The 72,089-nt window shown below is 42.7% G+C and overlaps 2 long non-coding RNA genes across 3 annotated transcripts; one reads left to right on the top strand and one right to left on the bottom strand.

Annotated features, from left to right (window-relative positions):
* The first annotated feature begins 19,934 nt into the window (after positions 1 to 19,934).
* LOC110080444 (uncharacterized) lies at positions 19,935 to 40,597 on the top strand. 2 transcript variants are annotated; one of them, XR_013541974.1, is made up of 7 exons: positions 19,935 to 22,229; positions 27,839 to 27,940; positions 29,677 to 29,775; positions 31,451 to 31,501; positions 35,295 to 35,370; positions 38,227 to 38,361; positions 39,265 to 40,597. It is a non-coding gene; the product is annotated as an uncharacterized LOC110080444 (long non-coding RNA). The 2 variants fall into 2 exon arrangements; XR_012083768.2 differs by lacking the exons at positions 19,935 to 22,229; positions 27,839 to 27,940; positions 29,677 to 29,775 and having other exon boundaries at positions 30,814 to 31,501.
* Positions 37,374 to 45,212, bottom strand: LOC140704536 (uncharacterized). The gene is made up of 4 exons (XR_012083769.2): positions 45,145 to 45,212; positions 40,399 to 40,537; positions 39,170 to 39,301; positions 37,374 to 37,459 (listed from the first exon to the last, which is right to left on the bottom strand). It is a non-coding gene; the product is annotated as an uncharacterized LOC140704536 (long non-coding RNA).
* Between the last annotated feature and the right edge of the window lie 26,877 nt (positions 45,213 to 72,089).

The following is a 72,089-nucleotide window of genomic DNA, read 5'->3' on the forward strand; positions in this document are numbered from 1 at the left end:
ACCTAATACACTTCTAAAATTCTGGTCTAGAGCCTGCCTGTAATCTAATATATATAACACAAGTCTTAATACACTTCTTTCCCTTGTGCTGAAGGCAGTAGATTTAGCTGCAGGCAGTTTCCTGAGCAGCTCTTTTAAGACAAAATTGATCACTTATAAAATTGTTTTATAAGTGATTCTTTGTATTTTCACTCCTTTAATGGGGTCTTTAAAAATGTCACTTTCTCTGCCCCACTTCCAAGGAGTAGAGGAAATGTTTAATTAATCAATGTCCTGAAGTGGCTCTCTTGTTAAGCCACTTCACAATATTGCCCAACAAAAAGAGGAAGACTTTGATTCATCTTCAGCCATAACACACACTGGGAATGAACCAAAACAGATTGATCCTACCTACACCAAAAAAAGTAAAAGCCTCTCGGCAGGACTGAAATATGTGAGAGTTATTTCAAACTTGTGTGCTGCCTTTAGTAGGCTGGAAGAGACTTTTCTGGCCTGGGGTGTCAATCTATCCAGCAGTAACTCTAATTAGTTACTACAGTTCTTGCTTGCTTCCAGTTCCAAAGACAGCCACACCTCTCTACTTAACTGGTAGTTAGTTAGTTAGTTACCAGTAGCAATGAGTACAGTTAGAATGTAGTGTGCAGGAGTCTGTTGGGAACAGGCTATGAGTTTGTTGAGGCCTGTTGCTGTAAGAAGTCATTTTTGTACAGTATGCTGCTTTTGATCTGTTCGTAAGTAAATGGAACTTTTTATTCTTTCTCTTACCAAAGAGAGTGAGTTATTGAGACGATAATTGCCAGCTGATGGGCAAAAAGGTGTGGTCTACTCTGGGGAGACTTGAAGTTAATTCTGCTCTGTGAGTCCCAGCACTTCTTCTGTGAAGCTAGAGCAATTTTAACCAGAAACCCAAAACTTTGCAACAAAAGGTGTTGGTAGGAATTCTTTGATTGTTGTCTTTAGGAGCAAACTGCAGCAGACCAAACAGTGGGCTAAATGTCCATGTGGTCAGGCTTATTGTCATTCTACAGCAAGATCATATAATAAAAGAAGAGAATTTTCTCCAGCTGTTAGGTAAAGCCACCCCAATTATTTTATTTATTTATTTATAGGCTGCTTTTCTCCTGATAAGGAGACTCAAGTCAGCTCATGGTATTAAAAAGAATAGAATTATAAACACAATGAATTAGACATTGAAAAATTAAACTTTAATACTGATTGAAATAAACTGAATAATTTAAAACATTTAAAATTTAAAAAACAAAATTAACTAAAATGACATTTAAGGGTTAAGTCATAATTGTTAAAAGCCTGCCTGAAGAGATGGGCCTTCAGCTGTTGTAGGAAGGATAAAAGGGAGGAAGCCAACCTGACCTCCCAAAGGAGAGCATTTCATAACATGGGAGCAGCCACAGGGAAGACCCTTTCTCTTGTCCCCATCAACTATCCCTGCACTGGCAATGGGACCAAGAGGAGAGCCTCCTCTGCTGATCTTACGAGCCAAGAAGATTCATATAGGGAGATGCAGTCTTCTGTTTTCCACTTGTTCCTACCACTCCAGTGCATCATCTAAAATCATCTTCCATTTTATTCCTATCAAAACCTTCTAGTTGCTCTCTGATGGTGATCTCCATTGTCAAGTTACCTGTATGTTTCAGGTAAGAATGGAGATGGTTCTAAGAATACTTCTGCATTATATTTTCAAAAGGTGACAGAAACTTTGTGTTGTTGAACTTGCACTTCTTCCCTGAAGACTATGGGCGGATCCTAGATACCTGAAACCACCTCAATTCCTTCTAGAGCTTAATATGACCGTCTTCAGCCTCCTTCACTTTTTGCCCCATGACTACAACCAAACATTCACTACATAACTTAAACCTCAGCCGCCTTGTTCATCTCTGCTTCCCTCTCCTTTTTAAAATGCTTTGGAAACATCTGGTGAAGAGTTCTGGAGCACCTGAAAGCTTGCAAACTATTTTGTGGCCTCATAAAGCTAGTACACTCATGAGGTTTCTAGCATTTTCTTTTGAGCGGTTACTCAGTCTGTGTCATCCAGGCAGCTCAGCAGCTGACCACCATGAGAAGCTCCACAAAGACCTTGCTGACTGCTTGTGGCAGGATTGCGTTTTCTGACTGTTCTTTTGCTCCCACGTAGCAAAATGGATTTGCTGTCACAAGGAGTTGGATAATTAGACTCCCACTCACATTTAGCATTCTTTGTAATTTATTGGCAGGGCTCGTGGCATCTTGTTGTGATGGACAGGTGCTTATTTTCTTATTTTACAGTGTAAGCAGGGAGAATTGGGAACTGCCTGAGACAATAACTCATCCCTTCCAGACCATTAGCAAAACACTTAGCAATGGGAGAATGCCCAGGGAGACAATTTAGATGCCACTCTGAATTCAAACATCCCTTCAGGATCAAAGTCCTTGATGGCCAGAGCTATTAATGGAGGTTGAAAGAGAAGCACAGTTCATGGCTGCACTGATTTTTTTTTTAAATTACAGCCCTTTCGGTGACAAAAACTCAGAACTGCTGTGGAACCTGGAATGCCAAGCAAAGCAAAGGAGCAAGCTGTAAAGCTGGCTGTATCACCTCTTCCCATGGGCTGCCCATTCTTTCGGTTGTGCCTGGCCCTACCACTAGGTAGAGTGAGGCAGCTGCTTCTGAGGGTGGATTCTTAATGTCTTGTAAAGGCAGCAAATTGTTGATTAAGTGATTGCAATTATGATTTTACCTCCAGGAAAGAAGGAAGAATTAATGATGTTGCGGTGGTTGTGACAGAAGGGCCAAAACAACTTGATAGGCTTAGCCTTTATTACACACTATGGCTCCTGATTTGGGAAGAGACTGATATTTGCTCCTTTCTCATAGGCAACACAATGTACTGGACTGACCCTGCTCTTTACAAATATATCATTCTGTGGTACTAAATCAGGGGAAGACGACTTTCTTCAAAACGTGCTTCAGTTTAGAAGGCTGTTCTTGTATCAGCTCTGAGCTTTGGCTGACACTGGCCCACAGGAAAGCAAATCCTGAGGCCAAGGAGATCCTTCAGCATACAGTCATGGCCTACTAGGCTGGGTCAGGTTGACCTTTTCTGCTGCTACTTCTCAGAATCAAAGCTGAATACAAGGCAATGCTAAGGGGTGGTGGCAAGATGAAGGAGCTTGTTTGCTTGTATTCCTCAGAAGGAGCACGGGCAGCTTGGCGCCAGCTGTCTATGATGCTCCTCCAGGTGATCCCATCACCTAGAATTTCATTGACTAAATAAATAAAATAATATGAAGTGGGTTGACAGTCAGGAAAAGAAGTACTCCCAGGGAGTAACCCATCACTACTCATAGTTCTTCCAGGAGGGAATTAACACGGTATTCTGCCTCACATCAGTCAAATCTTAGGCTGTGTCACAACATTACACAGTAGCTATAATTTATGTTCACAGACAAGCTCTACACTTTAGGCAAAGGTTAGAGTTCATGCAAACAAAGAGAATGTGTGTGGTAGGATGGCCACGCCCACAGCTTCTCCTCGAGGAAGGACAGCTAAAATACTGGCAATTTTCCTTCTGATGGCACCCTTCGTTTGAACGGCCATACAGTCCCTGTCAGACTTAAAGCTAAGGCATTGAAAGTGATCACAGACCTTGATGTTAACACTGAACAATGAATACCTTGGCAGTAGACTCAGCAAGCACAGAAGTCAGCTGGTCACCACCTGCCCTATTCGCTTGAGAGGCATTGCTGTTGTGTTTAAGTTATAAAACTCATTTCTAATTTTGCATCTGTACCTATAAATCAGCATATGCAATGTTATGCCAATCAGTGTCCTACTTTATTCTCCTTTGCCCTCCATTTGGTGATGCATAAAGCATTCATGAGTCCACATCAGCAGCAAAACATGGAACAGGGGCAGTCAGACTAGGAGTGCAGCCAAGGGCAGATTTGCCCATGCCTCTTGAGTACAGAAATTCCTGAGGCCAGCTCTGTTCCCTGAGGCAATTTCTGTTGCTCCTGGCATGTTTCAACAAAGGAACTCGGGAGGCAGTGACATCCCTTGCATTCACAAAGCCAACACTCCACATCCTGTTGTTGGAAAAGAAGCTGACAGAGGCTGAGCGGAGAACATTCTGTGTTCTGAGCTGACAGCTGTCACTCTGCAAGACTAACTGTGCTCTTGTGTTAACATTTTCTCAGTTGTTCTTGCTGGAGGCAACCAACTATTTTACCAAATCTGTTGGTTCCCTGTCTTATATGATTCCCAACGAGTCATCCACGTGCAGTATAAGGAAATTGTGTAAGGAAATACACACACACACACACACACACACACACACACACACACACACACACACACACACACACACACACACACACACACACACACACACACACACACACACACACACACACACACACATGTGGGCATATGCACCAGGTTTTGGAACTCACCCTACCTAACACAGTGAATTACAATAATATTAATTATTAGGTGCCTAAAATCAGCTTTGCTACATATCATTGGCCCCTCCTACAGACCTGAAAACTTCAGATAAAGCAAAGCAAAGTGTGCTACATATATGTGACCCACAGTGCTTAAAACCATCCCTGGGCGGTTTACAATTTTAATTATGCAGGCTAAACATTGCCCTCACCCCCAGGAGTTGGGTACTCAATTGACTGACCTTGGAAAGATAGACGTCTAAGTCAATCTAAGATCGAACTCAGGTTGTCAGCAGAGTCTTGACTACAGTTTAACCACTGTGCCATGGGGCTTCATAATAATAAGGGGCCTTTTAGATTATGGGCCAGCAATTTTTTAAAAAATGGCACCTTCCGAGTAACAGAGCAGTTAACCGGCAGGAATGAAATGGGAACTCTCAGAGGCATTAGGAAACAGATATCTTTGAGAATTGTGCATTTGACTGGCTGCTTGGATTTGAGGTCTGGAGCAGATGGGAGCAGGTAATCAAGAAATGATTGGGATATAAATGCAATTTGCTCAGAAAATCCCCCACCTCCATAATTATTTTGGCTTCTTTTTGATTTAACACTCAAATCTTTCAAATTCCACTTGAAATGAGAACAGTCCCTGGTAGTGACTCAATTTCAGATGTAATAAGCTTCAGAATTAATCATTCTGCTATAGGCAAGTGTTGCTTCCTAATCACCTCCCATCCTCTTGAATCTTGAGGGACTCAAAACTTAATGGAAGTTTTGTTTCAAACAGAGCATGATGTGAAAGATAACATTTTTTCTTCCTTGAGCTTGGCTAAACAACAACAACAACAACAACAACAACAACTGCATGCTGTGTTCAGTTGATTCTGACTTGTGGCAACTGTTTGTAGGGTCTTCTAGGTACAAAGTAGTTGGGAGTGGTTTCCTATTCCTGTCTTCTGGGGGTGCCCTGGGACTGTGCAGCTTGCCAAAGGCTACACAGGCTAATTTTTCTCTGAGAATACATGATGCGGAATTAGACTCTCAACCTCTGGCTAGGAATATATTTATTTTACATATTTTCCAAGAAGGTTGGAACAGGTTGATAGGCCAGAAGAAAGATCTATTGTTTCCTGCCATTGAAATGTGATTGTTTCCATGTCCTTCCATCCCATGTTCTTACATATTGCTGCTCTTATACTGTGTTGTCATCAATGCTACTATTATTATTAGTGGCAATAATGTTACAGCACTTTCCAAAATAAAGTACTGTATTTGCAAAGAGATCTTCTATAGCATCATAGTACTATGACAGTTTGTGTACTCCAGGAACAGCAAGTGCAGAAAAATGCTGAATATGTTTTTTTTAATTTATTTTTTCTTGAACATAATTCCCAGCATCATCCCTCTGTCTGCTACTTGCGTTCTTTACACAGCTGGGCTGTATACATCAACACTGGCATGTGTTACTATAAACACTAAAGTGACAAATGCTGCAACTTGTCCTTTCTGGGTGCAGAATGAAACAGGCATCAGGGTTTCCCTGGCAGAATGTTCTGCTTGTCTAAGGAAAGATTTCATTATCCCAGCATCTGTGACTGTGCACCAACCTGTCACCAGGAAAAGGTGCAGTAAATCTGCTGGTCACTTGTGTGGTTTATAATACCTCATCACTGGTAAAGGATAACCAAAATGAGACCAGGACCACCTATAAGGAATTTGTTGTGATGCTCCGGAAGGCAAATGAATCCTTTAACAGCAGGAAGCACATTTGGAGTGAGGTTGGATAAAGTAACAGACTGGGATTTGGGGGACCAGGGTTTGAATCCCAGCTTGGTTGTGAGGGGACTGGCACTGATAAAAGGACTCCTTGAATATCATATCCCCTTGAAAATGTTTTCATGGTTGCTATAAGTTGAATGTGGTTTGATGGCCTCCAACACATAAAGCTGTATTAGTCCATTGCAGTGACAATAAGGAAGAAATGTGTGGCATAGTAAAGGCAAAAACCTTTTATGGGATACCAGCTTTCATGGATTACTGCCCATTTCATCAAAAATAGATCCATGCCCCTGATGAAGCAGGCTGTGGTCTGTGTTATCTGCAGAAGTACAGTAGTTGGAGTTCACAAATATGTATGCCAAATAAAAAGTGTCCATGTTTAAAGCTTGAGCAACTCTCTACCATCTTTTCCAAAAATCTGCACATCTGCGGAAATCTCCATAGAGGCTCTCCTATTCCAGTGCTTCTAGCCTTTTGATCAACAGAACCCTGGGATTCCCTATGCCTTTGGTGCCAGCACTTCCTGGTCTGTTAATAATTTTCTTTTCCAGAATTATCAATAGAGTCTACAATGTTCAGGACTCAAAGGAAAGCTTCATTTCGGTGATTTTTTATCTGGACTGGATGACATTGAAGTAGAAACTGAAAAGGAAACATATTTTAAAGTTAAAAGATGGAAGTTCATTTTTGAAGCTAGTAATCCCCTTCCCCCTCCTCTAAAATGTAGAGATAAGGAGGGAAATGACAGAAAAAGGCAGCTTCTTTCCAGTCTAGCTCATTGTAGAAAGCACAGCTAATAATCACAGACATCAGCTTCAGCCTCATTGACATCTAGGGCGAATACCCAGCTCACCCATCCCATGGCTGATCCTAATTCTGGTACTAGAAACCAATGAACCTGGCATTTAAATCTTCTCTAGCATTGGTGGTGGTGGTGTGCCCTGTGTTGTACACTTGAAGACAATGTACTGTACTAGTTGTTCGGAAATGGCATAGACGTTTTCATTCCCCAGCTAGCATTACTTACCCTCCCGCATCCTCCAGTCACTTCACTCTGCCTAATGATGGGACAGGCTTTGCAATATGGGGCTCCAGCTTTAGATTAGATTAGGCATCCTTCAGTCTCGAAGGATGCCTAATCTAATCTATGGTAACATGCTCTATATGGAGGACATAGAATAGCGTCTAGTGTGGCTGAGAAGGCCAATTCGAGAGGGACAATCCCTTCCACACTGAAGACAAATACAATCTGTCCCCTGTCCAGCTCCCTGATTTTCCTGGTTTCGGGATTGTCTCTTTGCATCGGCCTGATGAACAAGGGTCTCTTCAAATTGGGAGAGGCCATGATACACCGCCTGCCTACAGGCTGAACACTCAGATCTCAAGGTTTCCCATCTGTTGAGATCCATTCCTAAGGCCTTCAGATCCTGCTTGCAGATCTCCTTGTATCGCAGCTGTGGTCTCCCTCTGGGGCGATTTCCCCAGGGGCTCCAGCTACTACCAACTCATAAGGAAACAGGGCAACATCTCCCTAAAGGAATGGATCTGCTAAATACTTGACAGTTTTCATAGCAAGGGGTGAGATGTAAATCAGCTAGGCTTGCTGTAGATAGCGAGCTAACTCTGATTAACTGCTATTAACAGTTTAAATATTGATTAACTCTGATTAGCTGCTATCAGTTTTAATATGCTGGTACGCAGAGTTGTGTTGTGATTCATTATTATCACTTCTAATGTCTTCCATAAGTCTGTCATTATGTTATGCCGGTTAATATGCGCTGACAGCAGAAAAATGGCATGTATATCTAACTATGAACAAATTGTCCTTGTTGTTCTGTGATTCAATTTACAGCAGTACTAATAGGGCTTTCCAGGTACATGAATGTTCAGTGACTGATTTACTATTGCCAATTCCCAATGAATTTCCTTGCCTTGGTAGAGATTTGAACCCGAGTCTCCTGAGTCATAATCTAACTCTCTACCCATTATGCCACCCTGGCTGTCATTGAGAAATATTATGGGAGGGAGGGTGTTGCTGGCTTTAGAGGTCTGGGCTTGGTGAGGGTATAGCAGAGCAGAGTTTCAGCAGTGGTCTGCTAGAGTGGAGGTCCTGTGTTCTTTAGCTGAACAGGGGCCACCAGGAATTGTGGAGGCATCTGACGTGGGAATGAATGCATGGTTGGAAGTAGAACTTGGAAAAGCTGCTGTTTGGGACCTGGCCCCAGAATCCCTAGCTAGCTGGCGAGGTGATTTGGGGAACTGTAGTCAAATAGATTTGTAGTATAACAACAACAACAACAACAACAACAACAACAACAACAACAACAACAACAACAACAACAACAACAACAACAATAACAACTTCCTCATGTTTTAGTCTGCTGTTAAGAAAGGAGGACAAGAGTGGCTAACATTGTACCTTTTGTGAAGTAACATGCATCCCATGATATCCTAAACCATTGTGAGGGTTAAATTCCTGGTTGCTGAAGATTGCTTGATTCCCCAAAGTCTGTGCATCAGTGCTGACTTCTCCCTGAGCAACCCAGCTATGATTAGATTGAGATGCTGGAATTGTATTGATTTTGACGGTTAGCAAAGCTGTTGTCATTAAGTTAAAAGACGCTTGAGCGATCGCAGGCAGCTGAGGTGCGGACTGCCTTCCAGCATAGTTCAAATAGCTGAATTTTAGAGAAGGGCATTAGCTACTCCCTACAAAGCAGCTGCATTAGACCCAGACATGCTTGGCGAGCTTCATCAATGTTTAATGCAGTGAGCAGGGGTCGTCGCTTCAGCCCACTTCAAAAGCCAGGGCTCGGTTCACCGAGTGGGAGACTAATGAACGGCATTCTCACTTTCTCTCCAGTGACCTTGAAAGAACAGTGACATTGACTTCCTGAGTGACAGGAAAAGAGTGACAGGAAAAGAGTGACAGCTGGGGTCACAGATCACCTGCAAACAGGCTACACTTTCTCACAACTGGCGTACCTGTGTTAATGCTCATTAGTGGACTTCCGTCCTTTCTGGGATAACAAGAATTTGCCCATACTATACATTGTTCCCTTTTCACCGAAAGAAAACTAACCGACAAAGGAGATTCTGCCCGTCTCAGGTCCCATGCCCTGAGGCTGAGGGCCTGGCCTAATGAGAATTAGGACATTGGTAAGAGAAACCTTTACTGTGCCCTTTGCATATATTACCTGGATTATTCAGTAGGCCCAACTATTGTTAGCATTGTATTTCAGATAGGAGGCTGGGAGACCCTGCCTTGCCCATGGCTGCCTCCTAAACTGAGGTGGAAGTGGGATTCAAACAGGAGATGTGACCTCATTTCAGACATCCTTGCTGGAGAGAAGATGTCAGCTCTCTGTTTGCCACAGGGCAATGTGCCCCTTGAGCATCCCAAGTCCAAGCCAGCTGTCTTCTTCTTTTAATGCTCAGAGACATGTGTGCTCCTCTTAGCTGTCTCCTGTGTGGGGCCAGCCCTACCATTAAACTGAGGCAGTTGCATCTCTCAAGCAGCAGATGCTGGGGTAGGTAGGGAGTATATGCCAGGTGTTGTCGGATGTACCTCTGGATGAGTACTATGTGGCTCATTCACTGCCCTGTATGGTAATCTGCTGCCCCCAACTCTCATCAGAAAACACAGTCCCATCAGCAAGGCTGAAGTAAGACACTCTCATCAGCTTGCATTCATGGAATGGGAAAGGGACTCCATCTTGCCCTTGGCCTCAGGCAACAAAATATCATAGGGGTGGCCCCTGCTCCTGGACATCATTGCTTTGATTCGAGCAGGTGGTCTTGCCTTCGGGCTATACCAGCCCAATCTCTGCCTCCTGGAGTAACTTAACTGGTGGGTTTCCTGCTGATTGCTGAGCCCTCGTTTTAAAGGTACAAGACGGGTAAATGTCTCGCTATGCCCAGAATCCCCTGTTAGCATAAAGCAAAAAAAAAAAAGCAAGGTTTACTGCTGATACAGAGAATGCTTTTCAGGGTCTGGAATGCAGCACTCCTGAATGTTGTTAAGGCAGGACAAGAGAAGAGAAGAGAGCCATTTGCCAAAATTGAATGCACATTTTATTCAATGGAGCCGAACTCTTCAAAAGTCAGTTTAAATATCACTTGAGCCTAAGGACACATGAGGTTTAAATTGGTTTGTGCTCAGATTGGTCTCTAATGCAAATGTGAAACCAGCATTGACAAGAGCATACATTTGATTTCTCCTCCCCATTCTGCCCTGCATTAACAAGATTCACACTGGGGGAGGGGAGGGAGAAATATGAGATGAGCAGCTTGAATGCACTTTTTAGTCTTGGCGGTGCAAATTATCTGCACAGGGGAGGACAAACTCAAAGATCTCCCATGATGAATGCAAAGCAGTTGCAGAGCAACCCTCTTTGCCCTATCAAAAAGTCAAGACCTGGGGGAAGGTAGAGAGCACATGGAGTATGAGCCCCCTGTCACACTGGCCGACTGCCCAGTAAGACATTTAGGCTAATGACTGTTGAGATCTGCAGCTAAAATCTACAACTACTGCCCTGGCCTTTCCACAAAATTTGTAGGACGTAGTGTAGATGAAAATGGGAATGTCATGGATGGCAACACAGATGGGAATGAATACTAGAATTACAGTACAGCTGAGAGTTAGGGAGTGGACTATTCAATTCTTCACCAAACTTCTGGTTTATGAATGTGGGATATTGTGCTTCTGTAACCATGACTCAAAAAGCTAGAGAAATGGCCCAATAATTGCTGCACAACATCGTGCCCATGTTGCCAGCAGGAAAAAGGATGCCAAGTTTTGCATAGCAAAGGGCAGCCTGAATGTTGGCAACACCAATGGCAGCACTCAAGATGGTCTACAGCAGGCTTGTCCAACCTGTGGCCCAGCTCGTAATGCGGCCCAGTGCAATTTTTTTATTTTAAAAGAAATTCCAAAGTTTCAAGTTACACTGCCGGCGCTTGCGGCCAGAATGCGGCCGGGGCACGTCATAATGGTGGGGGGGAGAGGGAAGGAAGGAAGGAGTGGGAGGGGAGGGGAGAGGGGGGCTGCGTGACTGCATTGCGCCATCCCCGTCAATAGGTGGACCCCCTCCCGGCCCCATAAAGCCACCAGAGTCATAGGTGGCAGCCTCTGCTGTCTGAGATCGCAGCTGCCAGTAAGCGCGCTTGGAGTGGGGCTGTGGAGGACGGCTAGGGCTGCCCATGCGGCCCAAACCAAATTTATGTGCAGCCCAAACCAAATTTTCATCTTCTAATGTGGCCCAGGGAAGGTGAAAGGTTGGACACCCCTGGTCTACAGGATACTCTCTTCTGCTCACTACCATCCACAAAGGGACACCACATAAGGGAAGTCCCAGAAGCTGACTCCCCCTTTTTAAAAAAATCAGTTAACCATTTCTCACCCAAAGGCAAAGCGATTGTCCAGACAATTTTTCAACAAGTGTAAATGGTAGTGAGAAGAAGAGCGAATTTGACGCACACAGCAAGAGCAGACTTTCTGCTACATTTGTGCCAAATTTGGTGCTGATCTGAGGCCTGGTTTCATAGTTACATTTTTTTGGGGGGGGCACCCCTATTTTTTGACTTGGATTACAGAATGCTGAGTCCTGCTGTCTCTTTAGTGGGAATGAGCCTTCTAAAGTGACCCTTCTATCTGCTGGGGAATTGCTCCAGACTGGGCCCAAAAACAGAAGCTCTATAGCTGGACCAAGTCTGGAGTACATTTCCCCGTGCATTGAATAATCACCAGGGAAATGATCACATGAAAGTGCTCCAGAAATAGTTCACACTGCAATCTATTTTCCTATGTGACCACACCCAATTTGTCTCTTTTTGAAGTTTTAGTGGTCTAGTAAAGATACGAATCCACCTTTGTTTTGGGATTTTGCACAAAAACCACATGCTTTTCAATTTTTAATAAAATTACATTTACAATACCAAAAAATCAAAATTGTCCCTTGTTTGGTTGCCATAAATATAAGGCAGTTGCTCTTTTGTTATTGGTAAAATAACCAGTTATTTGACAGGCACATATCTAAGCAAGTCGGGGCTTCACCCTGAAAACTTTGGGGCATTTTTCTCCCCAAAGTGCTCATGGACTATGAATCCATCCTGGTTATTTGCAACTAGTTATTGCCAAGTTCTGGTTGCAAAAAGAGCTTTTTCCACAAAGGTCTGCTTCCTGTCGGCAAAAAACTTATTTGTGACCTCCTGCAAGGTGAAGACAGCAGCTGACAAATCCATCTGTTGCCTGCATGTACATGTATTTTATTTATGTATAACCGAGAAGCATTTTAGCTCATTTTTCAGCCTATAAAATGCCTCCAGGGTACCTCACCGTAAGGCTTCTTGAAAATCCCTTCAGAGCAGGCATATACCAGCTATAGACAACAGGCTCCACATCAGCCATGTCCTCAGAGTCTTCCTGAACAGCCTGGGGTGGGTGCCCTGACCCCTCAATCCTCCTCCCCACCCCCACCCCCACCCCGCTTCCTGTACACAAGGCAAAAAGAGTCATCCCTGTCAATTCTGTGATTCTTGGCCACCCACCACACAGCTGCTCCCTGGAAGAGAGAATGGCTCTCTTCGCACAGTCTGCTCCCCAGCAGAACCTCCTGAGTTTCAGGGCTGACTAAACGTGTTCAGAAAAAGGACACCTTGGTGCCCCTTCTTTCCCAGCAGGATTACTGGGAGGAAGGTGAATGCAGAATTTAGAGTAACCAACGAAATGTCCCTGCAAAGTCCCACGTCCTTCTAGGAGCACTCTGGCTGCAAAATCAAGCCCAAAAGGAGAAAGCGAGGGGGGGGGATGAGAGAGGACAAACAAAAATACTCTTCCAAAATGCAGCTTTTAGCTCTCTCAAGGAACTCGCCACAACACTCATTTGTTTCTCTATTAAGGCAGCAGATGGCAAAGTGCTAATGAATGTGAAAGACACGGAGATTTGCTGTGAACAAACGGAATGAGGCTGGGAGAAGAGGAATCAAGGAGGTTTTGAAGAATGTTGCAGATCTGAGGAAAAGTTAATCAAAACTCCCACAAATTCTGCCACCCCTTCTGGCAAGAAAGAAGAGGAGTCCAAGGGAAGCGGGTAGAAGGAGAACGGCCACAGTAATCAGGCCCTAATGGAGCTGTTGAGCTGATTGTGAGACTGGGGGGGGGGGGGTGTTAGAGAAAGGAGTCTCGTGCTGGAGTGCCGTCCTTTCTACAGACCACTGAGAGGGAAAGCCAGACCTCGCCCACTCCAGCTCCCCACAGAAGAGAACAACAGGGTACTAACACCCCGGGCTTGGAGAGGGAATTGTGTGGGTTAATGGTAGCTGTTCAAACAGAGGATTTGGTGGGAATAGGAAGAGCAAAGAGGGTGGAGATTGAGACAGGAACAGCGGAAATAAAAGGGAGAGAAAGCCCATTGCCACCAGGATGGGAATGGGCATGGTTACAAGACCCATGGACTGGAGAATGGGAGCGGCTGCAGGGACCTAAAGAAGAGGCTGACTACCAACACAGGAGAGAGGATCCCCCTAGACCAAGGCCCAAGAGTGGCGGAAGAGATTGAGGGAGGAAAAGGAAAAGGTGGAAAGAGAGAAAAGGGAAAGATTGGCATGGAGGGTAGAGGAGATGAGGAGGAGAGGATACCGGGAGGACCCTGGACGACCCTTTCCCCAACAAGAGATGCCGGGGGGATCGACCCCACAGAGGACGAGGCCGTTCCCCTATTGGAAAGAGAGGTCAGAGAGGCTTTGAAAGATTACATGATGGACTGGGTAGCCGGGACCGTGGAACAACAATGAAACCAACCCCTTTTTGAATGACACTTAGGTACCCCTATCTGACCCATTGGTGGCAGGCGACAAATTATGGAACAATTGTTTGGACACTGATTTCTTGCTGAATACTCCAATAAACCTTTCCCCTGGTTCAAAGTTGAAAAAGACTCCTGGTCTTGTTGTGGAGACTGAAGACTTAAAATTTGAACCCTCACACTGATCCAGTCAGTATCAAGAAGCAGAAGAAGAGCACACAAGGAAGGCTGATTTCTGCAATGAGTGGCAGCCATTCATTGCCTATCACCCTGAGCGCTATGATCCCAACCCCCCAGAGCATGTCTTTACTTCCACGTAGCACAGTTTGGGATTGTGTAGGCATCCTTCAGTCTCGAAAGACTATGGTAGCGTGCTCTGTATGGAGGACTTGGAACAGCGTCTAGTGTGGCTGAGGAGGCCAATTCGAGAGTGACAATCTCTTCCACACTGAAGACAAATCCAATCTGTCCCCTGTCCAGCTCCCTGGTTTTGCTTCCTTTGTGACTTCCTCTTTGCCTCGGCCTGCTGGACAAGGGTCTCTTCAAATTGGGAGAGGCCGTGATGTACCGCCTGCCTCCAGGCTGAACGATCAGATGTCAGAGTTTCCCATCTGTTGAGGTCTATTCCTAAGGCCTTCAGATCCCGCTTGCAGATATCCTTGTATCGCAGCTGTGGTCTCCCTCTGGGGCGATTTCCCTGCACTAATTCTCCATATAGGAGATCCTTTGGAATCCGACCATCAGCCATTCTCACAACGTGCCCAAGCCAGCGTAGACGTCGCTGTTTCAGTAATGTATGCATGCTGAAAATTCCAGCTCGTTCTAGGACTACTCTATTTGGAACTCTGTCCTGCCAGGTGATACCAAAAATCCGTCGGAGGCAACGCATATGGAAGGTGTTCAGCTTCCTCTCCTGCCGGGCACAAAGTGTCCAGGACTCACTGCAGTACAGGAGTGTGCTCAGGACACAGGCTCTATAGACCTGGATCTTGGTATGTGTTGTCAGTTTCTTATTGAGCCATACTCTCTTTGTGAGTCTAGAGAACATGGTGGCTGCTTTCCCAATGCGGTTATCCAGCTCGACATCTAGAGAGAGGGTGTCAGAGATGGTTGAGCCAAGGTACACAAAGTCATGAACAACCTCCAATTCTTGTGTGGAGATGGTAATAGAGGGAGGAGAGTCCACACCCTGGCCCATGACTTGTGTTTTCTTCAGGCTGATTGTTAGTCCAAAGTCTTGGCAGGCCTTGCTGAAACGATTCATGAGTTGTTGGAGGTCTTCAGCAGAGTGGGCAACAATGGCTGCATCGTCTGCAAAGAGGAAGTCCCGCATGCATTTCAGTTGGACTTTGGTCTTCGCTCTCAATCTAGAGAGATTAAAGAGCTTTCCATCTGATCTAGTCCGGAGATAGACACCTTCTGTTGCAGTTCCAAAGGCATGCTTCAGCATGACAGCAAAAAAGATCCCAAAAAGTGTTGGTGCAAGGCCACAGCCCTGTTTCACTCCACTTCGGATGTCAAAGGGATCTGATGTTGAGCCGTCAAAAACTACAGTGCCTTTCATTCCATCGTGGAAGGACCTGATGATGTTAAGGAGACGAGGTGGACATCCAATCTTGGGAAGTATTTTGAAAAGGCCATCCCTGCTAACCAAGTCAAATGCTTTTGTAAGGTCTATGAAGGCCACTAAGAGTGGCTGTTGTTGTTCCCTGCATTTCTCCTGCAACTGTCGGAGGGAGAATACCATGTCAGTGGTGGATCTATTAGCTCGAAATCCACACTGTGATTCTGGATAGACTCTGTCTGCAAGCACCTGGAGCCTCTTCAGCACAACACGGGCAAGCAGCTTCCCTACAACGCTAAGAAGAGAGATAGTTATTGCAGTCGCCCCTGTCACCTTTGTTCTTGTACAATGTGACAATGTTTGCATCCTTCATGTCCTGTGGTACTCCACCTTCCCTCCAGCAGAGACAAAAGATTTCATACAGTTCGGTGATGACGATCTCCTTACTGCATTTCAGGACTTCAACAGGGATGTTGTCCCTTCCAGGTGCCTTGCCGGAGGTGAGGGAATCCAAGGCCGCATTTATTTCTGCTAGGGTTGGTTCACTGTCCAGCTCTTCCAAGACAGGCAGGCACTCAATGTTATTTAATGCTTCTTCGGTTACTACATTCTTTCTGGAATATAGCTCGGAGTAGTGCTGCACCCAGCGTTCCATCTGCTGTGCTCGGTCCTGGATGATCACACCTGTAGCAGACTTCAAGGGAGCAGATTTCTTCTGTAATGGACCTAAGGCCTGCTTGATACCATCATACATTCCTTTGATGTTACCTGTGTCTGCTGCTATCTGTATCTGAGAGCAGAGCTGAAGCCAATAGTCATTGGAGCATCTCCTGGCAGCCTGTTGGACTTGGCTATGAGCGGCTCGAAGAGCTTGCAGGTTGTACTCGCTAGGACAGGTTTTGTATGCTGTTAGAGCTCTTCTCTTATCCTCAATGGCTGGCATTAACTCCTCCGAATGGGCTTCGAACCAGTCAGCCATCTTTCTGGTCTTCTTGCCAAAGGTGGACAAGGCGGTGTTGTAGACAGTGTTCTTGAAGTGTTCCCATCGTTCAGGTGCATTTACATTAGCTGGACCTGGAAGGGTTTCCTCGAGTGCTTGGGCAAATTCCTTCACTTTTCTTTGATCGCGAGTCTTGTTGATGTCAATACGTGGTCTTCCTTCCTTTTTCGTGTGATACAATTTCTTTGTTCGCAGTTTTACTCTACTACACACCAGGGAGTGGTCAGTATCGCAATCAGCACTCTGGTAGCTGTGTTTGATCGTAACACTAGGAAGGCTAGAACGTCTAGTGAGGATCAAATCGAGCTGATGCCAATGCTTGGATCTTGGATATCTCCAGGAAACTCTGTGTTGCAGCTTCGTATTAAAGAATGTGTTGCTGACACAGAGACCATAATAACAGCAAAACTCCAGTAAGCGTTGGCCATTTTCGTTCATCTTTCCAATGCCAAAACGGCCTAGACAAGTGGGCCAAGAATTGTAATCAGCACCAACTCTAGCATTAAAGTCTCCAAGAATGAACAGTGACTCTCTTTCAGGGACTTTTTTGATAGTAGCTGCCAGATCGTCGTAGAATTTGTCTTTTACTTCTGTAGTGGATGACAATGTTGGTGCATATGCGCTAATGAGGGTTACTGGTCCTGCTGTTGAGTGGAGCTGCAGAGACAGGATTCTTTCACTCCCCACAGTGGGTGGAACAATGCATCTCAGAAGGGTGTTTCTGACTGCAAAGCCAACACCATACTCCCTGGTCTCATTCGATGGTTTTCCCTGCCAGAAGAATGAGAAGTTTTTTTCTTTGACAGATCCCGAGTCTGGCAGTCTTGTCTCTTGCAGGGCAACAATGTCCATCTGCAGTCTACTCAGTTCCATGTCAATGACAGCTGTCTTGCGCACATCGTCTATTTCTTGCAGGTCGTTAGGAAAGCCGTAGTCAGGAAAGCCAGGGGTCATTGTCCATACATTCCAGGTGCCCAGCTTTAGGGCAGAAGTTTTCTTATGGTTGTTGCATGGTGCACGGTTGTCGATCTGCTTGTCGGGTTTCACCCTAAACCCCACGCACCCCGTGAGGTTAACAGACCGTGGCGAGGTAGCACCTTACTGGCTGGGGGCTGCCCAGCTTAAGGTGGGCGGTATCTACCTAGTGAGGTGCAATGACCTCTCCCACCGTCAGAAGTAGCCCCTGGCGTCCTGCTCTATGCCAATTGAGCAGAGACTTATAACCGGTAACTGCTACTTCCCGTGTTGTTTCGACGCTGTATGCAAAGCTGGAGTGTCCTCTCCAGAGCACGAAGCCTGGGTAAAATAATATGGAGGATAGGCTGTTACCCAAGCAGCAAATCCCCCCTCTCCACGTCGCTGAAATGGTCCAGTGGAAAGGCAAGAGCCAATACAACTGGTTCCAGCAACGTCGCAGGAGTTGGCAGAATGAAAGAAAATGCCTCCGGGACTCCGGCTCCGGATTTTGCCTCGAGGTTATCTCCTGAAGCCTTTTCCATAAGTGGATATAGCCACAAGGCAGTGGAGGTTTAAATTTTCATGTGACACACTCTCCTCCTCATTCTCTTTTTAAAGCTGAAATTCCAAGAAATTTCCAGCCAAGACAGAGGTGCTGGGATATGTAGTGTGTTTTTTAAGTAGTTTTCCTAGTTCTATCCAACATGACTAAACCAAATCTGAGGAAGCCATGCCCTGCTTTACAAGGTTGTTGTTATGTGTCATCATGCCACTTCCAACATAGGTAACTCTGTGCTAAGCCTCTGTCATTAACATCCTTGCTCAGCATTTGCAAACTCAAGGCTGTGACATCCTTTATGACATAAACCTATCTCCTATTTGGTATTCGACTTTTACCAGCATTATTGTCTTTTCCAGTGAGGCTAGTCTTTTCATGATGCGGCCAAAAGTTCAAGTTGGAGTTTGTTTAGCACTCGTTCATTCTGGCAGCCCACGGTATCTGTAATGCTATTCTCCAACAACATTTTTCAGATGAATCAATTTTTTTCCTGTCAACTTTCTTCACTACACAACATGCACATCTGTATTTGGTAATCAGGAATGCCATAGTATGGATCATCTTGGTTTTGGTCTCTAACAAAACAACCTTATATTTGAGATCTTTTCTAGTTCCTTCAAAACTGTCCTTCCAGATCTTAATCTTCTTCTGATTGCTTGCCTGAAATCTCTCTTTGGTTTGATGACTGAACCAAAACATACTAGATCTTTAACAATTTCAATGTCTTCATTCTCAGCATTAAAGTTATGCAATTCTTTAGTCATGATTACCGTATGTTGGACCTTCTTCTGAAACTCTTTGGTTTACTCCAGTAGCCAGCAGATATTTGCAATACGATTTCAAGTGCCTCTTCCTTTTTGGAATCCAGCTTCAATATCAGGCATTTCTTGCTCCATATAAGATAAAATGTAAGAAAGGTGATGCTGAAGGTATTACAACAAATGCTAACGAGTATGACTTTGTTTGCTTGAGAAGTTACAACAAGGATCCTATAGTTACTGCACTTCCTAATATCTCCTTTCTTTGGGACTAGAATGTATATTGAGCATTTCCAATCTGTGGACCATGGTTTTGTTTTCCATACGAGTATTTGTTAGCATATTCTTGTTAGGATTTTGACCGATTCAGTCTCCGTGGCTTGAAATAATGGCATTTCTATTTAAATTATATTGTCCTCTTAAACTTGCATCTATGCTTATAAACAGATATGGGCCAATTTTATGCAGATCTGTGTCCTATGCTATCCTCTTTCTTGGTGCAGTATTTGCTTTCTTCTCGCAATGTGTAAGTGGCTCCTCTATGTTACAGTAGTTGTTTCAAATGTGACCAGAACAATGTTCTTGAAAAGAAGGGACCCCTAATTCATTCACCCTTCACTCCCTTCTGATCTAAATACCTCTTTAAAGCTACTATTAGCACTGCATGTAACTGTAAGAATGCGTCCCTCCCCGCAATTCTGGGACCAAGCAGTGTTCTGTGGATGACTGAAGGAGAGTGTCTCATAAGGTGTAATTTATTTATTGACAATGATTGACAGCTACAGCATTTACTGTTAATCCGCAGCATCACCAATCTAGGCATTCCTGCCCTAGAGCTCTTGTTCACACAGCATCTAGTCCCTTCTGCCCATCTCTTTGCCCCAGAGCTCCACCCTCTTTGGTTGACTTTTGGAAGTGTTTGCTGCTAAAATAGAACAATACTTCAAAAGGTTTTCACCATGGATTTAGATCAGGGGAAATGGTCACGGTGCAGTGGGTGGGTGTGAAACCTCTATTTCGCTGCACCACTCCTGTTATCAAAGATTATTTTAAAGTAATAAAAGCAAGTACTGGGAAATCTTATTGTTCGTCGGATGCCGTCCATGGCTTTGCTGCGCAGTCATCTTAAAAACACTTGCTAGCAGTGGCATAGGTTGCCAGGTTGAAACCCCAGGACTTTCTGAGTTGCAGGGAGTGTGGCACCATCTGGCACCCCCCACACACACACACACACCTCAGGCTTCTCTGTTCTCTCAGAGCTTGGCTGCAATCCTCATAGTAACTGAGGCAGAAATATATTTTTTTTCCTGGTTGCAGATTGCCTCTGGTATAATGCAATGTATTTGAAGGTCTCAAATGAGGAACTAACTTTATGAAAGAACTCGTCTACATTTGTTTATATAGAGTGATCCAGCTGCCTGCATTTTTAGACTATCCTTATGGGGATGGGAGGGGGGCTGCCTAAGATGTCTGTCATAATGAGTAATGTCACTTCCAAATCGACCAGTACCCCACTGGTTAGTATATAAAACTGATAATAATAATATATTGGGAAGTCAGGGTGACATTATTCCAAATACATTTACGTGGGATTATGTTTTGTTGCTTTAAATCATGCCTTTGCAGTGGAAGAAATTGTATGGGTAGTGCCCCCACCCCCAGAAATGCAATTAAACAAGGACACACTACACATTCAAGGTCCTGTGAACATACACAAAGTAATGAGAAGAAAACAAACTTGAGGAAAGTTCACATAAGGACAAATGAGCAGAACTAATAGACTCTCACAGCCATAGAGCCCAGCACAGCCTGTCCTCATGGAAATGTGGGTTTTCCATTAATGGTTTCGTTGTTTTGTTGTCCCAGCCCATCTCCCCAGTTTAAACATCAGTAGATTTTTTTTAAAAAAAATAATAAAGCATTTAAAGCAGGAGATTTCCAATATTATTCTGCAAGCTTCGAAAGAAATTGATTTCTCTTTTGTCTTCTTGTTTCTGCACAGAGCATCCAGTGTGATTTTTTTTAAAAGTATATTAAAGACTCACAGCTAACAAACAGCTATTATCTGGTGTCCGTCTTCTCTACCTTGGCACTGGGCACACACATTTAAAGCAGACTAAATAGAGAAGAACCAGGTGAAGACAGCCAGCAGCAGCAACAAAAATGTTGTCTTAACTCTGACATGACTTATAGCCCCAGCTCTATGTGTGTTTATTCAGGAGAAAATCCAATTACATAGTGTTTACTCTCGGTGAAGTGTTCATAGATTAGGTCCTGTTCTATGGTCAGATTGTGGACAGTTGTTCATTTCAGCCACAACTGCTCACTACAAACATGGTTCACGGTGGATTGAAAAACAAAACAAAACAAAAATTACTTGAAGTTGTGAGGAGACCCGCTTCAACGGATTTCCACAGACTTTCTACATGATAGCTCCAGGGCATTGCTTCTTATTTTGCCCCATTTTATCTGAAGAACTGAGTGTCAGCCTTTTCTCCAAGTTGAGATCATATCATGGGAAATGGCCGCATATCAGGTCAGGCTAAGCCAGCTGTCCATCTAGGCCAATATTGCCTAATTTGATGGATAGCCACCTTCCAGGGTCTAGGACAAAGGTTTTGCCCTTAGCTGCAACTGGATCCTCTTAACTGGAGACTTCAGAAAGTGAACTTTCAAGCTTCCGCCTGCAAGGCATGCACTTTGTATTCTTCTATAAGCAGAGTTACTAGTTGCTCTGATGGCTCCTAGTGCTCAGGTTTCTTATAGCTTGTGTTAATTTTGTCCCTCTTTCTTGAGAAACATAAGCAAATCAAGGTGGCTTCTGAGGGAATTATTCATCTTCCTTTGACCAGAAAGAGGAAGTGTGACTGCTGGGTTGTTGCAGAGCTTCAGACCAAATGGGGGTGGTTTAAGATGAGGCCAAGAGATGGGAGAAAGAGAGTTTATTTACCAGGCAGCACAACTAGTGCTGCCCTCAGTTTCCCTTCTTTTTCACAAGTGCTCCTGATGACTTCCAGCTTCAGATAAGTTGGGGGGCAGGTGAGTGTGTTTTAAATGAACTTTTAAAAGCTCCTCTGGTTTTGAGCTGCTACAGATGCTACCCCCCTTCCTTACTTAATCATCAACTCTTCCTCCTACCACTGCAATTCCAGTGATGCATTTTTTAAAACTTCTTCTTCTCTCTCTCTGACCCCTGGGGTGACTCTGCACCATTCGGCTTCTCGTGCCAGGCTGCGAGCTGTGCTCAGAAATGTTCAATTGAATTTAAAGGAGAGGAAACCAGAGGAGGCACTGAAAATGTGACTTTTGGGAGGAGGCTTTCAGATTCTATCCCAACAGGATCAGAGAAGGCATAAAGAAGAGGAAGGTATGAGTTGGCATGTAACTAACTTGGATCCTTTCTGTAACACCACTCCAGAGCAATAAATGTCTCAAAAATTGGGCATCATAAAAGTGTACGGCCTGTAGTTGCCACGGACCAGACTATGCATTTAGGAAATCATTCAAAGAAACAATTCCTCAAATGCTAAAAGATGTAAAATTGTCACAGCACACATTTTTCACACCTCCTGTAATTTGCAGAATAGCTTATTTTGTTTTGTGATTGGTAGTTAGAAGGCAAATACATACTGCCAAGGTATGAACATCTGCTGGAATCAACCCTCTGCGACAATCTATTGTCATGGTGCCTGTCACAATATAGTTCAACCCACAAATCTCAAAAAGATCCTTACAAGCCAGAATTCTTTCATCGTAGTAAGAAAGATAATGACCAAGAGGATTCTTGCCCCAGAGAGGTGGTTTGTGGGACAACTTCAAAGTCTCCCTCCCTTTTCTCCATTCTTATGGTGCTTTATGCTGAACTGGACATTTACTGGAAAGCCCTACAGCTAGAAGCCAATAATCTACTTGGACACCCTAGGAAACAACTAACCCCACCATTTAAAGACTACATTCTGTAATGAGACTGGGGATAGGTAAAATTACCTCACCCTTGAATCCCATGAATCTGTGGCTGTAAAAAAAGTCTGCAAAGCAACCAAGACCAGTTGAATAAATTTAGCTTGTCACATCCCTTTATGCAGAGAAAGCTATCCTGATGGCCCTGAAATATTTACATTTGCTTTATGGGGTGTTGAGCACTAATATATGTAATGGGTAACCTAGAAAAAGGGGAAATAAACTATTTAAATAGACCAAAAACCCCTCCTCTGTCTAAGGGACAACATCAATGTTAGTCAAAATTAAGAGTCAGCGCATTGAATCATTTGTTCTGTATCGTCACATTGAGTCCAACAGATCTTATGGATTAAGGACTTCCAAAAGGTCCTGTCATTAATCACTCTGTTCAGGTCTTACAAAGTCTTCAACTTTTTCTATTACTATTTTCTTAGTGAATCTTTTCACTATATGCCCAAAATACGATGGTCTTATTGAATGATTGGGACTTGATAAATCCAAGTCCCAGGCTGACCAAATTGGGATTTAGCCCAGTTTAATTACTTACATATATATTGCTGTTCATAGGTTTTACCTCCTTGATCTTCTCCGAAGCTGTTGTTGCATTTAGATAGAGGGAGTTAAGTACTGAATGGCTGCCATGACACCCAAGTACCTAGAAACAGATTCTAGGAGTTTGTTTAACTAAGACAGAGCAAAGGGGAACCCCCTCCAAACTACGTTTTTCTCTTGCTCTATCTCTTAGTGAATTCACAAACAATGAAATATACATTTTTTTCTAAGTCTCATTTCACAACCAAGCAATTAAATTGTTTCAGTGGGCACAATGTTATTACAAAAAAGGTACATATTATAAATACCAAAGTTCCTCCATGCATGAGTGTGGTGCTCACACACCTTCTCTGCTGATGTGTGCAAACTAACCACCTCCCCAGGTCCCTGCACTAAGTTTGGGTTACCATTTAAACTTGTGAACAAGGCCTCTTTATCTTAGATTCTCTCCGTCACTAACCAAGGTAAACAGCCAGAGTCCCCCTTACACTTCAGCTTTAGCTCTACCACAGCTAAGGACTGACTTCATGCTGTCCTTTGTAAATATAAGGATGTTTTTGAAAGAACACAGTTTTGTTTACTTTGTTGAAACTACATAAACATGTGTCATAGCATAGACCAGTGGCACACATGGGTATAATATCTGAAAACTGCTACCTATAAAATAATAAAGCAAGGTCTATAAACCAAAAAAGAATTTAGAAAAACAAAGCAATAAAAAGGCTCAGTGAACAAGTTAAGAAACCAAAGGATAGGAGCATTGTTTCAAGCTGTTGGTCTATAATCCTAAACATTTAATGCTGGAGACATTCTGTTCCTTAGACTTGCTTTAACAGAAGAACTAAGAAGACCACAATTTTATTCATTAACCGTTCACAAATGCACTATTCTCATACTAACTCCCAAGGTCTGACTAACACCGAAACTCTGACATCACTAACACCACTAACTAGTTCTTTCCTTCACACACACACCCTTATATACAAAACAGAATCTCTCCACCCAGGAACCAAACTGGCCAATCAGCTCCTAGTTCCATTCATAGACTTTCTTTCACACTTCTCAACTGTTTTAATTGTCACTGCTGGCAAACATTCTAGATAAAATCAACCCCAGTAACTCACTATGTAAGCCATTACATACCTGTAAACAAAATGTATATACAGGGCAAAATCAGCACAATAAGTTTCTGGAAGGCAGTTTAACTTTTCACTTACCATTCTAGCAAAGTCATATGCTACTGTATTTGAAACTGAGTGTTAGAGGAGAACAAAGAATGAAACTTCGGGTAGAAATTAGCAATAGGCAAAAATAAATGATATTCAGATATTTCTGTTTTGTTAGTCACTCAAATAAATATAAGTTTTAAGCAATTAACCTCATCTATCCCAGTTTTGGGATGGATCTGATTCTTCTCTTTGCTTCCTACTGTCCCACATATTAAAATTTTGCTTCTGACTGGCTGCTGTACCTTGCCCTAGATCTTTCTATAAAGACTGGGATGGCTGGGGAAGGGATGAGCCAGGAAATTATGCTATTTTAGCTGAGGAGATTTCCAATTAAAGAGAATTATGGGTCATTAGTTAGAGTTGCCTCTCTCTGTCACTACGTCTGGAAAATGAGTAGGTAATGAGTGGAGCCGCTATTGTGCTCAACCCTCCATGGAATAAACTCTTGCCCTTCCCCCATGAGCTTGTGCAGACCCTCCTGGGATGCTACCTGGCACTTGAAAGTTAAGATAATCAACAGACATGACAAACACATTGGGAGTAGCTGACCCAAACAGACACGAAGCACCCTCCCTGACTGTGAGGAGGTAGAGCCAATTCATATGCAATTAACTTTCTTTTCTGAATGTTTTAAATTTAATCATATATGTTTCTTCTCCCCCCTCCCAATAATTAGAACTTTTGGGGCTGCAGTGGTACACATATTTTTAAAGCAAGTCCCATTGGAGTTAGCTAGATTATTTGTGGGCAAACGTGCACAATAGCATCACCTCCTCCCCTATATACCTACCCAGCTCAATAGACCTCCTTTGTGGCCCTCCTCTGTCTCCCCAAAATGAGTTGCAGTGCTTGGCTACTGAGTCAAGAGCCTTTTTTGGTGGTGGCACCCCATTTTAGAAGACCTTCCACAATGGATCCTTTCCTGATTCTTTAATTTTACTCTTCTCAGCACCCACTGAATTCCACGCATTTTATTTTCTCAGGCGTTTTGAAATCTGCAGACTTTTTATTCACAAATTTTTTAGTGAATCTTGTTATACCATTTTACTCGCTGCTACGGATTTGTTTGTGTTGCTTTTCATTGTTTCATTGCTTGTTGGGCAGATTGTGTGATCACAATTGCTGAATGTGATTCCAGAGAACACTTTTATGGGGTACCATACAAATGTTAGAAATAAACAAGCAAGTAAATAAATAGGAACTGCCTAACTTGTATTCTGCCTACTTGTTTTTATTTGAGAGGTAGATATACTTGCGTATTTAATAAACAGTGTCCATTTAATAGCCTAGGACTTGCAAGCGCTAGGCTTACAAGACACGTCTGTGTTAATATTAAATACTTCCTTAGGATAAGAAATACTGATTGTATTTTCCATGCTGATAATTATAGAGATTACATATCTGGGTGACATTCCTTTGTAGAAAAGCCAGTAGATGATTTCAGCAGTAGCTTGTAATAATGATGATGTGCTTGTAACCACAGAGACATAAATGAAAGTTGGCATGGCCACTGTGAAGTTATCAAAATGTAATCTGCATTGTCCTGCTTGCTTTTGATCATGGTTTTAGAGATTGGAGGAATTAGGGGGAAAGGCAGATGTCTTTTACCCCATCCACCCTAAGCCCACACCATAGTGAGAAAAGGCATCCTGCCCTTGAGGATGCCCACTTGAACAGAATGGAAGGGGGCTGTAGGTTCTCTTGAGTCACTAGCCATTCTGTGTGTTCATGAGGAAATAATTCCTGTATCCCATTATGCCCCATGGCCTATTCATGAGATGCCATGTTGTGGCAGTTGAGAACAGCTGGTTATTCAGGGTTTTTGCCTGGAAAATGGGTGGCTACAGCATAAACTCTATTCTTCAGACACCATTCCTCCAGGTGGAAGGCACAGTGTAGTAAAGTGCTGATTTACCTGTGCATCAATGTATGTGAATAACTGTATGGGTCTGAACTTTGAGAAATTTTCAAAAAGCTTTACATGCTCTTTTTACTGCTGTAAATTCTAGGACACTTTTTGTAAAAATGTGGTTTGACCAGTGCCTGCTGATTTGTCACTGGCTGGAAGTCTTGGCTGGATGCATCTGTACTAATTGCTCTGGATAAATTTATTGGTCTGAAAAGTCAGGCCCATTTCTACTGTATATTCTCTGTGCACATCCACCAGAGAAATGAATGTTTCCAATTAGAGAACATACCAGCTTGTTCATGGAGCTGAAAAATGCTGAATACACCAATTCTGCAGAAGTGTCAGCCTCAGATGTGTGTAAGGTATGACTGATATTCCCACCAACATCAGCCCTCATAAGACCTGAACCTTGGGGCAGGAATTCAGTGTTTTTGCAGGAAGTTGTTTAACTGTACAAATAAGATTGGATGCCTTGTCAGTTGGTAGAGTACTGATAGTGTTGTTCTTATAAACTGAATGATTTGAGAGGGTATCATGTTTGATTTGAAGGCACTGATTTGAAGTTGCAGGTGTTTTAAGACAGACCAAATAACATGACGTCTCTTCATTAATATATTTCCCACTGTGTCTAATACCAACCAGTCATCTATGTAGGAATATACAGACCACCTGAGTTCCCAGTCAGCAACCACTGCAACCATACATTTGGAGAATATGCTTCATGCTGTGGAGAAACCAAAGGACAGAATCCTGAACTGGGAAGCCGGAGTGTTTAAGGAAAAATAGAGAAGTTTTTAGTGTAGATGTGCACTAGTGATATGGAATGACATGTAAAAAAACAATCTGTTGTCACGATGTGATCTTCTTGAGGTAATAGAGGGATAATATTTTGGAGTGACATTATAGGTTTTTTCCCCTATAAGGGAATGACATATATAAGGTCCAATGCCAGCTTTAAGCCATCACCCTTTTTCAAGGTTGTAAAATAGCTAGACTAACTTTCTTTTAGTAACTGTTCTTTGGTGATGGGCTCCTCAGTTCCTAGTGAACTTAATCCAAGACAATAATTAGAAGAATCCTGCTTCTTGCCTTTAAAGGGTGAATGAGATCTTTGATAGAACGGTTGTTGCAAGGTACAGTATTTGATGGTTAAGAAGACATTTCTGAAGATGTACAGGCAGGAGATCTTGAAACTGTTCTAAACTGCTGTGGCTGATACTGTTAAGTATCAAGAAGTGCAGGATAGTGTCTGAATACCATTAAGCTGTGGCATTGAGGTTTCTGTTCATGGTTCTTCCCCCCCCCATCTGTTTTACTGTTGAACAGGACTTCATCAAACAGCAGACCTTCAATGCCATCTTAGCATCTGATAGTGTCCGAGTGCAGTTGCTTCTGCCAAGCCACCTTGAGTTCTTTTCAAGGAGAAAGGTGGGGTAAAAATATTTCATATAAATTTAAATTAAATAAATACTATGATTTTGTTTGCCATTTTTGCTGGATTTTTGTTTGGATGGCTGTTTGTTTTTGTTGTTTTGTTTTTGCAAACTGGTCGTGCCAAATTTGTCATCCTGGTATCTTATGGACTAGAAGGATACCAAAGAAAGATGTCGTTATTTTCCATTATTAACAATCCTGCACACAAGGCTGATTGCCAGAGCTACAAAAATGGCTAGATAGAATAAAAGAAATACCTAGAATATCAGTGTTTATATTTTCTGAAGCTGGTGATCTCTACTCTGTCCTTGTGCAGCTTCTGTTTACATAAAATTTAGATGATGAGAGTTTAATGTGGTTCTTCTGCTGCTGTTTTAAAAGCCTAAGTGACTGGTGTGGTCAATATCTAGCATGCAGTTTTCTTTAGTATTGTAGTCGATGTTGTGAATGATTTTTTGATTCTGAAGGAAACAATTCCAATGTTAGTATTGAAGTCTGTGTCAGCAGAAATTCTTCCAAAAAAAAAAAGGTGGTCGTTTACAAATTGCATTCAAGGCACTATATTAAAAATGGTTTTTAGCTGCTCAATCTGACACTCATAAGGCATTTTCCCATTTCAGTGTGTGAAGTCTCAACTGACAGGGTTTTTTCTCCCTTGCCTGAGGTGTTAGCACCAAACAATGGCAGCAAGAACGGGCAATATGTTTTTTTGTCCAGATACAAAAGACCATTATGAGTGGCTATGTGAACTTTAGCTCTACAGGAAACATGTTTCTTGAGTAACAGCTTTCAACCCATAAAGCACTCAGAAAACAGCTGCCGAGGACTCCCAGCCTGTGGTACAAACTACAGAATGGAACAAAACTAAAAATCTAATAATAGACTGAAATATATATGATCGAGGAGAAGAAGTAAAAATAAAATAGAAACAAATGGGAAGGTCTAAAGACCAAATCGACTTCTTTGAGAGGAATTTTCAGCACTCTGAAGAGAAGGATTCCCACAAGGAAGCTGCTAGTGCAAAAGGAAATGAAAGAGATTTTGGCGGGAATTACTGTACATGTTTCCTTCAAATCGGGGTCAGTGCAAAGAGGCTTTCATTGCTTCAGACGATGTACACCTTTCTGCATTTCAACATAGTGCACACTGGGCACTGTTTTAAAGTGCAGTAAGGCTTCAGCCAGGCAAGAGAGCCCTTCCTCTTCCACAGGGCTTGTTTGTTTGGCTTGTTTAGCAGGTGGCTAGATAGCAGCAGCAGCAGTGGCATCAATTTCAGTGAAGGCTGGGGAGACCCCACCACTGCTGCTGCCAACATGTGCTCCCTGGTTGCAGTTGTCCAGCTGCCCAATAGAAAAGTAAGCCCTGTGGAGGAGGAAGGGCAGCCTGCTCCATGTGCAGTGAAAACAGAGCCACTGAAGCTGAGAATAGGATAACTGGCTGGATAGCTCAGTGGTTCAGATATCTGGCTATGGAGCCAGAGGTTGGGAGTTTGATTCCCTGCTGTGCCTCTTGGGAGAAGATCCAGCCTTTGTAGCCTTGGGCAAGCTGCACAGTCCAAAGGTGCAACCTGGAAGCATGCTTGGTAGCCTTGGGCAATTACTTGTCCTCATCCTAATTTACTGCACAGGGCAGTTGTGAGGATAAAATGGGAGCAGGGAAATGAATATGTGTGTTGCCTTGAGCTCCTGGAGAGAGAATGGGGTAGAAATAAATAAACTCTTCTGTTCCAGTCTGCAGTTGCCCTGGGGGAAACTCCTCATATTTACTTGAGGCTATTTGCTGGTGAACAGAACATCGTGATGACTGAGTGTACTAACATCATAGTACCAGTAAGTTTCTTCCTTAATTAAATGTTTACAGAAAAGATGGAGGTCAGCTGCTGCTGCTGCTGCTACCACCCTAGTGTTGACTGACAGTATTGAGCCAGAATGTCTCCTGACTTGCTATATTCTCTCTGCAAAAGAATATGAATGCATACCAGGCAGGCCGGTGTGCTCTTGTTCAAAATGTGCAGTCACAGGGCAGTTTGAGTGCTGGAAAAAGGGACAATATCTCCACTTCTATTTATTCCCTGCTTGCCTTTCCCCAGTAAACCCAGAAGAATACAGTTTTTATATCCAGCGTTTGGCAAGTTAATGCCTTTTTAAATCTCCCCATAATCTCATAAATATAAATTACAGTATTGTACAGAGCCACAAAGGTGCAAAGAAAGCAGGGCAGTGAAATCCTACATGCATTCACGGCCCCATTTTTTTTATTTTTAAGGCACAAGGCGATCCTTGATGTACGGCAATGGAGATTACACATGCTGCATTTGTGATGAACTAGGAATGAAGGCACTTGCTGACATGGCTTGCTCACAGTCTCAACCTGATCCTGCAAGGATGGTACAGTGGGGTCTTGACTTGAGAACTTAATCCGTATTGGAAGGCGGTTCTCAAGTCAAAAAGTCTGTAGGTCAAGTCTCCATTGACCTACAGTGCATTGAAAACCGATTAATCCCGTAACAGGCCGTTTTTGTTCCATTTTGGTTTTTTTCTGGTCTGTAAGTCAATTCTCAGGCTTGCAAGTCAAACCTAAATTTTGCGGCCAGAGAAGTCTGTAACTCAAAAAGTCTGTAAGTCAAGCCGTCTGTAAGTCAAGGGTCCACTGTACTGTGTTTGACAAGGTGCTGAGCTGGAATCCTCTCTGCACTTCTACTCCAGCCTGGTGGATCCCCTGTAAGCACACCAGGTAGCAGCAGGGGATGAGTATCTTCTCTTTGGTTGTTGCGAGTTTTTCAGGCTCTTTGGCCGTGTTCTGAAGGTTGTTCTTCCTAACGTTTCACCAGTCTCTGTGGCCAGCATCTTCAGAGGGCAGTATCTTCTCTTTCATTATCTTTTATAGGCCTAGTCTTTTTGTTGTTGCTGCTGCTGCTGCTGCTGTTTTAAGAAACAAAGCAGTTACTAAAGATGTGCATTTGGATTCATAAATATTCAGAATTCACTAAACAAGGCCACATTTGGATAGTTCCGAATATCTGTAATAATAACTCCTAATATGAAGAAGTGGACTCGTCCACAAAAACTGAAATTAGAAATAGCAGTTAGTTATTAAGGTACCACAATGTTTTTATCTTATTTATTTATTTATTTATTTATTTATTTATTTATTTATTTATTTATTTATTTATTTATTTATTTTGCCTGACATATTGGTACTGACTAACATGGCTAACTTTTTCTAAAACTCCTAATATTTGGAAGCCTATGTACTCCTATAGATTTGAAAGCTAAAGGCTAGGTTTGCGCTTGCTAGAGGAAGAAATGAAAGTGAAACCTTTTTCTCGTGCATCCTAGAGTGATTTCGTGAGAAATGAAACTAAAAAGACGCTCTGGCACCAAATGTAAGGAGGGCAAAGAACATGACGTCTCCTTGTTGAAGTTGCCATGGGTTTTCCAAGGCAGGGGCATTAGTATGAGATGTCTGTCTGTACCAGTGACTAATGATGTCTATCTCTACCAGAGAAATCTAGGAGCAGGCACAGACTACCAGACTGGTTATTCCAAATAAAAGGTGAGCATAGCTGCTTATAAATCTCCTGAGCATTTGCTGTTAGGATATCCTCTGTTGCAAGCCTGCACTGCAGCAATATAGTTTGGAATAAGATTTAGGATTGTAGATTCATAGATCAACAGGGAAATATTATATTAGGTTTTGGCCCTAATGTAGGCCCTTTAGCATATATCGGGCAGGAAAAGATAATATTCTTATACAGAACACATATTCTGTATGGAAAACACAAACCATTCTGTGAAGAAGGGTTTGTGTTCTGCTGTAGCAGAATTGGATACTTTTCTTCTTTGGTAGGGAAATGTGGATGTGGCAGAAGCTGGCACTTGGGGAAGCTACAGGAATGCTGCCTGAACCCACTGCAGCAGCTTCTACTGGGAGAAGTGGGAGACAGACAGGAAAAAGACAGGCTAAAATTCGTATGATGACCCCCCCCCAAAAAAAAACAAAATCTATCAGCCAGCTGCTTTGCTCAGCAGTGGCACTATGAAAGATCACCAGGTGGCAGAAAATTCTGATTCAAGGTGGAATGGATAGGAGTGCACCTTAGACATGTTCTAGTGATGTCTTTGTGCAATTTAGCCAGGGCAAGGGGCCAAAAAAGATAATGAAGAAGATGGTTGTCTCCCAAAGGACAAGGATGGCAACAACACTCAGACTGACACTGTCAGCTTGGGGAGCAGCAGTGCTACTATTTTTTTGGCTGGGAAGGAGATTTTTGAAGACCACCAGACATTGCTTCCCATACCCATACTGTGCAACACCATCTTATTCAAAGCAGCATTGTTGTTGTTTAGTCGTTAAGTCGTGTCCGACTCATTGGTGGAAATTCCCCTTCAAGTACATACACATCCTACATCCTACCAAGAGGACTCAGGTGGGTACTATCTGAAAAGCATGTGACACTAAAATCACCCCTACCTTACCAGCTGCTGGAACTAGTAATGATGTTAGCAAGCTCTGTTAGGTACATATATCCAAAAACTGAAGCTCCCAAGAAGTCAATAACCTAGAAGCATTTTCAACAGTGTGCAGTAGATGCTTGCATGGCTGAGTGCATACACTCCAACAAGGTGCTCAGGTGGGGGCTGGACTTGGGTCACCACTCGAATACTGTAGTAGCATGTTCCGCCACCAGAAGACTCAGCACAGAGCATTGCTGCTGGCAAATGAAGTGGATATTGTGGGGGCAGATGGTCTCCTTATTCTCAAGAGTAAGAGTCATCAGAAGGCAGAGGTCACCAGCCCAGGGAAGCAAGGAGGTAGATGGGCAAAGAGCAAGAGGTGGGAGGCAACAAATACCAGATACACATCCCAAGAAAAAGTTCCAGGCTGCCCTGGAGGAACTTGGAGAGGTACAGAAAAAGTTCTTCTGCAAATGGTGACAAAAAAAAGGCAGGATTACTTGTTGGCTAGGGAAGATGATAGCTCTGGCTGACTAGATATTCTTTCTGGTGGAGAACACTGGTTTCCATATATTTGTGGCAGAACTGGGATCCCATTACCAATTGCCATCCCAAATGGTCCTTAGCTGCAGGGTGCCAGATTTATACTGGAACATCAGGCAGCTGGTTCAGAGCAGTTGTCCAGGGCATAGGTAGAGCATTTTGCAAGTGACAACTGGAACAACCAAAGTTAAAAACATGCTTATTGTTCCCTGACAGAACACTGGTGGGGGGTAAAAACATCAGGCAGAGGGCAATGCACAAGGGCAGGATACAGGTGGGTCCTGTTGAATGTGGCTGTGATGGAGGGCAGCCACACAGCTCACAACATTTGTGAGGCTCCTTGGGATATGCTGCAGCAGCGGAGTCTAGCTACAGGAAGACAAGGTCTGTTTGTCACAGGCAATGGGGCAAACATGGTGGCAGCACTGCATGCTGGGAAGATGGAAGGCGTATGGCCCATGTTCTCAACCCAGTGGTTTGGGTGTTTTGCAGGATATAGAAGACACATACACACCCCTGATTTAAGCAATGGGCAATGGATATTAAGCAGCACCATGAGAGCGGGAGGCACTCCTAACCAACTTTCCATCACCTGGCAGTTTCTCTCCACATCTCCTCTCATTTCTTCAGACTGGAGAGAAGGAATTATAGCATTACAGACCATGTCTTGTTAAAAATTAAGCGATGAGCCTCACTTTTATTTTGACTGAACTTCAACCAGAAGATGCATTCTATTCTGCTCTTCATAAACATCCATTAAAAATTATGCTTAAAGGGGTCCTTTTAAAATACCTCCACTTCCTTGTTGTACATTTCTAGCTATCAGTTCCCCTTTCTTCCTTATTTCATCTTAATTCGTTTCAAGACTTCAGCAGCTAGGGAGTTCATTTTAAATACTAGTACTGAATCCTGGGATATTGGGGCATGCACAGAATACATCTCTCCCCTCACTGAAAACTGCAGTTACTTGTATTGACTAAAAAGTCGTCAGGAACAGGCTGCTCCTAAGAGCATGCTTTATGTAGGATTTTCAGTAAAATGGCTGAGAACATAGCCTCTTCTCTCCATAAAACTTTCTCTTTCTCTCTCTTGCCTGGTTATTAACTCAGTGGAAGAGTCCTTCACATCTTAAAATCAATTTTATTTAGTTTATTATGAGTGAATTGAGGGAGTCAGGGAGAACTGAATCTAGCAGTTCTTTCACCCAAGAGGTTTCTGCCCTCCACCTATCATCCCGTCCCTTTTAGTTGCAGTTTTGGCCATCTCGGTGGGCTGGGAGAAGTAGCTAACAGGTAGAAACCTCTGCGAGTGTACATGACACAATTATAACAGCCTCCTGAGGCCACTTCAGTTCTTGTGGTTCCATCCTATGGGATCTTCAGATCTGTAGTTTAGTGTTGAGGGATGCATTGCTCTCTTCCATAGTGCCGGGCTTTTCTATAGCACTGTGCCTCTCTCTGGTGAAAAATTAAGCCCTTCAACAAACTACAGATCTCAGGACTTCAGAAGATGGAGCTATGACAGTAAAAATGCCCTTGAACGGTTGCAACTGTCTAGAGCAGTGGTCCCCAACCTTGGGCCTCCAGATGTTCTTGGAATACAACTCCCAGAAGCCCTCACCACCACCTTTGCTGACCAGGATTTCTGGGAGTTGAAGTCCAAGAACATCTGGAGGCCCAAGGTTGGGGACCACTGGTCTAGAGTACATACACTCTAGTATGCATTTAACACTGAGGGCCTTGGGGATGAATGTGTAGAAAGTGTGTATGTGTTGAGGGGAAGGGGTAGAGAATAGAAAAATCTGCAGTTTTATTTAAAGGAATGCGCCTTGTACTAGTTTCATTCCTCAAGTATTGTAGTGAACAATTATAGCTTTTATATTAGCATAATGTATAAACGAAATGTCGAGTTTATAGAGTTTAAATAAAATGTCAGCAGCCAGTTCACTTTAGGCTTCAGGCTTACTGCTGAGAGAACGAAGGGAAGGAAAGAAGGGATATCCAGCTGTTGTTTTACAGTCTGTAGAGGGTTATCCTGACTGGATTTTAGACAGCTGGAGGATGTACAACAGGAGAGAAGAAGAATCCCCAATCAACTGGGACCCCACTGCATGCACAGAGATAGCAGGCCCAGCTCATGGAAGCCAGGTCACTGTCTCTGTGCATGCCTATACTGGCCAGCTGAGAGGCAGGCACATGCACAGAGACAGCAGGACCAGCTCCGAGAAGGGAGGCTGGGCCATTGAAGGTGGCAGTGGTGATGGAGGAGGAAAAAGGACGAGGTGGTAGCACAAGGTGGGGGGGAGGCAACAGGATTCTTCTTTCAGTCACTGTCTTCTTTCCATCCAGATTGGTGAGTGAACAGCCATCTTCTTCAGCTTGAATGTGGCATAAAGAAGGAGACAACTATCTGAGCACAATGAAGGTAGGCGAGAAGCAGCTTGGCCATGCCAGTCAGCAGCCTACTGTTCAAGATATCCATGTGGGCTATTCAAGCATTCCGTGGTTGCCTCTCTTAGGTGTCCCTGTTCAGTGGACGGAGATTGAGAGGTTTTAGTCACTTACAGAGAATTTGGGTGGTTGCAATATTCCAGCTTTCTTTTTGGCAACCCACCTACCCACTCTCAATGAGAAGCAGTACTTTTCATTGTCACAGGATTATTTACATCACGTGACAATTGATACTTCGACTAAATTGCTAGGAGACTTTCCTACCTAATTAGGTCCTGAAATGCTGCAGAGCTGTTAAGGTAATCGTGATCAAATGTTGCCAAGCTGTCTTAAAACATTAAAGAAACCTTTTGATTTCCAGAAATCCATTACTGAGAAGACATCTGTGCTCAGAGCTCAGTCCTTGAGAACGAGCCTCAGCCTAGCACCGGCTGGCATCGCTCTCTAATATGCTGACGACACATGCTACTGTGCTAATACAGGATTAGCATTTGCTTATGAAGTCCTACTGCCTTTGAAATGAAGCCTTAATTAAAAATGTTCCAGTTGCCAAAAAGAGCAGTAGAATGTTTCACAATGATTTTGGAGAAGCTCTATGGAGTTGATAGAAAAAGTTCTAGTAAGTGGTTGATGGGGAAAAGTTTGAGTGTACCAATCCGGAGTGCAATAGGAAGATCAAGATCAAGGGGAAAGAATGAGGAAGAGTTTTGCAATCCAGTAATATATAGATTTCCTTGCATTCAGGCAACTGGAACTTTCTCTTGACTGTCTTCGTTAAAACTAAAAGCAACCTTTGGGAGTGTGCAAGATAAAAGCAGAAGAACCCTTAAGAGGAGGAGGCTGCTCAAGACATTGGTTTTCTGACCTTCTCCAATGTCTAGCTACTTTTCCCATAGGTGGCAAAGAAGTGGGGGTGACCTTGAACTACCATTAAGTGGCAGTTCTGTCAGAAAGGCAGCATATACAGTAATTTGGTAAATAAATAAGAGTAAATATATAAGATTTTGAGGAGAAAATTAAGTAACTCCATCCTTCTTGGAATTTGTTTTGGTTGATCGTTTTAGAAAAAGAACTGCATTTTATATTTAATTTGGCTTTTAGGACTGTGTGCTAGTTTTAATTTTATTTTTACCCCATCTGGTGAAAAATTGTATGGTAAGGATGAGGAATTTTGGGAATGCAGTTTTTGGCCAACAGACAGAGATAGAGATAGAGATGAAGACTGGAATATACGTAGGAGCTCAGAGTATCTCAGAAGTTGTAACTCAAAACGTGGCTCAGTTTTGTGGTATCTAAACACCGACAGGATGAGGGGTGGCTTGTGAACCAAACAGGTTGGTTCCTCACTAGGAACAGGGCATTTTCCATGCTTCAATAAGAAGCCATCTATGGAGAGGACTATAGGCTTTCTCACGTTGTTGACCTAAGAATGTCTTTCTTTAGGCAATGAAGTGTAACCCTACTGAATACTTCCATCCATGTCCTGATACCTTCTGTTTCATGAATAGGTGGTGGAAGAGAATTCTGAACATTGGCATCACGTGTTTGACCTCCTCCGTGATTTCAACTGAATTTCTGCACAGAAACAAAGTTCTGTGGACAGTTGGCGACCTGATTGTTTATAGGATTTCTATTCCATAAAGGTCAACTGTGCAGATACAGCTTATTTACACCTACAGTAGGTGCTAAAATCAGGCCGTCAGCTGAACTTACTTAGTCAAGAGCAGATATTGTAGATGCAATGTTAATTTTCTTCTACACTGTTTTTAGCCTATATATTTTATGTGCATTTTTTCATTGATGAATGTATGTAGACTTTTGAAACGTATACATAATTTTGAAAGATATGCGTGTACGTCCCCTGTTTGCCCCATGACAGTCCATTCCATTGCCAGTCTCAGGAGATATGAAATTCTTCTTCTGCTTTGGAAGAACAACTTCACTAATTTTTTTTTGCTTCCGCAATAATAAAGAAGATAGCTCATTATCATTTTGAAACCATTTTCCTCTGGGTATTTTGAGCCTAAGCTTGGAAAGCAAGGATGTCCATCTTCTTCATGAATCTGCAACACAAAACAAATGCATTCATTTTTGCTTTCATATAATTTTAAAAGCTTTGGAACCTCTCTGCACAATTTTGGCAAATGCCAAAATACACAGTAATTAATTGCACAGTTTCCTTTCTTTCATTCTTTTTTTGCAGATTAGTTGGCAATTCCACTTGAAGTTACCAGCCATTTTAAAAGTAATTATCTTCTTCATAACATGCACTTTTTAGATTGCATGACAATGTTCTACTTCAAAGACAGAAATAATCACATAATTACCCCATTGGGACATACAGGAAGCTTCCTAGTCATATGTCTATCATTGGAGACTGCTAGTAATTAGCTCTAGCCTAAGTGGTCATTAATAAGAGATATTGTATATTCCTATTCATCGGTACCAAATAATTACTGGCACTGTATCTTTTTGCTAGCCTTCACTGTTGTATATAGTCCATTAAAAAAAAAACTAGGGAGAATGCTTCACTTTCACTCCCATCTGGAGATGTATTTGATGCAGATAAAGAAGACTATAATTAAAATTTCAAGTGCACTATGAATATGTGTTTTACTTTAACCCTGGTAAGCCATAAATAGAGGAAGACCTTCTCCTCTAGACAACATGGTGAGAAAAGACCTCTGCTAGAGCAATAGCTGTCGAAAATACAAAGCTGAGAGCTGATTTACATTTTTCCTCCTCAAATGGATGTGTTGAGTCATACTTAAGAAATTGCTATTCTGCATTAAAGCTCGTCTTCCTAATGGGCATTTCATCTATTTCACAGCCCTCCACCCCATGGTAGCTCCCATGTTTGATGTTTCGGCTCTCAACTGGAAAGAGATAACAGAACAGCCAAACATGTGATGACAACAGCTTATTTGCAAGAAATGTGGATCCCATTATGGATCTCTCCCACGGGGTAATGAGTCAAAATATTAAAAGTCTCTTTCTCATTCTATCCATCCATCATGGACATCTAAAATATAGTCCCTGTCTCTTGAGCCACAATAGGGGAGAGGGTGTTCCAAATGGTGCATGGTTGCCACCGCTGAGATAGTTTGTTTTCACACTGTCGTGCAATGACATTTGGTTGATTGCAGTGGAGCTGCTGATCTGGCCTCTGTTGGAATCAAGGGACAACCATGGAGTCGAGGGCTGAGGCAGTGGCATAGTGTGGGGTGCAGAGGGGTGGTTGCCCTGGGTACAAAGTTCTTTAGGATGCAAAATATCAAAAGGAAAAAAAATGTAGTAATAATAAATAAAAAAAAAGTGCACCCTCCACCTAACACCCTTCTCCTTTCCAGACCCCTGGCCACCCTGCTCTGCCACCCTCAGTGGGCTGGCTGGTGGGCCAGCTTTTATCTCCACATCCCTGGGGTGGGAGGAACTAGACAGGTTGTCCCTCCCAGGCCTGGCCCTCCCTCCCTGCCTCCCTCCCTCCTCCCTGCTCAGCTCCAAGAGATCGGGCGGGCGAGCAGCATGGCTTGGCCACCCTTTCCCACTGCTCAGCTGCCCTAGGAGTGTGGTGCTGCACCTCGCAGGGAGAAGAGGTCCACATGGAGGTTGATGCCAGGCAGCCTGACCTATCTTGCCCAACTCCCTCCGCAATCCCTAGTAAGCAGGCTTGGCTGGCCAGCTCCCACTGTGCCCTCTGCCCATCCATCAGTGGCCCCTCTGCATAATGCCCTCCTAGGTGCCGCCACCAGAGCTGGCAAGCTCTTTCTTACCTGATTACAATAACAAATGAAGTTTCCCATGTACGCATGAAGTGGTCTATCTGACAGAGGTTTCATATCTCCTCAAATTCTTTTTTCCCCAACAGAGACACTTCATCAAGTGATGAGCAATCAAGCAAGCAGCTACATGAGAGAATGAACTTTCATTGCGTATATGTCCAGCCGAATTAATATGTCTCTCCACATTTCAAGCCATACAATGGATATACAGTATATATTTTCTTTTCACTTCTGTTGAGCCTACTGGATCCTGCTGACTGGCTTTCTTTTTCAGTAGGTGAAGCAATGTGTGTTTATCCCTGTATGCTCTGAAGCAGCACATTGAGGGGCAAAAGGATACATGTTTCTTTAGGATGAGAGACAAAATTGTATAGTGGTGCCTCGCTTGATGACAATAATCTGTTCCGTTCAAATCGCTGTTAAGCGAAATCGTCGTCAAACGAAATTAAAAAACCCATTGAAACGCATTGAAAACCGTTCAATGCGTTCCAATGGGTGAAATACCTCATTATGCAGCAAAGATCCTCCATAGGGCAGCCATTTTCCAGTGCCTGTTAAGTGAGGAATCCATCCTAAAAACAGTGAGGAGCCATTTTGCACAGCGGGTGGCCAGCTGTTTGGAAATCATCGTAATGCGAAGAATTGGTTCCCGAAGTAGGGGACCAATAGTTGTGAAACGAATTTCCCCATAGGAACATTGTTTTGTGATCGCAATAGCGATTGCAAAAAACCATCGTAAAGCGGATTCGTCATTTAATGAGGTAATCGTTAAGCGAGGCACCACTGTACTCTAATCTCCTGAGGCAATTATTATTCAAATACTTTGGAGAGATGGTCTTCATCGCAACAGCCTTTCTCCAAATCTGCAACCATGAAGAAGACCAGAGTTCAGTCTATGATTGGAGGGAAAGCTCCATCTACAGTTTATTCTCTGTTAACCTAATGTTGCCCCCCTTTCCTACACTGGGAAATTCAACAGTGTGGGGACCTTGTGCAGAAATATGATTCTGATGTGGTTCGCATGCTTTTGCATCTCAATGCCAAACTAGCTGTTTTAATGGAAGCAAACATTTTTGTAAAGCACAACATGGCTTCTCATCAAAGAATCCTGACCACCACTTTGTGATACATCCAACCTCCTTGTCAGCTATGCCTACTCTTCTTGCCATTAATAGCTGCAAGGGTGAGTGATTAGCCAGGTTTCATTAGCACTTGCTCACTTTCCCAGATACTCCTCAGAGTTAGATAGACAGTGTAATAAATGGTCTGCTGGCAGCTTCTTGGGTTCCTCACTGCCTTGCCTGCTCTTCCTTTTCATCTTGAGTCCCTGTGACCTTGTCAGCACTTCATCCGTTCCACCTGGCAATTTGCAAATGGAGAGAAACATCCATTTATAAAATGCAACTCATTTGTTTCAAACCTGGCTGGCTTCAAAGAATCTCATTGTGGCATTCCCCACCCACCCCCTCCAGTTCCAGCAAGGAAAATAAATCAGATCTGAGGATGAATGTTCAACTCCTGTCAAGAAAAATGGGAGAGGAGGTTTCCTTTTGGGCCAGATAAAATAAGATAAATTTCATATACGAATCTCACAATACTAAAATTGTACATTTCTACATGTCTTTGTCCAGATTACACAAAACTCAGTTTTTCTGCAGGTCCTGGAAGATAGACAATTCATGAGTTTGTTAGCTATTCAATATCTCCCATTAATTATTCAGTGTGTTTTTTAAAGTTCTATTATGGCTTCATGAATAAAGATCAACAGCTTTCCATAATAAGCTAACATTTTCACTACAATATTAGTTTCAGTGGAACATGTGAATACTTGAACTATCAACCAATCAGAAATGTTAGCTGAATAACATCACTAACATTTTACAGTGGTGCCTCGACTTAATCCATTCCAGAAGATAGATGTAACTCAAAATGGGCGTAAGTCAAAGCACCATTTCCCGTTGAAATGCACTGGAGCACGATTAATCCGTTCCGGCAAACAAACAAAAAGCACACAGCAAGCCCGGTCGGAAGGTGCTGGGGCTTTTAAAAAAATAGCAAAGCAAGTTCCATCACTGGGGTTTAAAAAAATAAAATAAAAATAAAGCACACAGCAAGCTCCATCCATTTTTGTTAAATTTCTCTAGCTGTGCAACAGAAGTGCAGGGATTTATATAGCAGAATAAATTCATGTTCCTTAGATAATTCCACCCTTTCTCTCCTCAGCTGGCAGGAAGTCTCAATAACATACTATGACACATTAGGAGAAGAGAGAACAATTGCATTACAGTTACTTACAACTGAACAGATCACACAGCAAACTGACAAACACAACTGCTTTCAGCAACAGACCACAACAGACTCTGCTTCCAACAGACATGGGGAGGGGAAGGGAATCAGAGCAGAGAGTGTCAGCAAACACGGGTCCAAAAACACACGTGTAAGCCTGGACAGAGAGCAATCAGGAGTTTGCACATGCTAAAATGGGCTGAGTGAGTCCAAACTCAGCTAGCCATGATACAACACTCCTTCTCACAGATCTGCCCACATAAGTACACCCTGGTACTCTCAGATATTATTATGAAAAGGTCAAGTGGGCTTTGTAGTCCTTAGACTTAACTTGCACCACTGACAGGACTCTAAGTAAGCTAGGCCGAGGCAGCACTCTCAGATGACCCTATGACAAGTGTACTGTTCAGAAAACCAAATGAGTTTTATAATCTTTATTTTATTAAAGAATAAGCATGTTACTAAGTATCAAAGCCAAATTAAACCAAAGCAAATAAACTAGCATTGTGCTGGTTAGTTACAAAGATGTAGTGAGGCAAAGAAAACATAAAAAATAGAAAAGTGTTCAAAAACCTTACAAAAACACAAAAAGCCATTAAAAAGAATAAAAACAGTTCCAGTCCAGGAAATCATTAGTAAAAACAAAATAATCCAAGTAGGTTATAAAAAGGCTATAGTCCTCAGTGATCCTGTAGAACAAGAATCCTGTACTAAAAAGAAAGATTCAGTAAAAGTCCCATAGTCCTTAGAAAAGAAAAATCCAGTAAATATACCATAGTCCTTACAAAATTACAAGAGCATAGTCCATATGGAGTATTCCAAGAAAAGAAGTCCATAAAGAATATTCCATAGGTAACAGTCCATAGAAAACAGTCCATGCATAGTCCTTAGGAAAAAGCCCATAAGTCCAGTATAGTAAAGGTTAGTCCCATGTGTCACGAATGACTGAAGGATCGGTCTTGAAAGACAATGTCCATAGGCAAAAAGTTCCTTTTTCAAGAGTAACTGGCAAGGGCTTATCGCACCTTCCCACGATGTCATCCAATCAGAGTTCATTACTAGGCAAACAGTCCTGTTGTATCACATGACTTCTTTCCCATCCACACCAGATGTTATTTGGGTTACTGTAGTTTATCAAAGAATCACAACAATTCCCATGTAATCACACCGAGTCCTTTTTCTCAGGCTATTAGAATAACATTCTCTCTGCTCGCCTAGAAAACAACTTGTCAGCATAGCAAAGATACTTTATATAAAGAAACAAGATGGAACCTCTCTGGCTCATTTCTTAATTACAAAACCCATATGCCTTAAAAGATTTTAACTCAAAAACCCATCTCATCATAGAGAGCACTTTCTTTGAATTCAGAGGCAAGAGGTTAGCACTGGATAGACTGACAGAAAGGTAAGCACAGTCCAGAAAGGTTCCTTCCAGCCAAACCTACTAAAGGCAGCATGCAAGATTGCAAAAATTCCAACAGGACCCAGGAACAGATCTAGCGAGAGGGAAAAACACCAGTGAGAGAGAAACTGAGAAGAGAAATTTACAAAATTGGGAGCTTTTAGGCTTGCAAAAAAAGGAACATTCTCCCTCACCCAGCTTTTCTCTTCCTGTTGGCTACTGTTAATTTCTACTCACTGGTATGTCTTCCTTCTTGCCAGCATGGCTTCTGGATCCTTCTCTATACTATCCCCATTTACCCACCCCACCCCTGTTTGTGTGTGTGTATCTGTTTTTGTGCATGCGTGTTGAGCTGCAGTGGAAACTTGAATTCCAATCTGTTTTAATTTTTTCTATCATATTATACTTAGAGCTATTTCAGACTGCAAGAAATAAAACAAATTAAAAATAGTGACTATGAGGCAATCAGCATGAGAGCAGGTGGGCGGGCACTGGACACAGCCTCAAACAATAGTTCTAAAAAACCAGTGTAGCCCCCCTCAAGTGTTATACAACACGGTTTCAAAATAGATCAAAAGTTTTTCCAAGAGGATGCACACACTGACTGGAAAACCCTGTTACTAACTGGTGACTTTAAAGTGATTTCAAAAACACTGATCCATCTCCTGAGTTACTTCATCAGTGTAACCATGCCTTAGGTTAGCTTCGTATCTGCTTGGAGTAAATTGCAGGAATGTGTTATTAAAGATGAAATTATCAAGCATATAGAAGTGCAAGTCGTGCTGGAAAAGAATCAACATGGCTTCTGCAAAGGTAAGTCCTATCTTGCTAAGCCTTTTGAGTTTTTGAGGGTGTCAATATGCAAACGCCTTTTCACAACTTTCCTCACTGCTGACTCCTGGGCAAACTTAGGGTGCGGCTACATTATGAAAATAAATTGGCAGATGGATTGGGGAAAAATCCACACTTTGCCCCACATTATGATGAAACCACATTATGACGATATTTTTGCGATCGCAATTGCAATCGCAAAACGATGGTCTAAATCGGGTTTTTTTGCTTTGTGATGATTGATTCCCTGCTTCGGGAACCGATTCTTCGCAAAACGATGATTTTAAAACAGCTGATCGGCGGTTTCAAAATGGCTGCTGGGTAAACAAAATGGCTCCCCGCTGTTTTCTGGGACGGATTCCTCACAAGACAGGCAGCGAAAACAGCTGCCCTATGGAGGATCTTCGCTGGACGGTGAGTTTTTACCCCATTGGAATGCATTGAAGGGGTTTCAATGGTTTTTTTTCTTTTTCGCTTTACGATGTTTTCACTTAACGGTGATTTTCTTGGAATGGATTATCGCCATTAAGCGAGGCACCACTGTATGTAATCTGGTTGCAACCAGTTCGGTATATTTTGCTGCCTCAAGCAAAGAACAAGATTGTACCCTTGTCCTTACAGCAATGGATCACACTACTGTTTCAGTCTTAAACACTGGCAGTGGAAGAGGTACAGCTCTATGTGGTGCCATCCCTTTAGGAACTCTGAACTCTTCACAAACTTAAGAGGGAGAGGAAAGAGCAGGTCCTGCTACCTAGCAAGTAGTAGGAGAGGAGCAAGGACAGGAATGGATGAATGAACAGCCAGATGAAGGAAGAGCAATAGCAATGAGAAAACAATGAAGCTGGGGATTGAAAAGACAGAAAAAGCACCTGTTGCTTGGCAAGGGGAAAGAGAAGAATCCCTTACTCTGAGGAAGAGGAGCAGAATCTCGTTGGGTACAGAGATTAAACAACAACAACTCTTAGTTCCATGGGGGGGAAAAGGAGCATCTTCAGGAAAGAAAGAGACCACCTCCATGTGTAGGAGGGAAAGAATGCTGAAATAAGAATAATGACAGAGAGCTTTCTAAGCCAAGCAAAGCTGGGCACGCCTGCTGTTTGTTTAAATAAAATGCAGTTGCAGCTCTAGCATAAAATTAAGAGGCAAATGCAGCTCTAACAAGTTGCTACTGAGACTTTAAAAGCCTATTGTGCATTTAATTTAAAACCTTTGCCATCTCAGTCTGATCTATTACTTCCTGTCCCAGCATGGTTTGGGAGATTACTGATGGATTGCACATGCAGTCAGCTCCTAAAGCCTATGGTCAGCAATGGTGTTGTAGTAGCATTAAATTACTGGTGTCCTTCCATGTTTTTATTTTGAAATTGTCTTTCTTTTATAGGAAAATAACACTATGTCATGATTTAAGAAAAAAGGGGGAAATGCAATGGAAGCAAATACTTACCACCATGCCAGCTACATTAATAAACAGACAGTTCATCTCAAAGCCTTGAGTTCTGCTCGACGTGAAATAATAGAACAGGGGGAAATCTATAAGAAAGATTCATGTGGCCAGCTGGGGAATTTTGTTGGTTAAGACTTACTTCTGCAAACAGATCTTGCACATAAAGAAGGTCATTGCTCGGTCATATACATAAGGGCAGTGTGGAGCCTTCTGTTTAGTTTTACCTCCAGATATATGTGACAAATCAATGTCCCAGAAAGGCTCAAAGGTTTTAAAGTGGAAGCAACCTTAGTTTATTTGTCATCGGTCAAGATCTGGTTGCTTAGCATGGTAAATTGCATTAAAATAGGCCCACTAATTCAATGGGGATTTAGTGAATCAACACCTCAAATGGACCTACTCCAGCTGCAACTTACTGTACTAAAATAAGTTACAGCTAGAATAAACTCATTTGAATCAATTCACTCATCAGGTCCCCATTGTTTCAGGCCTACTCTAATATAATTTACTACAGAAAGCAACAGGATTGGGGCCATTGTTTCCTCACTCAGGACATGTCCATGGCCTCTTCCATCATTAATTTAGGTCCTGATCCTTGACTGTAACTTATTATTACTCTTTTGTTCCATCTCATCTCTACCCTCCTCCTGTCCCAAACATCTCTTATCTGTCTCAACATCACACGCTTTCACAATTCTTCATCTTTCTCTGCTGTGGTAAATCATCCTTAAAGTGCTACTCTGCAGTGGGAGCGAATCATGGTAAATAACTCTTCCTTAGAGCTTTCACTTCTTCCCATTGTCAGATTGCAGACTCAGATTTTCTCATTAGTTCATTTATTTGCAGTGACTCATATGAGAGTTTCTTAGGATTAATGTCAATCACAAGATGGTTTAGCAAACTGTTGGTTAGAAGAAAAACTGGACACATACCTCAAACCTCTTCTATCACTGGATTTACATAATATGTATGGCACAAATATAAGATACCCATTGCTCAATGTCTCATGAGTATGCTTCAGCTAAGCTTTTTCTCATGATTCAGGGGCATACCAAATGGCAGGGCTTCCAAATTGTACTCCTAACAATATCCCAGAATAGTTTCTGAAGACATTCCTGCATGAAATGTAGGAGGAGGGCCAAAGAGCAGCAATGTGTTTGGTGAGAATTGTCTTATTTCTTATTGGGGTTCTTTTCTCTTTTTATATATATATAAAAAGTGGGGGGCAAGGAAACAGCCCGCCAACCAGCCACTGGCTGCCTAGCACACACAGGCGCCCACGCACCAAAGCAATCAAAAACAATACAACACTAAGAACAACAAGAAATATCCCAAGCTGTGCCCAGTCAACAATACAGACACAACACAGTGGCATACTGGTTTAGTCACAAGTAGAGATGGGCATGAATTGCTGGTTCGGTGATCTGGCATGGTTCATTTCCTGGCTGAACACCTGATCCATGGGTCAGCTCCCCCACCCCTCCAGCAGGTGCCCCTTCAGGAGCAGCACCTCACCCTGCCTCTTCTAGGCGCTGCTATTAGATGGGCACCAACAGGAGGGGCAGCTGTTCCAGCTGGAAATGAACCATGCAGAACTACTGAACCAGTGGTTCGTGCCTATCTCTAGTAACCAAATCCATGTGCCTAGTCCAGAGGCCCACACAAAAACAAACTGTCCCATAAGCCCCACCAAAAGCTACACCTTTAACAGAATAAATTCACAGTAAACCAACCACATATTTTTTCAAAAAAAATCATTCAAACAGGGAAAACAGCCCACACAAACACACACACACACAGAGAAGGGGAGGATATAGATTAACACAAGACACACACAGAGAGAGAGTGGAGAGCGGGAGAGAATTCTCTTTCCCAAAAAAACAAGAAAATCAAGTGAATAAAGACAAACAATACATTCAAAGCCCACTACCACCACCACCACATCTACTACAACATGTTTTCTCTCCTGACACTATTTGATGTCTTCTCTTATTGAGTACAGGAGGCAGCAACAGTCAGGGCAAGCAGTAGCAAAAATAATCCTAGAAAGGAAAGAATATACAGTACATATATTTCAGTTTGTATGTGCCCCAAAATAATCCCTGGCAACAACAAAAGCAAGACAAAGAAATGGAAGTAAAGTCTCCCTAAAAATGAAGACAAAAAGACAAAAAAAGAGAGGAAAGGATCCAAGATAGAGACACAGGAAAGCAGGCTGCAAATCAAAATGGAGGACAGTAGGAGTTCAACATGCAGCAATCCCACAAGGAACAACAACAAATCACACTCTTCACTGTGTTCCCGGCCCTTTTGAAGATTCAAAATTCCTCTTCCACCCTTGGGCATTCTGATTGGCTGCTGACAGCAGCCCTTGTAACAATATTGGATGAACCATTACTCGGGTGATTTGACATACAAAGGGCATTAAAAGTTTATGCAAAAGACAGAACAGGAAAGCAAGATATAACTTTCATGCATTTCATTTTCATAATCATGGATGATTCATGTTTTAGAGGCTCTTGTTCAGCAATCATTGAAAGAACATGAATTACATGACAGGCACATCCCTATGGATCAGTTTGCCATTCTGAAGAACATGGATGAGAAATAGTTCAGTGAACAAACAATGGCCAGGCAATATTCTGTTTGTATATCTTTGTCATTACACCTCTTTGAAGACAGGAGGGGACAGGAGGGAGTAATTGATGTACCAAAATTCTATAGGAAAGGAAAATGGTAATTGTTTTGGCAAGGTAATTCAGATAGAACCATAGGAAAGTTGTGAAGATATTAATTAGTCCTGTGTTAGTGGCCTAGCCCCAGGGTTTCAATTCTCATAGATATGTGAGATGTCTGATTATAGTGTGGAAGTTATTATGCACTGAACAGTTTTTCACACATGTGCATATATATATATATACACATGTGTAAACAACACACAGAAAGAAAAGGAGAGATCTGCAGAGATTAAGAGACAGTAGAAGTGGATGTTCTGAATTCATAATCACTCTTTTGAAATCTTGTGTTTTAAACAAAGAGAAGAACTGAAAACAAGGATCTGAGTGTCATCTCATATGACTGCAGTCTTATACCTACTTCCCTGGGAGTAAGTGCTCTTGAACTCAGTGGGAGTTCAGTGGGTTCAAAGAAATGCCCTATAAGCAGCTTATGTGTGCAAATACAAATTGGAGAATGTGGAGGAGGAGAAGCATCATTTGGCAGAGCGACAAAGAAATAAAAAATAAAATAAAATGTATCTTGCATTTTTCTGGATACGTTTTAGAATAGACATTATTGTCGCTGATTTCTGAGTCCATGTCTCCAAAAGCAGTTTCTCTGGAGGCCTGAAACGTACCTGGCATGCTTAGTGCTCACTTGGCTTTTTCTTTTCTTTCTTTTCCTTTTTCTGATGACCTTGATGTTGTGTTCTTTGTAATACAGCAGTTAGCAATGCAAATGACAACACAATAACAGTAAAAACATACCACAAAACAAATAAATATCACAGTTAAATTAAAGCAGCAGAAACCTAATTTCTTTTCCTTTGACTAAAATGGTGCATCTTCCCAGTGTTTACAATATAAAACAATTTTTAAAATGCCTTGGAAGAATAAAAATGTCTCATCTTCACCTGATGTCTTCAAAGTAATAATAGTGGGCAGCAATAGAATCTCCTTTCCACAAGATTGTCTGGCTCTAAAGCCCTCTGAATCAGCTGCTGCTGGGTTGGAACTGGCATTCAGAATTGACAACCATCATCCTGCTCTTGAAATGAGAACCTAACATGAGTATTTACAGAAAGATTATTATGATCCAACAACAGCAGTGTGGCTCACATTATTATGTCAAGACAGTAAATGGATGTCATCAAATCCTTGTAATGATATTTTATGAGACCGAGCGACAGGATTAAGACAACTGTTTGTGTACAGTCTTTTGCCTGTCATCAGAACCACTAGAGGCGAACCAAAATCCCTTATAAATTTTGAGAAGCCAAAGGGGATATATGGATTTTCCCTGTTAGTCTACCACTAATAAGGTATACCCTTTAAATTGATCCATTACATCTGAGACCAAGCACACGCCTTTGTCTTCTGATATTCTCCCCATTTATCATTAGAAAATCCCATTAAACCGGTCTAATTTCACGATCCTTTGCACAGTGCTATTTCAGGATAGGATGGAACTATACAGTATATTAAACCTGTTGAATTTCTGGGGATTGGGAGCAGACATTTCACTCTTTCACCTCTCAATAATGTTCAAGGCAGCATGTTTGGCTATTTTGCTATTCTGTGTTTACCTGTCAACAGCAATGGCAGCCAGCAGTGTGGGATGGAAACAAGTAAATGTGTAGTGCCGTGACATCAAGGTCCAGGTAGACTGGTCTAGAGAAGTCCCTCGTTCCCAGAAGTGTTAGATGACAATTCGCAACCTCCTCAGTCACTATGGCTGGATGGGAGAGGAGGAATACCATGGCTCAAATCCTGCTGCATAGTTACGCAAACGTCATAACTTTTAGAAGCAAGTTGCCTTAAGTTAAGAAATTTCCACAGGCTTAGAACTGCTAGATAATTCAGCGGTTTAGGTCTCTGGCTGCAGAACCAGAAGCTGAGAGTTCGATTCCCCACCATGCCTCTTTCACAGAGTCTGGAGTCGATGATCCATAGAGTCCCTTCCAGCTCTGCAGTTCTAAGATTATTATATATATTTTATCATTTACATGGCAAATCAGGTAATATCCAGCAAGATTTCTTAATTTACGATGATTTGCTTCCAAAAGTCATGCTGTCTGCATAACTGGGCAACAGGATTTCAGCCACTACGAAGTCCTGATTCCATTTCCTCTCTGGAAGAGACACAGTGACACAGACACAAATGATCCGGCCAGTCTATCCAGATCACTTGCTGGGAAATTGATCAGAAAAGCCAGATACAATTCAAAGATATGCAAGGAGGAAAGTGAGGTTGAAATTAAATGTAGAAGAGGCAAGGATAGGTTTAACTATTAAAGGCCTGCCTTACCATGGCAAGGGAATTTAAAAGGGAATATACACATGCAGTCCTGCTTTCTGCAGACAGAGGTGAGACCCTGCCTGGGGTTGATGCAGGTGTACTCCTGACAGGTTGGGCCATCTCGGGCATCAATCTCGTGCTGAAACGAAAGAGAAATCGCTTCCTCCATGAAATGTGATTGCATGATGGGCTCCATCTCTATGATGGACAAATTACATGCTGCATTATAAACTCACAGTGAATTAGAGGAAATAAGGGAAGCTAATTGGATTATGTGCTTGTCAGGTGGCTGGTGTGCAAAGGTGTCAGAACTGCTGGAGGGAGAGGAGAAGGCTTTGCTTGCATGGGCAGCCTCAAGCTTGGATGAGTGGAGGGCTGCTCACCCCAAAAAGAGCAGATTGGTAGCCTGGAGGGCTATCCAGGATCTGCCTTGCTTTTAGCAAAAGGTTCAGTGGTGGCAGGCTTTTTATCAGCAGCCCTTATTGCATAGCTGCATTGGAAGAATTTCACAATTTGTATCCATGATTTCACAAGCTTGGGGTTTGACTTCAATAATTGACTTTATGTGTGCCTGTCCTAGAATTCTGTTCCATTTTTCATTACAGTCCTGACCTTCCTCCACAGTGCTGAGAACAGTATGTATGGTTCCTTTCCAGTTCATTTTATCTTCACAAGAACCCTGTGAGGCATGCGATAGTGAAAGATGGTGACTGACTTAAGGAGACATGAGCTTCATGACCTATTTTGTTGAGGAAGGCTCTTATATCATACCCCTTTTCTCATTTATCTGAGACCAAAAAATTCAATAAATCAAGGCAAAGGCTAGTCTGAGGCTCTGGAGTGACTTCTTTGTGAAGGTTTAGAGTTACAACCACTGAGCCAACTGCTGTACTGCAGCCAAACTGTGCTCATGACCTGGGGTTCAAATCCCAGGTAGCCGGCTCAAGGTTGACTCGGCCTTCCTTCCTTCCGAGGTTGGTAAAATGAGTATGCTGGGAGGCAATGTGTATAATCAACTTGTAAACTGCATAATTAACTTGTAAACTACCCAGAGAGTGCTTTAAGAGCTATGGGGCAGTAAATAAGCAGCACAAGTGTAGGTTATGTGCTTTCTATGCAGAAAATCCCAGGTTTGGTTCTTGGCAGGACTGGAAACAACCCTCTCCAACCTGCCAACTTGCAGAACGTCTACATTGTGTACGCAAGCTTTCCCCATGTGTTGGACTCCACTTAGCATGGTATCAGGGAACTGCACTCCAATATATTAAGCAAGAGTAGACAGTATTGAGCTAGAAGAGCTAATGATCCAACCCTGTGTATGGCAACCAACAGCTTCATGACAACTCTTAGATGCTGATAGACAGGGTGTCCTGCTGAATGACTCATATGAATGTCTTAAGTATTCATGGTTCCTTGCCATCTTTATGCTGTGATACAGTTGTGTTTAGCATGGAGGCCCTTTCATCCTTGAGAGGGTGGGCAATCAATATTTTAAACAAGTAGCTGTTTCCAATAAGATAATTCCTCCCAGTAATAGGGCCTTCTGCGAGCCCTCCGTTTTCCCTTTTTTCCCTATGCAACACCCACTATAAATCTTCAGACTGAATTCCACTTGAGAATTGGACTCCTCTGGAGTTATTACAGCACTTCAAGCTAATATGAACTGTTGTGATTTTCTAACTTGAGGGTGCGAACGGGAGAATAACTACAATTCATTCCCAGGCGAGAGCAATAAAAGAAAAGTTAGCAAAGACCTCTGATGGTTTCCTACCTCTGTCAGTTTCCAGAAGCCAACATGAAAACAAAAGTGTGCTCATCCCTTTATTATCAGCTTTGGAAAGCTTTCAGGTTCAGCTGTTTTAAACTAAACTCTTTCCTGCGAAGCACTGAAACAAGGGCTAGAAATGTCCTTCTTACAGTATTAATTAATTGCTGGGCTCAGGTAGCTGGCTTGAGGTTGACTCAATGTTCCATCCTTCCGAGGTCAGTAAATTGAGTATCTAGCTGGCTGGGGGAGGGGGGCCAACGTGCAGCTTGCATAATTAAATTGTAAATCTCCCAGGGAGTGCGTTAAGCTCTGTGAGACCATATACAAGCAGCACACGTTGCCTTTTGCTTTTTGGATTTTGTCAGTTTTGATGTTAATGTTAGGAGTTGGGAAACGTTTATCGTGATCTATGTAACACTAGTAGATATGATCCCTGTAGGAGGTCCCCATCCCACCCATAAGCTCCCTCTGCTGTTATTTCCAATCAGTGATCGGAGAAGGATATAAACTTGAAATATCCTGCACAGAACTGAGTAGTACGTTGCACACAGGAAAGCTGCTGCGTGGAATTGTGCTGGGCACTAATGACAGATACCATGCAGGCCTACCAGAATTAAAGTCCCAGAGTAGCATCCAAAGAGCTAGATACCAATTTATTTGAAGTTAGGCAGGTTTATGATATTTGATGAATACACTATTCTCATTTCAGAACAGTGCATTCAAAATTTTACCTCCCCACCTTCATAAAATGCAAGCTATTGTGGCCAGTTTAAACATATACAGCAAAACCGGTCTAAAATAATAACTCAGAGAGGAAACTGCTAGGCACCAACACTTTTCAACATGAGAATCGGCTTCCAGTGAACCATCTTGACACCATCTCAACTCCCGAGGACACCACCGGGCAGAGGCATGGGCAGGGATGGGCAAGGCAGGGGCAACTGAGGAAAGGATGGGTAACATTTTTGATCCCAAGATGTAGGGGTGATATGAGAAAGAGAGGGGGATGGGGTCCAGTATCTTATAGTTGTGCAACAGGCAATTTCACCAGGGCCTACTAGTCATGCAAGCTACATTTCTCTTTCCTATAGCTATGAAAGGTGGAGCAGCCCTGTCCTCTTCTTTAAAAGGCTACTGCAACCCATGGCCAACTTTGGAATCAGTTGTTTGGGCTACACCTCTATGCATGGCCTTTGCATGCATAGACACACGGACACATATGATGACACACAGAGTATAAGGGAAGGGACTCAGAATCACCAGGGAGGCTGCTTGAGTGTTGCTGTGAGAGCAAGAGCGGTGATCCGCTCTGCTTTCGGATCACTGCCTCCCTGCCACCATTATCTGCTAAAGCCTCGCCCTCTATGATGCTGAGTGGCATCCCAGCTTTTGGGTCAGTGTTCCATGACTGGCAACTGTGATCCCGGTCTTCTTAATGTTGCTCTAGAGAGGAGGAGACTCTAAGCCTTTTCCCTTCCTGTAGAAACCTCGATGGGAACCCTGATGCCATCGCCAGCAAAACTTCTACTGCCATGTCTGCCCTCGTGGCATTGATGGAGAAAACTAGGCAAGGAACACAAGAGTCCATTCAGCAGAGAGGGAGAAGATTTGACAGTTGCTACAGAGCCAGGTGATAAGAGAGGCCTTTCTCATATATAACCACTGGTTTTCTTCAGTCAGTCATAGAGAAGGTCACTTAGAAAATACAGTGAAGAACCTTGTGGCACCTTACAGTCCAAATTCATTAAATGGTGGCTGAAGGTGTCATGGATGGCAATGCATTTCATTCGATGCACTGAAGTGTCTCCTGTAGGTTGGCAGGTTTATATATATGAGAAAGGCCTCTCTTTGGACTGTAAGGCACCAGAAGGTTCATACATATACGGTAGGGGGAGCTATAAACAAAAAAAGACATCAGAGAGAATAGTGATGTGAAAAAAGACTTACAGAGGTAATTGCCTTAACTGTAGCTATTCACAAGACCATTGTTAGATGATATCCTACAGGCATCTTTGCCATAGAGAGATGATTGACACATGAAATGTCATTTTAAAAAGCACCAACCTTTTGCCTTTATTCAAACCACAGGAAGCCGAACTACTGAATTACCTTCATGAATTGTAATGCAACAGTTGCTGCTTATATCTGTCTTTGAAGTTCAAGAACAGGATCAGCCCTAAAGCCAGGGAGTGTTTCATCCCAGTTCTTTAATAGTACTATTTCTGATATCAGATTTGTGCCTATTTATCCTTTTGCACAGATAAACAGGTCTGTTTCTCCTAGGAAGAATGCTGCAAGACATTTCCGACAATTGATGGCAGATATATCACATTGTTAAGGTGAGTAGTTGTAGGAACCCCTTCAGTTGTAGGTGACCTTATTTGGTCCTGTAATAGTGTCGCTGTGGTAGACTGATCAAGAGTGTTGGTATCTAGGCTGGTATAAGAGCTAATCTCTGTGCCTATAGGACTGACCTGTGGTTGGTGTTTGGTGTTAAATAACTGGATTTTTGGAAGCAAGGGCAGGCTTCCCTCATGTGTCCTTATCCAGGGTGTGATGTAGGACACCAGTGATGCATTTAGATGGGAACTGTAGGTGACAAGAAGCAATGTTTTGTTGCTGTTCTTTTGTAGGCAGTACCAAACCAAAATTTCTGCTCTTAAAATGGGGTGGCAGGGTCTGGACTTGACAGCAGAGGATGATACTCACAAACAGGCCTTACAATTTGATATTCCTGTCGTTGTTGTGAGACTCCTTCCCATGGTGGCATTCCTCTGAGTTTGTGATCTTGAGTTGAAATCTGTGTTTCTGAACATGTTTCAGCTCTACATTAAAGCGCCAGAAGAGTTTTAGGGAGAGTGCCAGCACTCGATTGCATCTGATCACTGACAAGGCTGGAACGTGTCACAAGAGGAGTGTGAAATCCCCCCCTCCCACTTCACGCAGTTGTATCTCTTGCCAGCAAATGTTGTGCCCTTAGGCTACTCACACTGAAAGTGCTTCCTGGCAATTGCCACTGGAAGGAATTCAGTCTAGCTCAAAATTGTCCAAAGAGGCTTATGCTTTAGCTTTTCCATTCAAAGAAACAAACAAACAAACAAACAAAAAGCAATCTCTGTTTTAGGTATCAGAATTGTCATCGATGACAAACCTAGACAGCATCTTAAAAAGCAGAGATATCACCTTGCTGACAAAGGTCCGCATAGTCAAAGCTATGGTTTTTCCAGTAGCGATGTATGGAAGTGAGAGCTGGACCATAAAGAAGGCTGACCGCCAAAGAATTGATGCTTTTGAACTGTTGTGCTGGAGGAGATTCTTGAGAGTCCCCTGGACTGCAAAGAGATCAAACCTATCCATTGTGAAGGAAATCAACCCTGAGTGCTCACTGGAAGGACAGATTCTGAAGCTGAGGCTCCAATACTTTGGCATCTCATGAGAAGAGAAGACTCCCTGGAAAAGACCCTGATGTTTGGAAAGTGTGAAGGCGAGAGGAGAAGGGGACAACAGAGGATGAGATGGTTGGATAGTGTCATCGAAGCTACCAACATGAATTTGACCCAACTCCGGGAGGCAGTGGAAGACAGGAGGGCCTGGCGTGCTCTGGTCCATGGAGTCACAAAGAGTTAGACACGGCTTAACAGACAACAGCAACAATCAGAATTGTAACAGTTGCAGCCATGATGGCTGGAGGTTTATGGGAGGTGTAGTCCGCAAAGAGAAGCAAGCAGAGGAGAGTTGTGAAGGTTTTTCTCCACCATGCTATCATGCCTCCTGCCAGTTCAACGGTACAGACTCACCGGCCCAAAACTGAGCCACAGTGGATTTATACATTCATATGGAACATCTGTGTAGTAACACAAATGCCCTCTCTTTGGTAGCCTCACAGACACTGACATATTTCCATACCCAGTTACAACCTTGCAATTTATCTAAGTGTTTAAGGCCTACTAAGATTGTGACTTGGTTCCAAACTGGTGGATTGCAAGTTATATTTTGTTTAAGTGATTCTATTATTTAGATTATTTTCCATTGATTTAAATAGCTTTGCACTGTTTTACAGTGGTTTTATTAATTGTACCCTGTCCCGAGACTTAGTGATACAGGGATGGTTAGAAATATTTTAATGACTGACGGACGGACGGACGGATGGATGGATTGACATTTGGTGTTTCTGCTAGACTCTAGAGAAACGTCCAGTAAGTGAGAGAATTTTTGTGTGTGTGTGTGTGTGTGTGTGTGTGTGTGTGTGTGTGTGTGTGTGTGTGTGTGTGTGTGTGTGTGTGCGCGCGCGCGCGCGTGCGCGTGTGTGTGTGTGACTAAATGAAAAACATGTTTGAAAGAGTTCTACAAAAAGAAAGGAAGACTGCTCACCAAAGGTGGAAATGTTGTTCATATATCATTAGAACAATGCAGACTATACTTCTGGATTCCAAGGCTAAAATATATGAAAGGAAAGGAGCTTGTGCAAAAGACAGATATATTTTGGAGTGAGGAAGAATTGGCCTTGACAAGTGTTAACAGGGGAAAGGGAGGGAAGGAAGCATGGAGCTGTCTGGATAAAATGAAAAAATGATTTGCAGGTAGAGGTGGAGTGCGCTCACTCTCAGTGAGCTAATTTGTGTATCAGATAATATGTACAGAGGACAGCATCGATACCATCCAGGGGCTTGAACTGCTGCATTTCAGGTATTCTCCAAATGACCATCAAGGTCCCATTTTGTAATACAATATCCGTGGATCAAATTTGTATCACATAATAGACTCACAAATCAGTGGGCAGCTGAATCATTCACCTTAGAACTCTCTTAGGTATTAATATCTTTTGCATCAGGGCTTAATTCTTTGGATTTAACACATTTGGTGATGGCCTTCTGGAGTCCCATTGCCATGCAGTGAAGTACACCTGAAAGAACCTAATATATTCTTAGGAGGTGCCCCCAGCTGCCCTGTGCACCACTTTAGATTTAATGACATGGACTCTTGCTGCACGGAAGTAAGACTTTTCCGTTCTCCAGTTGTGCCTCACATCGGATGTCTCTGGGTGAAAGCTAGCCCATTCCTTGTCGGGGCTTCAATGTTGCTTCCACAGCAAGGTTTTTTCTATGCACATTAGTTGGCTCCTTATTTAGATGAAGGTTACCCATTAATTTGTACATGGAAGAAAGTTTAGGGGTATATTCAGGGACACAGAGCAAAGCATGCTCTCTTTATATGATGAGCTAAACTTTCTGTCTGCACAGTGCTGAATCCTGGATACTGGCTTTCGGTCATGTTGAAGTGTGATTGACAATGTTGAACAACTGGGCCATCACCCTGGGCTTTTTGTGAGGAACAGTAGAATCAATCAGTCAGTCACTCACTCAACTTTACTTAGATTTTAAGCTCCATTCTCTGGAGTGGTATTTCCAGAGCAGATATGCTCTACAGATAAGGAATTCACAATGTGTGACTTGCCCACCTGAGGACCTGCCTCTGTCATCCAGGCAAGATAGTGAAGTCGAAGACCTCCTTTGAACCTGCCTCTCTTCTTTGATTTAATCCACTCTGAATGTTGTTATCTGCATTTTTAATTACAATTTATTACCATCCTTCATTATATTACAGTCTTAAATCTCTTTTATACAGACATATCCCCTGTTTGTCTCAGAGCCTGTGGTGGAAGTAGGGATGACTATCTATTTGAATGACAGTTAATTTAAAATCATTTTAGATTTATTGAACAAAAAGCATCAGCCCACTCTCCCTACCTTGCAAAGAAGTTACGATACAGGAGTTACAAAGCTACTTCTCGTGTATTTACATAAGCAATCCCACCAGTCTATATTGGCTAGAGATGGGTAGGTGAACTCCCTTTAATTTGCCTTAATTTCCTCTCTCTCTCTCTCTCTCTCTCTCTCTCTGTGTGTGTGTGTGTGTGTGTACTCTTTATTGTACTCTTTCCTTGCAAATGCTTAAAAATGCTTCTAAATGTCATTGAATCTTTGCAAGAAAATATCCGGAAAAGCTCATGGATTCTTCAGTCCCCTCTTCTCAATCCCCAGGAGTCCTCCCATCACTCCTGTTCTTCTAAATTTACTTGCATGTAGAGTTACAATGATGACCTCCTTCCTTCTTTTCCTCTGAAGAGGAAGGGAGGGATCCAGAGGCTGATTGACAATTAGCAGGTATGGTGATAGATAAATCCAGATAGCTTCTTCTAGGACCTAAGTCCCAAATGTAAAAGATCTAGGGCCTGTATTGTATTAGAGCCGTGGGTCTTGAGTCTCCAGATGTTTTTGAACTACAACTCACAGAAATCCTGGCTAGCACAGCTAGTGGTGAAGGCTTCTGGGAGGTGTAGACCAGTGGTTCTTAACCTTTTTGAAAGAAACGCCCCCTTGAGCCATTGAGGAAGTTATCATCACCCCCCTCCCCGCGATGATGATATCTTTATTTGTTTGTTTGTTTGTTTGTTTGTTTGTTTATTACACTTAAATCCAATGACCCCTGAAAACAAAATTAAATTCCAAGAAAATGAAATGCCCCCCCCCCCAAAAGTAACATTTAATGATTTAGTTGCAAGTGAATTTTAAGACGCAAAAAGAAATATAAAAAGGGCATAAAAACAAATGGAGGAACTAAAAATGTCAAGACAAAAAGTCTGAAACTAAATTAAAATTGGAGGAAAATATATATTCATGCACACTGTAAAAAGGCTGCAGCGATCTTCACAGGTTTGGCTTGCTCCAGTGCCCCCCTACCGCCCCCCTTCTGCTCCAGCGCCCCCACGGCGCCCCTTTTCATTCTACCGCCCCCCTGAAAAATGAAATCGCCCCCTGGGGGGCATTATCGCCCACGTTAAGAACCACTGGTGTAGACCAAGAACATCTGGGGATGCAAGGTTGAGAACCACTGTATTAGAGCGAGGCATTCTTAACAGGTTGAGTTAATATCTTGAACTGACCCAATGTGATTTTTGCCCTCATTGTCAACAGTAAGTGCCTTTGATAAACCAATTTCTTAGTTTTTAGCCCACTGCATTTACTACAAAATAACTGTATGTTGCCACACAATTACAGCTACACAAACAGTCTTCCTGTTGTTTGGTGGAGCTTCAGAGCCTCAGCAGGCTGGACATTTTGAGACCAGTAAATCTAAATGTGCTTTTTAATTAACTGTCAGTCGACCAGGCAGCCACTTTCACTTCCAGCTCAGACATGGAGGAGAAGTTCAGGAGGTCTGGGCAGTTTTTCAAAGATGCCATCCTGGAAACATAATTACTAGCACTGCCCCTGCAGACCATGAATGGAAATGTCACTGGGGGAAAAATGGCTGCAAGTGACAGAAAACGAAAGGAGGGGATTTTTTAAAAAAAATCATCTGGAAGCCAAAAGGGAAACAGGATATGTTTATGTTATCACATCACTGTGAAGGTCTCTTGTGGAGATCCTACAGGAACAAATGGGAATGGGGGAAATGTAGTGCCACATATGGGAAAATTGTCATTTGCATTGACTCTAGAATGGTAACTATATTAGTCTGTAGCTGCAAAAACAGGAAATCTGATTATCCCACAAAGTCAGATAAAACCTGTGTTCCTTCTGAAGCCACAAGGTGGCCATTTTCACTAAAAGAACTTCAAAGATGTATTCCAATGGGAACTAGCCAAATGAATACTCCTCATTACTTCCTGTATAGCATCTCTGTAAGTTTGTTTGCATTTGTCACCCACCTCCAATAGTTAATCTAGCAGTTAAATGCTATTCTTGGATTGGTCAGTGACATCTATAACTGTATGTGAAGTATTTTGCTTACCTATGCTGGGATGTCCTTGTCACCTGCTGATGACTGTTAATTGACTAATGTTGTTTTACCGTGGGATAAAGTTGCCCAAGTTAGAACCCATCAATGTTGGGGTGACCCACCCCTCTCCTAAATAATGGGGGCCTGGATCCTCTTAACAATAATTGATAGCTCCATTGGCAGTGTCCCTTCTTTCAACATTTGTTCCTCTATCGTCTAATCTCACCTTGTAAAGCAAGTTCAACATTGTCATCTTGCAGATGGATCAATATGTATAACAACAAAACACATTCATCACATGAGCACAGGTACCAACATTCTCTCTTGATTTCAGAAGCATTTTGATATTTTGTAAGTTTATGAAGTGCAATAGAATTATTTAGATTTTGCTACAACGGATGCACAGCCTTCATGTCATACATACACCCACACACACAAACTGCTGTGTAGTTGGTGGTCCCTGGAGCAGCCACAGATTGGTGAGAAAGCTAGTCAGATACAGGTATGCTGAAAGTTTGAGAAGAATACACCTGGACCAGAACACAGAAATGGAACAAAGAGCAGAATTCTTCCACTAATTGAACTCTTATCTGAGATAAGAGAAGAACAAGAAAGATAAAGCAAATTGTAAGCAGAGGTTGTAAGAGAAGTTACTAAGAGATAAGAAAAGTACAGTATCAAGAAGGGGAGAGAAACACTGAGTATAGAATAGATAACTTAGAGTGAATTTATGCAAAATTCTCCATAAAAGGGCACAGGGGAAAGAGAATGGGAAGAGGAATGGTGGAATTCATCATTCTTGAGAAAACACAACTGATTGAGACAGAAAACCTTTCTCCTTTAATTATAGTTTCATCAGTTATTTTCTCTAAATATACTTTTGGAGCAAGCTTCAGAGTCTTTTTGTCATATTAAAAATATATATGAGAAATCAGAAGTTTCTGAAAAATAATTTGCATAATATTCATAACATTTCTCAGAAGAGATGGGTTAATGACTCAAAAATATACTTCCATTTAACTTTATTGGATTATTTCTGTGAGGGGGGGAGGGAGCCCGTGCAAATTCCACTGCGTTTATGTTTATGTGGCTTTTTATATCATTTATAGAAGCAAATCTCACTCCTGTCCAAAAGCCTAAAATTGTACAATCTGTGAAAAGTGTTGCAGCTTGACTTTACTGATTATACAAACAGGCAGGTCCAGAGGCCTTTTCAGGAGAAGACACTGAAAGGCAGTATGCTGGAAATGCTGGCAAAAGGATGCCACCATCTTGGAACAAATGTTTTGAAGTGAGGAGTCAGGCTGCCAAAGTTGAGACAAGCAATCAAATTGGTGGTGGCAGGATTTTGGTGAGTCGGGGGCATCACTGTGCCTTTCCTGAGAAGAAGGCCCAGCCTCTAGTTCTGCAGCACCGGCCTTGCCAGCCATCTCTCCCTAGTCCCAGTTCACCATAAGAGTGGTGCCAAAAGCTCTGGAGCTTCAGGCATGTTGCAAGCAAGGAGAAGCTCCAGGCTGAGGATTGCTAATGTGGCGCTGTAGGATGAGAGCTCAGACCAAATGGGCCAAAAGCTGGCTGCTGGTGGTAGAGATAGCAATGGCTTCAAGTTAGTGGGGGAATGCCTGAGAGGAAGCACTACAGGGCCTCACCCAGGACCTATAAAAACCTGTCACTGATCCAGTTCATGAGTTTTACTATTGCCTGCCTCTTTGGTGCTGCAAGTAATGCAACAGTGAAACATCAGATGTTTATGCAAGCGTATCCTTCAGTTTTTCATGCCTGTTCCCTCCCAATTTTTCAGGCTGAAGAAAGACCAAGGAAGGGTGCCCCACAGGTACTAGTCCACTCTGCCCTGTTTCTGATGGTCATTGTGAGCTGGGACTAGAGCACAACTGATTTCCTAGAGCAGGGGATGGGTTAAGTTTGGAAGTAACCAGTTACAAATAATTAATTTTCAGTTTGCATGGGTTTTTTTCCTTGCATCAATTAAGGCATAACTAAGTTATATTATAATCATAACATAACAGTCAGAATCCTTTTGGTTAGTTGCAGCAGTGTAAACGTAATGGCATAAACTGCAGTGACAAATTGTCCCTTGTCCTCGTATCTCTGCTGCATACAAATGGGTAAGATTAGTGTGCAATGGGGGATACAAGTAATGATTTGCTAATAAGCAACCATTCTGCCACTACACCATGACATTTATATTGGTACAACTAACCACAGCATTCTAACCAGTGAAGGATAACTTCATCCCTTTTGCAGTACAACTAACTTTTTAGTTCCTGTTATAATTATGGAGGCTTTGTGTCACTAAACTCAACTGCTCAACCTCTGTGCCTTCTTATGTGGCTTCCTACTCAGAGTCAAGTTCTACTCTCTTCTGGGCATTGAAGGGATAACAAGGGAAGCAAGGAAGTGTGTTACACCCCAGGCCACTGCCTTGCCATATTCTGATGTTTTTTCAAAGAAAGTAAAAAAAAAATAGTTCTAAGTAAGGTCCGATGGCAGGAAATCCTAACAGGAAGAGAAGTCCGAGATGGGTGGGTGTTTCTTAAAAAGGAAATTCTAAAGGCAAAACTACAAACAATTCCAACAAAAAAAGAGCAAGATGGGGGAGGGGAGGAGCCTATGTAGCTTCACAAAAAGCTCAGAGAGGACCTGGACACAAAGAAGGACACATACAGGACGTAGAAGGGAAGGCTAGGCCAGAAAGGAAGAATATAGCCAAGTAAGAAAAAGTTGCAAGTTAGCAAAAGTTGAGAATGAATTCAGGTTAGAAAGAGATGCTAAAAGCAACCAAAAAGGATCATTCTTCAGTTATGTGCTTAGCAAAAGACAGAGTAAAGAAATGGTGGCTCAGCTACTTAATGGGGATGGAAAAATGATAACAGATGACAAAGAAAAGGCAGATGTGATTTTTCCCCAAAATACAGTCTATGATCCTCCAGGCAAATATGAAGTACAAAGGAAGTGGCAGGATTGCAGGTGGAGATAATAAACAAATATTACTTTTGGACAAGTTCAAATCACCAAAGGGGGGTGAACTGCAAATAAGAGTATTCAAGGAATGGGCTGAAGTGATCTCAGAACTATTGTTGATTAGTTCATGGAGTTGATCCTCCATGATATTCTTGAAATCGTGGAAGATCAGTGAGGTGCCAGACAATTGGAGGAGGGTTAACATTCTACACCCAGGATGGTTTAAAAAAAAACAACAATCAAATTCAGTTACAAGATGGTGGATACTTGGCTCATTATCTTGGGAATTATTGTAGATTACAAGCTAAATATGAAGTTATAGTGTGATGTGGCTGCAAAAAAAGCCTGCGGTATTTTAGGCTGCATTAAAAGAAGTACAGTCTCCAAATCCAGTGAACTACTAGTCCTTTTCTTTAAGAAGAATGTTAACAAACTGGAAAAAGTTCAGAGGCAGGCAACAAGGATGATCAGGGAACTGGAAACGAAACCTTGTGAGGAAAGACTGAAAGAACTGGCCATATTTAGCCTCAAGAAACAAAGACTGAGGGAAGATAGGGTAGCATTTTTCGAATACTTGAAAGGTAGTTATACGGAGAAAGGGCAGGTTCTGTTCTTGGTCATTCTACTCGGGAATGGGTTCAAATTGCAGGAATATTGTTTGAATATCAGGAAAAACTTCTTAACTATTATAGCAGTATGACAGTGAAACCAATTATCCTAGGAGGTGGTGAGTGCTCCAGTGCTGGAAGGAGTATAAAGTATAAGAAGTATAAGAAGAATAAAACATTGTGGCACCTAGGAGACTTAACTGCTACATTTTGAAGTGAGCAGTTATTGTCATTGTTTACAGAACAATGTTTCCTGGGAAGGGAACCGAATATCAACAGGGGTATAAAGGACACTGCCAGGTTAACAACTCATGCCCTAATGCAATTTCTGTTATAAATATATAAACATTTGCCATATCATCCCACTCTTATGTCTGAGGAAGTGGACTTGTCCATGAAAGCTCACATTAAAATATAACAGTATTTAAGGTGAAGCAATGTTTTTGTCTTCTTCAATTTTTTCTTTTTCTTTTCTATTTGCCCCATATACGCTAGAGGTATTCAAGAGAAATTAGAAAGCTAACTGATCTGTTTTGATTTGGATTCCTTCACTGAGCAGGGGCTTGGACTCTGTGGCTTTATAAGCCCCTTCCAATTTCATTATTCTATGATTCTATGATCCTTCCTTAGACATGCTTTTGTAGCTGTCTGAGTGTACTCTCCGTTTGTTCCTTTATTGGATATATGCCCTTGACATGTGCGGAAATGTTTCATGCATTGTCTAATCTCCAAGCTCCTCTCACCATTCATCACAAGGGTGCCATTTTCATTTCCAATTGCTGATATTCTATTTTGCCTGCTCCATGACTCATAGGCATGGCTTAATCCTGCGTCCAATGTTTTTTTTCTTTTCTGTTGTAACCAAGGGGCAGCATTTTATCTAATCTTCCTTCTTCAGAGCCACTGTGCTATGATGGCATGCTGAAATGCAATCCACTGTTTTCCCATCAAATTCAGTTCAGCTCTTCCCTGAGGAAAGGACATTACTTCCCTTTGTTTTAGATGCATCACACAACTGCATCACTGTCAGTAATTCCTCCTTCCTACTATTATCTATCCATCCAACACTCTCTTCTTCCCTGACCTTCAGACCTTTATCCTTTCTACAAACTCCATCTAAACAAAAGTTAGGAATACTTTCAAATATGCCTGCCAACTCAACCCTACACCGTGTTGTTTTCTATGATGAAAGCATTGTCGTCAACATTTCACCATTCTATGGTGAAAGCATCATCATGGTTACTCTACATTCTTTTGCTTTTGTAATGTATTACATGTGCTGTACTGTCATGTCGCTTGCTTGTTTTACATTTCTGAGGGCATAGGTGTTCCATGATTCCCTCCATGCTGCCTTGGGATCTCCTTGTGAATAATGGGTTCATTTGCACGGTTACTAACTATGGGAAATAACATTTGCAATCACCACCATATGAACCACCCCTCTGAAGCCACTCCACTGCTTGGCAAAACTGGGAATGGAAAAGAAAAGCAGGTGGGCATCTCCCTCATATGCAAGAATCTGCCCTTGCAAACTGGGGACTATTAAACAGAAAGGACAGGCAGAAGCAGTGAAAGGCAGCAAAACCATTTCATTATATGCAGCAAGAACCTACTGATACAGCAGAATAGCATTATTGCACAATTGCATCACCATGTTACTGTAGGAGGAGGACACCAGTAGCATTGTCCCAGTGAGTGGGCCACCTCCCCTTCTCCTTGAGATTGGAAAATTTGTCACAAGTAGACCAGGGCAATGTGCTCTGGGCTAAATGGATGCCAGGGGGAGCTGGGGGGGGGACACAGAACCCAAGGCACAGGATTCTGGAACCCAGATAGAAGTCCTGGAAGAGGAGGCATATGGGAACATGGGGCAGATGACCGCTGGGAGCTAGGGGATATAAGGGAGGGTTTGAAGGCAGGAAAGGAGGAATCAGCAGGGAAAGTGGAGCAAGGTGTCTAGGTAAGAGGACCATTACCTGATGTTATAGTGGAGGAACTGGAAGAGGAAGGGGCCTGGGGAAACACTTTAGAAGATCCCCAGGAAAACTGCTACATTGAGGTACAGCCCCTGGAAGAACCAGGGGTCCCAGTTAACTGTATGTATATAAAGAAGACCCCTGGACAGAGGTCTTGGTACAGTTGAGGGTGCCCCAGGAGGAAGCCAAGAGGCATCGGACTCCTAACTATGCTCCTTGGCCCAGTTGCTGAGGGGAACAGGACTGTCAGGAGTGGATGTGATGGTAGTGTATAGCTCAGCCCAGCAAGCCCACAATCACCTAGTTGTGGTGGTGGTGGTGGAAACAGAGGTGCAACGGGAGGACCAACACCCAACTGAAGAAGGACAGTCTTTCCACCAGACTTGGGACTGTCACCATAGCTATCAGTCCTGGCATATAAACCCTCCTTGTTGTTGGCTGCGAGGGTATGGATACCATGGACCATTCCATTAGGAATGGCTGAGATTGAGAATATACCAGGGAACCCAAACAAAGAACTCTCAGACTGTGTAAAGGACCTGAGGTAAGTGAAAGGAACTGTCCCATAGAAGATGTCTAGCCACCAGTTTGTTTCCTTGCCCCAGTTAAAATAAATCCTTTTGGTGTCATTCTGTGGAGCTGGGGATGGAGGGCAGACCCCACACTGAGAGTGACAGGGCCAGCAAGGTTCACACTGTGTTGTGGCTGATTTATTTCCAAATTACTATTAAAAATAATGCAGGCACCAAAAAAGCTAAGAAATGGTTCTGGATCAGCAGTCTGGGAGCACAGCTTCACGCCTCCCACCTACCTGCCCACTCATACTAGACTTGTTCCACACTTGAAGTGGACACAGATTGGGACAGTGAACAGGGCAAGGAAAGGTGGGGAGCAATGGGACAACAAGAACTTGTGTGGCTGGGGAGTCAGACTGGAAAGAACCAACAAGCACGGGTATCAGCATTTGGAAGACAGTGCATCAATAACTGAAATTAAGCAACACTAACTAATGTGATAAAATGCCCTAAAAAGCATTGTTTCTGGCAGAATGTGCTGTTTGCAAAATCTTCCAGCTCCTGAACCATTTCAAGCACTTCAAGCACTTGCCGAAGATGCCTCGGAACGGAAACACCCAATGCCCTTCACAGCATATTCCTGGGTGTTAAATATTCAGCAGACTGGATGCTTGTTTTAATTTCCTTTGTGGATGGATCACTTACTTCCCTATCTACAGATTAACTGTGTGAAAGTGGGTGTTTCAGTGGGGAACGTATTTCCTGCCTGCTTAAGCAAATGCATCACCTCCTGCTGTCCCCAGCCGCAGGTTTCTCCATGCATTAGTGCTGCCCTTTCTAACATTGTTAGAATGTTTATTAAGCTGTAGACACTCAGGAAATGAGTGCTCCTTTCCAGCTGGCTTCAGGGCGAGCCGTTCTGCAAGGATAGGCTGTGAGCAAACCTTTGTCACAACAAGGGTCAGAGCTGAGAGGCCCACCGGAGCACAGATATGGTAGATATGTTGGCTGAAATCCTGTTGCTTAGCATAGTAAGTCATAGCTAGAGTAGGCTCATTGAATCAGTGGGGGTTTAGTGAGTCAACTTATCTGAAAGTGCCACTGATTCAATGGGCCTTCTCTAGTTGTGACATACTACACTAACCAATGGGATTTCAGCCATTGTGTAACCACTGCCATGAGAAAGAATTCTATGTGAATTCCTCTGCTCTCTCCCTCACACACATGGGAAGACCAGAAACATGATGTGGTTAGTGTGATCTGTTAGTTAATGTGGCCCAGGTTCAAATCCTTTTAGCTATGGAGTTCACTGAATGACTCTGAAGCAATGGTGGCTGTTGACTCCAATTTCAGATGTGCTGTGAATCCACTTCAGATTTCTGTTTGCACTTTGCAAGAGTTATCCAAAGTGCTGAACCTATTTGGAGGTTAGAGTTTAGAATTCACGTAAAGTGCAGAGTAAAGCCTAATGTGAATTTATACCATCTCCAAATTTGGAGTCCCCAGCCACCAGTACTTTGAATTAACCACTACGACTTAGCACAATTTATTTCCCAGACACTTTCAGAGGGTAAAAGAGGGGGGCACAGATCCATGTAACTTGCTATGGACCTTGGGTTTCAGCTAATGATAAAGTATATAGGAAAGAATGGTTGTTGTGGGTTTTTCAGGCTCTTTGGCCGTGTTCTGAATGTTGTTCTTCCTAACGTTTCGCCAGTCTCTGTGGCCGGCATCTTCAGAGGACAGCACTCTGTGCTCTATATAGGAAACACATTCCATATGTCAGACAAATATGACTACAAAGCTGAATTATGCATTTGGAAGTCCAATTCTGAACTGTTGCTGTCATTTACTGTCAAGTCGCCTTTGACCCTATGAATGAGTGATGTCTGTGAGTGTCCCTGAGTCTAGCCTCGTGCCGGCATTGCTCTCTGCTTCTCTGACACACACAAACCCCCGCACCAAGTTTAGGTGTGGAACCAAGAGGGAGATTTCTCATTTTTAATCTTTGGGATCACTTTGTTTTGGCTCAAGTGACTGTGCTTCACATAAAAGACATAAGAGACATAAGGGAGGTCTAAACATGCCTTTAATGGTTTTAGGATGATCTAACAGTCAATCATTCACCTTGGGGTGCTGTGAAAACTGTATGTTGGTAAGGAGATCCAAAGAAAAGCACTTCCAGGGTTCTTAGGGAGAAATCAGGCTAATATATGTTTATAATTCAGATTCATCTTATGAATTTATCCCTAGTTTAACCCCTAGCAAACATAGCCTAGTTGAAATCTGGTGGGAGGTGAGAGACATTACTGAACTCTCTGTTTGGCAACCTGCATTTTCCCAATTCTTTTTCACAGATGTTAATGAGATTACCCTGACCACAGGCCATGTCTACAAATCCTGTTATGTGTCATGGATCTCTCATTTAATACATCCAGCCTCATTAGGTGAGATGACTCCTGGCTGAAGCCATACAGATGCCCATCTGGTCCAACCAGTTAACAGGGTGAACCACACAAGCACCACCCGCACAGGCGATCCAGATGATGATGTCTCCCGACCATTGCCATCTCATTCTGCTTGCCTTTTCAGGGTACTTCTTTGGGGAAGTATTTTATTTTGTTTTGTTTCATTTTACAGTATTTGCATTCAAGCATAGAGCAGAGCAGAGCAAACTCTACCGAAGCAGCTTAACCGCTTTCAAAACAGACTCTTTATTTGCCATTCCAGGGCTTTTGCAGGTCTTTCGGCTCTGCTGAATAGATGGTACTGACTGAGCAGTCATTTGCCTATGAATTCAGAGCAGAGCTCACATCTCTGGCTCCACATTTTCAGCAGAACAGCTGTGATTTCTTTAGTGCATCTGTGGAAGGGCTTTCTGCAGGTAAGCATGCTAGTTAGGGAAGTCCTTCTCTCATCAACTTGTTCTCTTTTTTTTTTATCCTTCTGCGATATGTCTCAGATGAAAAATCTAGGGTGGCTGATCCCATTTTCCTTGATCTCAAAGCTCCTATCATCTTAACCACCTAGTGAAGCTGGTTTCCTCTCACTTCTGTCTCTGTGCCACCCACAACGGTCGTGCTACCTTGAGTATTACATCAAGCACAAACCTCCTTTCTTGCTGAAAACTCCGGCATAGTCCGTCTCTGCCAAGTAGCAAATTACATCTGGCTCTGAGCATGCCTGACCTTGTGTTTGAAGGCAATGCCAGGTCAGCTATGTGCGTCACGTAATTGCCTGCTACTCTGAGCAGGCTGTGAGATCTCTCATATTGCCTTTGCTATCATTCACAAGAACATGACTAATCTGTTTCCCGGGTCCCATTCACTCCTTCTTCTCGTTTAGCCCAGCAGCTCAGAGAACGGCATCTCTCCAGCTCTAGCCACTGGCTTGGCAGGGCTCTCTGTTCACCCATTCCATTCATCCCAGAAGTACTCCAAATTCCCCTGCTCTTGCTGCTCTAGGAAGCACATTACTGTTAATTGCAGATACTTTCCCAAAGGGAGAACAAAAGAGAAAGGAAAGAAGAAGAAAACGGGAAGTCATTTCACATCTTTCGTGCCGAGAACTTTTAACTGCCATTACAGAAATATCTTTCTCCAAAGTGATTCCTCAGAGCTAAATGCATCTGCCCAAGTGCTCCGTTCAAAGGCAAATCTATCAGGCAGGACACCAAGCAGGGAAAAGAACATGGAGTTAGGGCATCGCCAACCTGGAAAAAGCTCTACCCAACTGAAGGACAAAGCTTGTGGCATAGCAACCAGCAGCCCTTTGAGATGAATTTCATGATGGATTCCAACACATTGGAATGAAGTTCAGAATAACCACAGGCATTCAGTCTAGCACAGGAACAAGTGGCCGAATTTCTGACTGTGGACATATCACTTTAGAATTCAGACTGCAACCCATTTGGAATCCTCACATCCGAATAGCCTACTCATCTCAAGCAACTCCGTTTGGGTCCAGTTCAATCCTCTTTGAATTTCCCATAGTGGCTTAAGAAGACAGTCACCAAGATACTGGAAAATTAAACACTTCCTCTGCTCCTCTATGGAGGGGCAGAAGAAATAAAAACACCTTCACCCTGTATTAGGACAGTGCTGATGTGCTGCATCATTAATAAAAAATAGAAAAGAAAAACTGGAAACTTCTGAATGGCAGTGGATTCAACTGTGGGAAGGTTCCAAGAGGAAGTTTTCAGATTTTCTTTTCTTTCTCATAAATGATGCAGTGCATCTGCACTGCCCAATAAACTGCAAAAGCATTTTTTTAAAAAACCTTTCCCTCTGCCCCTCCATGGAAGAGCAGAAGAAGTGTTTGGTTTCCCAATATCTTGAAGTGGCTATCTTCTTAAGCCACTTCACAATATGGAAAATTCAAATAGGAAGACAAATTGACAGTGAAAGGCTCACTTTGGTTCATTTTCAGTGATTGCACATGCTGGAAACAAACCAAAACAGAGAGATCTTACTAGTACCAAAAATGTAGAAGCCCCTGACAAGGACCCAGAAAGGTGCAGATAGGTATCCTCTGGGGACAGACAGGGTTTGCTCCAGTGATGTGATCACTGGAAAAAGGAGTGAGCGAGCCCACTCCTACAGCAGACCAAACACAAGGCTAAATATCTGTATAATTGCACCCTCAGCAGTCTGTGCTTCCAGTTCAACAATACTGCTCCAACAATATGAAAAATCGCCCATTCCTGCAACAATAGAGGTTTCATTAATTTTTGTTTTCATGTTCATCAATAAATCATTTCATTTTGTGTTTCATTCAAATAGATATATCTGCAAGTAATTGTAGAATGGGCATTTCAAGGAGGCCTTCAGCAGTACGTTGGCCCTTCCTGGTCAGCACACAGTTTTACTGTGCAAGCTTCATCTTGCCCAAGAGCTGCTGGGTTGCAGTAATAAGATTATTCTTCAAACATTATCTCTGGAAAAGTGACACCAGTACATTTTTCCCATTTGCGAGATGATGCAGCTGAACTTATATGACTGCAATATGATTTCAGTAACTTCCTGGGATCAGATAAGCCAGCAGCTCTCTGATACACCTTGTAATAAGGCCCAAATTCTCAGGCAAAGCTTCTTATAATGCTTCGTTAAGGAACTGTAATGAGAGTAGCCAATTAGCTCTTGATAGAGCAGAAGTTCCCAACCTTGGTACTTCTGATGGGCCATAACCCCCAGATGTCCACAGAAATAATCTAGACTGTGAACTGTTTTAACTAAGATTTCGGAGTGTCATTTCTGCTCCCATGGTTATACTATTAGGTCCAATTTCTAGAATTAGGCACCAGTGTTTTCTTTCACAAAGCCTAAGAATTGATATGTCTTTTTGTCAATGTTTTCCACACAGTAGCAAATAATCCCAAGTTACACACTGCCTTGACAGGAGAAGCATGAGTATCCCTTGCTTTGCCATTTGTGTGAAAGGGATGCAAGATCAGGGTCACAGAAGATATTAACTCTGAGAACTATTTGAGAGTAGGTTGCATCTCACAAAAACCTGGCAGAATCATCCTCTATGTAATCAAGTACTCAAAAATGGTTTATTAGTCTTACTTTTGGTGATGCTCTGAGACAGTGCATCTTGTCCAAGGTTGCACAGGCTAGTTTTTCTCGCTGGAATGACAGCACAGAATCAAACTCTTGACCCCTGGCCCTACAACCAAGTGCTCCAACCCAATGAGTTACCCAGCCAGCATCCTATGCCTAGTGGAGTATCATTCCTCCTATCAGTATCACTTAGTTCTTTCAAGCTATCTACCAGTTACACTTTAATCTTGGAAATTTTTCTTATATAGAGGAGGTGTAATGGTATGCACCAATGTTTCCTCTGTGTCCCTAGACCTTCATCTTTGTTGAGGTGCCATTCAGTCTCTCTCTGTGTCTTCCTTCCTTCCTTCCTTCCTTCCTTCCTTCCTTCCTTCCTTCCTTCCTGCCTGCCTGCCTGCCTGCCTGCCTGCCTGCCTGCCTGCCTGCCTGCCTGCCTGCCTGCCTGCATCTCAGTCAGCAAACAAAAATACTGTTGGTTCTTGTAGGTTTTTCGGGTTGTTTGGCCATGTTCTGGAAAAACCTACAACAGCCATCAGATCCCAGCCATGAAAGTCTTCGAGAATACAAAAATACTGTTGTTGATTTGGAGTTTTAAAAGGAAGGAGCAGCCTTCATGGCATTTGGGAGTAGGTGCCCTTTTAAGGCATCTGGCTGTCTCAGCTTCAACTAGGGGTGTGATTTTTGTATTTCAAAGACTCCCATCTCCAGAATGCACCTGGAATCTCCCAGACAGAATT

This window comes from Pogona vitticeps, chromosome 2 (genome assembly GCF_051106095.1).
Source record: "Pogona vitticeps strain Pit_001003342236 chromosome 2, PviZW2.1, whole genome shotgun sequence".
Lineage (NCBI taxonomy): Eukaryota > Metazoa > Chordata > Lepidosauria > Squamata > Agamidae > Pogona > Pogona vitticeps.